Source organism: Eleutherodactylus coqui, chromosome 9 (genome assembly GCF_035609145.1).
Source record: "Eleutherodactylus coqui strain aEleCoq1 chromosome 9, aEleCoq1.hap1, whole genome shotgun sequence".
In the NCBI taxonomy this organism is placed as follows: Eukaryota; Metazoa; Chordata; class Amphibia; order Anura; family Eleutherodactylidae; genus Eleutherodactylus; species Eleutherodactylus coqui.
Genome location: NC_089845.1, coordinates 42,605,179 through 42,675,879, shown reverse-complemented (window position 1 = coordinate 42,675,879; position 70,701 = coordinate 42,605,179). Strand labels below are relative to the sequence as shown.

Here is a 70,701-nt window from a genome sequence, read left to right as displayed (position 1 = left end):
CCCGTCTGTGTTCAGGGAGCGGGGATACATCTGAAACAATAGTATCAGCTGTATCCCGATGTGAATTCCTGATAACTGATCGCTGATCTTTCAGCATGCTGAAAGATCAGCGACGGTTTAACGAAAACTGCACGATGTCAGTGCAGGTAGACACAACGATTATTGCTCAAAAGATGGCTTTGAACGATTTTTGATCTAAAATCGCTCTGTCTAAAAGGGCCTTTAGCAACCAGGAAGCCAACACCTCTAGCATAGAGTAAAGTAGCATGATAGGCAGAGCAATAGGGGCCTGGTTAAGGCGCCAGCACTTCGTAGCCTTGCAAATGCAGTTCCTGAAACAATTGGACATGAGGGGAATAGGTCTTAAGAAAACTGAATTCCAGGGCAATTGAGTTCATTGAGGCCTCTGACATTCTGAGAGACCAATGTCAATTGAACACTAGCTACTGCGACAGAGAAGGACATAATTCACACCCGGCACCCGCATCACTCCAGATATGTAGTCGCAGTGAGGGGAAGCTCTATAAAAACAATGGATGTGAATACAAACAAAAACACCCCTGGCCACCCTACTCATCCACTCCAACATAGGACGGGTCTATAGTGTATAACATATGGAACAATGGGGAGCACAAGAGCACTACTAAGAGAAGGATAGAAAAAGACAAACCTAGACATCAAATTCCCCCGTGAGGGGCCACAAATCAGCGTGGGCAGCCACGCCATGAAGCTCTGCCAAGGGAAACCGTTAAGACAAAACAATGAGGCCGCCAGACATAATTCCCTTCAATAAGACCCACTACAGGTTAAGGCTGCATTCAGACGAACGTATATCGGCTCGGTTTTCACGCCGTGCCGATATACATTGTCCTCGTGTGCGGGGAAGGGGGGGAGGATGGAAGAGCCAGGAGCAGGAACTGAGCTCCCGCCCCCTCTCTGCCTCCTCTCCGCCCCTCTGCACTATTTGCAATAGGGAGAGGCGGGACAGGGGTGGGGCTAATGTCTGAGAATTAGCCCCGCCCCTGGCCCGCCTCTCCCCATTGCAAATAGTGCAGAGGGGCAGAGAGGGGGCGGAAGCACAGTTCCTGCTCCTGGCTCTTCCATCTCCCCCCCCCCCCCTGCACATGAGGACAACGTATATCGGCTCGGCGTGAAAACCGAGCCGATATACGTTCGTCTGAATGCAGCCTAAAGCACACTGGAGGATCCACTGAGGGGTAACAGAACAAATAAAACACTGGTCTAGGCCCAAGTTGCAGATAGAAGCATCCTCTGCAGGGGCCAGCCCGAAACTAAGCTAAAAAGGGGAGAAGATCCCAACAACTAGAGAGGAAACTGTTGGGTCAGGCAAGGCAGAGACATTCCGCATAGCATACATAGAATCTAGTTCGGCTCCAGTCAGGTAGTCGCATCCTCTGCCCCTTTGAAAAAATATGAGCAATTATCTTTAACCCCTTAGTGACAACCAGTACCCCTTTTTACTGACCTCACAAATGGGCGTTTAACCTGCACATACATCTTTTTAAGGCAATGGCTTGACTGATTACTGACAGCCCGGCTCCTGCTCTAACAGCCAAATGCTGAGAAACCTCAGATCCTGACAGTTTAACCCCTTATATGCCACAATCAATAGCAACTGCAGCATTTAAGCAGATGACCGGTATCCTGCAGGGTGATTGTAAGGTAACACTAGTTTCCCATGGAAGATGGAAGCCTGACAAAAGCCTCCGTGTCTGCCATGTAACTCTGCCTATTAGGCCACGCCTCTAGCAGAGTCTAAAAGGCTGCTGTTATAGGCTTAGTAGAATGCGCTACATAAGTAATGCAGTGCAGTATCCTAGGGATCGAACTACCGCAACTTCAAGTCTCCCTGAGGGGCTAAAAAAAAATGGATTATACCTACCTGATAATCAGGTTTCCAGTAGTCTCCACGACAGCACCAATTGAGATTGCCTCCTCCTGATAGGACAGGAACAAACTGAGAGGTTATAAGCTCCCCCCCTTCCCCACTTTCCTCAGTGGATTCTAACGAATTGCCGGGGTAGGAGCTCAACTTAAATTTTTTTTTTTTTTTTTTAATAAAATTATATTATATATATATATATATATATGTTTCTTTATATTATATAGTTTCTTTTCTATCAATTTAGGGAGGGAAGGTACGGGTGCTGTCGTGGAGACTACTGGAAACCTGATTATCAGGTAGGTATAATCCATTTTTTCCCCCAGTCGTCTCCACGACAGCACCAATTGAGACGTACCAACTAAAGTTTCCCTAGGGTGGGATTGCTGCCGAGAGGACTTTGCGGCCGAAGGCCATGTCCTCGTCCTGCTGCACTTTTACCCTATAGTGTTTAACAAACATGTGGGGTTTCTTCCAGGCTGCGGCTTTGCATATCTGCTCGACCGAAGCTGAGCTATGTTCGGCCCATGAGGATGCTACTGCCCTTGTAGAATGGGCTTTAAGAGCTAAGGGGATTTCCTTCCCGAGGGCCTTATAGGACTCTGATGGCCAGGTGGATCCACCTGGCTATGGAGCTTTTTGCTGTTTTGCTCCCTTTATTTGGGCCACTGAACTGGATGAACAGGTTGTCGTCCCGCTTCCAGTGGCTTGTCGCCTCTATGTAGCCTAGGACTGCTCTCCTAACGTCCAGGCAGTTGAGGGTTTTTTTCTTCCTCGTTTTTAGGTTTACTAAAATTTGAGGGGATTATTATGTCCTGGGACCTATGAAAATGTGATCCTACTTTTGGCATAAACGCCGGGTCCGTTTTAAGTACTAATTCGGTGGCCGAGATTTTCAGGAACGGGTGGCGAATGGACAAGGCCTACAGCTCGCTAGCCCGTCTTGCGGAGGTGATGGCTACTAAGAAAATGGTCTTAATAGTAAGCATTTTTATGGGTAGTGCTTCGATCGGCTCGAATGGTACCGTTGTCATGGCCCCTAGGGCCCAGTTAAGGTTCCAGTCTGGAAAAAGATTTATGGGCCCAGGCCGTAATCTAGTTGCTGCTGCTAGGAACCTGTTGACCCATCTGTTGTCTGAGAACTTTGTGTCACATCTGGCGCTAAGGGCTGTGACCTGGAACTTCAGGGTGCTTGGAGAGAGGCCCATCTCTAGGCCCCTCTGCAAGAACTCCAAGATTAGAGGGATGTCCGGGATAGAATCCCCGCGATCCCTTCCCTGTCTCCATGAGGAGACCCTTCTCCAACTTTCTGGTAGATAAGGTGGGTAGTCTTTTTTCTGCTGGACATTAATGTTTCTACTCCTCTCTCTGAGAATCCCTTCTCTTTTGGTGAGGATTCCTCAAGAGCCATGCTGTTAAGTGGAGCCTGTCTAGGCTCAGATGGCTCAGTGGGCCCTGCGATAGAAGACCTGTCCAGGTAGGGAAGATGACTGGGTCCTGGACGCTCAGTTGCTACAAGACCGAACCAGCTTCTTTTGGCCCAGAAGGGAGTCACCAGGATTAGTGTGCATACCTGGGTTCTGAAATATTGTAAGACTCTGGGGATTAACGGTATAGGGGGGAAGGCGTACACCAGCCCTTCTCCCCAGTCTTGGCCTAGGGCGTCTACTGCTGTCGGACGATCTCCTGGCCGGAGGGAGAAGAAATTGCTTACTTTGGCATTTTTCCCTGGTTGCGAACAGGTCCAATTGTGGGGTCCCCCACTGATTGATCAGGATTCTGAATGCTTTCAGGGAGAGAGACCATTCTCCTGGGTCTATTTGCCTCCTGCTGAGAAAGGCCGCTTTTGGTTTAGCGTCCCCTTCAAGTGGGTTGCCGTGATCGCCCTGTGATTTGAGGACTGTTCTTTTGTTCTTTGAGGTCATGGGCCCTGAAAGAACTGGTTCCCCACGTGCGCTCCCCATCCCCAGGCGCTTGCATCCGTTGTGATGCGAGTGGCTGGGTTTTGTAGCCAATGAACCCCTCTCCGCGGGTTCTCTGGGGATGCCCACCAACGCAGGCATGTTTTCGCCGCGCTTGGAATGTACATTCTTGTCCCTAGAGAGGACCGCTTTTTGTCCCACGTGGATAGGACTGAGGCTTGCAGGGCTCTGGTGTGAGCCTGGGCCCATGCCACTCCTGGAATGCCTGGAATCAAGCTTCCCAGGAGAGACCTGGCTTCCCGAATTGTGCATAATGGTCTCCGTAAAAAGGTTTTGACTAGCAGTCGGATTTTTTGTATTCTCCCCTCGGTTAGGCAGGAGCATTGCGATTCTGAGTCGAGCGTTATACCCAGAAACGTTTTCTGTTTGTCGGGATCTAGGCTGGGTTTTTCTCAGTTTATGATCCGTCCCAAGGATTGGGGAAGTTCTAGCACTATCCTCAGGCTCTGGACTCTGCTATTATTTGGACCGACTTCTTCCTCAGGTAGGCGGCTACCTCCGCCATAATTTTGGTGAAGATTCTGGGTGCTGAGGAGATCCCGAAGGGCAGGCGTCTGCATTGATGGTGCTCTATTCCTTTGCCCATATCCACTGCGAGCCTTAGGTATTTCCGGGACCCCTCGTGGATCGGTACGTGGAAATAAGCATCCTTTAAATCGATGGATGCCCTGTAGGCTCCTTTGGGAATCAACCTTATCGTTGAGGAGATGGACTCCATCTTGAATTTTCTGTATCTGATGCAGGTGTTCAGAGGTTTCAGGTTCACTATCATCCGCTGTTTCCCACAGGGTTTCCCTGCTAGGAAGAGCCTGGAATAATGGCCCTGGGTCTCCTCGTTTTGCGGTACGGGGGATATTGCATTTAGTTGTTGCAGGTCCCCAACGGTTTGCCTTAGTAGGTGTAACTGTTTGGAGCCTCCCGTGATAATGAATTTTCTTCTGGGGAGGGACACCAGTTCTATCCGGTATTCCTGCTGTAAGATCTTTGGGATCCATGGGCCTTCGGAAATCGTGGCCCCTTGATCCACAAAGCCCTCCAGCCTTGCCCCTATGGGGATGGCGTCAGGGTCTCTGATTTGGCTCCCCCTGGTGGGGGTAAAAGAGGATATTCCTTCCTCTGCCCCCCTTGGGGTAACTCCAGCGGCCTGTCTTGCCCCTGCCTCGGTAGGTCTCTGGCTGTTGCCTTGGGGCCCGGAAGAAGGTCTTCCCTCTCTGTGGCTTTTCTTCCGGGGTTTTTGGGGCGCATAGCTTATTTTTGACCACGATTTCAGCCATAACACTCTTCTGGCTGAGTTAGACCGGGCTGTAGCTGTCGCCAAGAGTTTGACAATTTCGGCCGCGGCGTCCGCTAGGAAATTTGTTGCCATACGCAGGATCGGAAGGGAATTTAGGATCTGTTCCCTCGGCGTCTTATTGGTTAGGTGTAGCTGTAGCTGTTCTAGCCGTACCCCCAGAGTTCGCGCCACACAAGTGGCTGCGATCCCTGGCCTAAGTCTGTTTGCCGCTGCCTCCCATGATTTCTTTAGGAGGCCCTCAGCTTTGCGATCCATGGGATCTTTTAACTGTGCGGCGTCCTCCACTCTTTTTGGATTATTTTGGTGATATTCTTGTGGACAGGGAAGGTATGCTTGCGCCTCTCCCCTAGTCCCCCAAATATCTCATCTTGTAGGGTACGTGGTTCTCTGGGCTCTTCCATTTTTAGTGTAGCCCTGACTGACAATCAATTCCATTAAGTCGTCCTGATGGAATAAGTATTTTTTGTAGTCCTCCTAATCTGAGGACTCCTCGGCCGCCTGTTCCTCTTGCTCCGACCGATGGAACTCTCTGAGTCGGAAGGCTCGTCAGGAACATACGCCCTTTTCTGGCGTTTCGCTGGCGGCGCCAGCTGTGACGTTAGGGCTGATCTACCTCTTCTTTCACCAGCTTCCTAACGTCCTCCTGATTCCTCTTTAACTAGCCTAGCTACGCATGCCTTGCATAGAGGCCTCTGGTACGTAGCTGGCAGTTTTATCCCGCAATCCGCGCATTTTCTGAGTTTTGTTCTGGGGGTGATGTCCTTTTATATCCCCCTGACAAATAAAGCATTTTTTTGTGGGTAAATATGCAATTTTCCATACACAATACACTGGATATTTGCATTGTATTTTTTGCGGGTAAATATGCAATTTTCCATACACAATACACTGGATAATTGCATTGTATTTTTTGCGGGTAAATATGCAATTTTCCATACACAATACACTGGATATTTGCATTGTATTTTTGCGGGTACATATGCAATTTTCCATACACAATACACTGGATAATTGCATTGTATTTTTTGCCGTACTGGCTACTTACGGCCGCTGAGGCTGAGGTTTCAGCTGTCTCTGGGGCTGGAGCACTCATTACTATACCAGTGCTGCAGACACCCTGCAACCTGTAGTGCTGGTTTGTTCTGGCTTCTCTCAGGTTCCTATTTTTTTTAAAATTTTTGCGCTCCTGCGCTAAGCCCCGCCCCCTCAGCTCCTGATGCAGATGCGATGACATCATCGCGCTGGACACGTGACGCGGCGTCCCGCCCCCCCGCCGTCTGTAACTTCTGCAGGGAGGACGAGGGGGACTGAGGCTCCCGCTTTGTACCCCCCATGGGCCGTCGCGGGAGGAACCTGGCCCGGGGGTTACCACCCCATGTGGCGTCCCGGGAGTCGTCTGGCTGGGAAGGGAGGACAGGGTGAGCCACTGCCTTCCGATCCGCCTGTAAGTAATCCTGGCTGGCTTCTCCACCAGCTCCTCTCAGAGATCCTGCCTCCTGGCAGGACAGGAAGACACTGAGGAAAGTGGGGAAGGGGGGGAGCTTTTAACCTCTCAGTTTGTTCCTGTCCTATCAGGAGGAGGCAATCTCAATTGGTGCTGTCGTGGAGACGACTGGGGGAAAAAAAAGTTCAATCAAGTTTATTTAAATGTTAAAGAAATATGCATTTTTCCCCATAAAAACCCTTTCTCAATGGATAAAAATTTTTTTTTTAGAAAAACGGCACAAAACAGTTTTACCGCATTTGTAACGACCCAGGTAATGAAAATATTTTGTTATTTATCGCACATGATGAACGCCGGCTATGTCAACAAGTTACGACTTTTGCAATGCAAGGATGACAATTGCTTGGTTCTTAAAGCAAAAAATATTTTCGTCACTAAGGGGTTAATCATTTTCAGTTTGGCGAGGTGAAGCACGCCATAACCAAGCTGCCAGGAGTGCAGCATTCTCTTCGCCTTTGTAATATTTTTCTGCTTCCGCTGTACTTTCAAAGAGAAATCCGGAAATATCTGCACTTCCTGTCCTCCGACCTTCAAAGGATGCAGCCTACGACTGAACTGCAGGATCTTATCCCTGTCTCTGTAGCTTAGCAGTAAGGGTCCATGGAGGGGCTCCAGGAGGCGGGGCTCTGGCTGGGATACGATGGGCCCGGTCAACATACAGAAGGGGGGGGGAGAAAGGGTCTGAGCCAAATGTCTCCTTAAGCGATTCCAAGAACAGTGAATCAGATATGAGGACAGTAACCCCTGGAGCGAGCACTTGTATAAGTGTTGTCTAGTATGCAGGGTTGGGAGGTCCTAAACGGCACCCAAATCTGTGCCGCCCGCAATATGCAGGTGTAGATATAGGCGGCAGCAGAGTACTGCCAAATGGCAATAGTACTTGCTGTTATGTAGCTGAAGTTAGGGCCACCAGCTAGCTTGATAAAGAAGGGAACAGGGTGTTGCACCTCCACAGTGCGGATGGCGGCTTCCTCCAGGGTAGATGAGTGTCCTGGAGTGCTGCTGAATTGGAGGACACTGCAGGAAGACAGGATGAAACTCCACCTGGGCAGCCACTCTCCTCTGTGGGGTGTGAGGGTCAAGCAGTGCCACCACCACTAATTCCAAGATAGCCACCGTGGGAGGACCAGGCCCCATTCAGAGACCCAGACACAACCTTGGCTGAGGACAAGGAGGTCATCCAAGTGCCAGATGGCAGGGCCGCCAGGCCAGGAGTTGCATGGACCGTCTTTATCTCTAAGGCAGGTCCCCAAGATGTGCTCCAATGTGGAGGTGGGCCAGAAGACCACTACAGGCCGAGGCTGCGGGTAGGCAGTACTTGGCCACAGCAGAGGACGAACACCCTGTTGGGGATGGTTGAAGGGCCTCCTGCTGACCGATGGCCAGGCAATAAAGGAAGATTCTCCAAATACCAGCGGAGTGTTCTTCTCGTGCGTCTGCCCCCGCTGCATTTTTAATTAGCAGAAATACAGTTGTGCATAACATTACTGGCACTGCTGTGTATTAAACTCTCCACAAGCAGAGTGCTTCACTCCTAGGGGCTGCGGAATAAGCGTGTAATACAGGGTCCTAAAAAGCCCATTGATTTACATTGGACTTTGCAGATGACTTTTTTTTCTGTGTGTGAAAAATAAAACCCGCAGCGTGTGGATTTAGCTTTATCCTCCATATTGCACGTGAAAAATACCCAGCCCCCATGCACCTGTTGGAGCGCTTAATGTATAGACTGGGATTACAGTATCACTATGGTGACAGGTTGGCGTGGCTGGCTTTTTAAAACATATTTTTGTCCCTATGACATCCATAGGAGCCACAGTTACAGGTGAAAATATACCTCTATGGTGACAGTAGTTGGTGGCTGAGCTAAGACCTAGCAGCACCGCCATGTTGGGGGAGACCCTGCAATCATTTGGTCACAACAGAGAGATCAGGTATGGCCGCTTCTTTTATGCACGGCCAAGCACTCATTGAGCATTACAGAAGACGGAAGTGGCTATAAACTACTTCTCCTTTAGGTCCCCAGACGTCTCGGATAGTCCACCATTTAACAAGCTCCTGCTACATTGTAGCAGCTTTAAACCTGTGCCATACATATATAATAAACCCAGGACGAAGCGCTGTACGGTTCTTGGTCAGACTTGGATTAACTGGACCTTGTAAAAGATCTAAAATAAAAAGTTTATGTTTAGGGGAAATGCTTGGATATAAACTCAGAATTGAAACCGAAAAGTATAAAAACACAGGAAGAAAATAAAACTTAATACAAGTTTAAAAAAAAAAGGGTACTAAATTGAAGCCATCATCAGAACCTGATTAATGTCACCCACTGTTCATTATGAAGGGCCCGTTTAGCCCAGCGGTCTGTTGCTCAGTGCAGCCCATTTATACCGTTAGATACAGCGTTGGCTCGTTCACACGGGAAATCATCCAGTCTTCCCCATTAGCTGTATAAGCGAGAAGGAGCGAACAACTGATATTTAAGCAGAACGATTAGTGAATGAGCCAACGATGGTTTTATATGCTGCAGAAAATGAACAAAAAGTGAGAAATCATTCTGTGTCATTCATTTTGACTGCTAATCGTGCCATGTACGCACCTGTCCCACCTTGACGGGTTTTTTTTGACATTTTCACCGGAGAGGTCCTATAACCGGTTTATAATTCATTAGCTAACTATCCCCCAGTATAACCTCAGTTAGTTATCCCTTTCTATCAAAAACTTGTTCTCAGGCGGTCACATGATCTCAGTCCTGACTGGCTGAGATTTAGGGCTCATTCCCACAGGCATATGTGTACCAACACTGCGAGTATCTCACATAATTGTAGCATCGCAGCCCATTGGCCCTGCCAGCAGGGACCACGTAGGGGTGCGATTGGCATTGCGCATGCCCGGGATTCTGACGTCAGACATGCGCAGTGTGAATTTTTTTTGCTTCTCCAATTTCCCGCTGTGTGCAAAACAGGACTGCATATTAAACCGCTGCCTCTTCACAATGCCCCTATGAGAGATGTTCTACGAAAATAACACATTAAAACGAATTAAAACTTAATTACTCATTGAAATCAATAGGAGCATGCTTGCATGTTTTTTGCGCATAAAAAAAATATGCAGGGCATGCGCATTCAAAAAAATACAGTAAAATATGTACACATGCACAAAAACACAACACCCATCATATAAATGCACCCTTACATACGTGTGAAGCCAGCAGTACTTGGGTTTGTGTGTTCTTAAATTAGTCAGTTTCTCAGCCAACAGAAGGCCTGTGTGATATCACTTAAACTCTACCACACAATATCCTGTATAACTGTATAGTTATGGTCTGTAGTTTGTCTTGGGTGAGTATAGAATGTATTGGCAGTGTAAGCTGAAGTCTCAGTATCAAGAGGGTGCCTCGAAAGCATCAGACAGGGAGGGTGAACGGCAGATAAGGCCGAATGCACAAGACCAGATCCTGCGACGGAATCCGACCCTGTGCCCGGCCGGTGACCCCCGTGTACCTCTCCAGATCTGTTTTGCGGATGTGCGACCAGCGCAGATTATGTCGCACCGGCGCTAGGCGATAAATGCAGATTCCGCGAGCTCTCCGCCATGACGATTGCGGAAGTGCCGCCGATCGTACGCCTTCCATTGACTTTAATAGAAGACGTCCACGCGGAATCCAACAGGAATAGAACAGGCTGCCATTTTCCCTCGACAAGTGGAAAATTGCAATTGATCTCCGCTTGTGGACATGAAAAAGCTATTTGCCATAGCATGTTTATGGGCAGTATTTGCTGCAGATTCTGGAGGCGGCCACCCGCTTTAGATTCCGCAATGCAAATCTGCCCATGTGCATTCGGCCTAAGTGACTAATAAACAGACTTCCAGAGTGTGACAGGCAATCAGATGAGGGGTGCAGTGATGGAAGAACGTGTTTTATGCCAAAGTGTCCTTTTAAAAAGGCCAGTTTGGTTTCTTGTCCTTAATAGCAAACACAAGACGGCTGTCTTGACAAACCAGAAATGCTGTTCTCACCAAGTGCCAGCAGAGGGCACAAGACTGTCTTCAAAGACCTGGACATCCTAGGTTCCATTTTTTATCAAGACTCTTCCAGGATGTGGCGTTAAGAGGAAAACTGTCGAGACGCTAGAAAAGTTGTTTCAAAATGTCGTAAAGAAACTACGGGCAACATCAAACTAGCTCAGGCTGAGCTGGAGCATCTGGAGTGATTGTTTCAGCCCCAAACCATACGCCACCCAGTGAACAAAATAAGGGTCTAGAGGTGGAGGCCAAAGACCACCCCACTGATTTAAAAAAAAAAATGTCCTTTGGCCAGATAAAACCAAAGCAGAGCTTTCGGGCAATCTACACAGCCTTATGTTTATAAGGAATGCAATGAAGGCTATAAAGTGCCCCCTGCCTACAGTGAAACATGTGGAGCATCCAGCATGCTGGGGGGGCTGATTTGCTTTCTTTGAGAGCAGACCTGGAACATGTTGCAGGAACAAACAAAGATTATTTCGAGTGTTCGACAAAAAGTAGGTTTGAGACCAACAAAAGGGGTCCTACAGCAGGAGAACGCATTGTTCCCAGCTGCCACATAAGCACACGCTGGTTGAAAATATAGTGACCAGATAAAAGGAAATGTGTAATCAAACAGCTTTATACCAGGACATTTTTTAAAAAAAGGTTGTTTTCAAAAAGTCCGAAGTGTATGAATGACTTACTACTTACTGTTGGACCTCCAAACATGAGCGCATACCAGAAGTCAGTTTTCATGGAAAAAAAAAAATTCAGAATTGATAATTTATTTAAAAAAAAAAAAAAAAAAAAGTAAGGGGGAAAAAAAAAACTTTAAAGATTTCCAAAACACTTGATTTTTTCCTTTTCTCTTTACCACTATGCAAATATACATTTAAAAGCCAATATATCCCATATAAGTTCCTCCTTCCATTGGTGTTACTAGAGGGGCTAGTAGTAGACCACTATACATTTGGCTTCCATCATCGCTGTGGCAGTTACACAAGTACAAGAAGTGTCTGTCAGCTGATCCATTAGTGGCCATGCCTTTATATTGATGTCAATATCCTCCCAGATTCAGGCACTGCTCGGCTTGCCTGTATGCGCTCCCATGCGCTGGGGATCTTGTGACGGGTAATGAATATGCCCAGGAGCGCGGAGGAAGGGTGGTGGAGCCATCGGAGGAAACATGTGTGGGCTAAATCCTGCAAGAGAACAAAAAATGATGCAGTTAAGGCAAGTGTGATTAATAACGAGTGGTTGCCAGTACTGACAATACAGCGGGCCCCAGTATGCAATAACCGGCCCTCTATACGGACAAGCTTAACCACCTACAGCTGTACCATTTCATTTAGCAACATTTCCTCTGCAATATCACAGGCAAAATCGATGAGACAGAAATTACCTGGAGGCGGTGCAGACAATCCGGGGTGGCGGCAGCGCAATGTTCACCAAAGCAGTCGATCCATTTGGAGGAAGGTTGAAATAGTTTGCCGAAGACTCTTCTTCAGTAGGTGGAGGTGGCAAAACTTATAGGGAAAGAGAAAAGAAAAAAAAAAGCCCAAAATATTTACATCATCATCAAAAAGTAACTAGAAAAAACCATTTAAGGGTCTCCACACAAGTATTTTTAATCTTTGGTTGCAAATCACTGAATGAATGTAACAGGCTTCCATTACTCTTCCTGCTCCTCATTAATGAGAACAGGCTGATCAGTCAACTGATCGGCTGGATCCTTATAGCTATCTATCAACGGGAGCCAAGTCATCAGTAAATTTCCCCTTGTGGTCGCCGCTTTATGTAACTCTACTGCTATGACAATTCTCTCTTTCGGAAACTTTTCAACTTTTTTTTTCAGTTAAAGTTTAACCCCGCCCTCCTTTCCCATATGTATAACAAAAATAAATAAATAAAATCAGAACATATTGGGTATTGCCGCATCCAAAAAAGTCAGATCTATCAACGGAATGCATTATTTTTCCTGTACTGTACAGTGAATGTCAGGGGGGAAATAAAAAAAAAAGTTCCAGAATTGCACTTTTTTGGTCACCCCATCGCCAAGAAGAAAAAAAAATGTAATCGATCAAAAAAAAAAAAAAAGCCGTATGTACTCCAAAATGGTGCTAACAGGAAATACTGGATGTCCTGCAAAAAACGAAACCTCGCACAACTAGGTTGACAAAAAAATAAAAACCTTATGGCGGTAGAAATACATATATATATTTTTTTAAACTAGTAAAAGGAAACAAATTATGTATTAGGTCTTATTTAGATGGACCGTATATCGTCTGGGTTTTCACGCCGAGCCGATATACGCTGTCCTTGTCTGCAGGAGGGGGGGGGGGGCGGGGGGGGGGGGGGGGGGGAGGGGGGGGGGGGGGGGCGGGGAGCAAAAAAAGAGCCAGGAGCAGAAAATGAGCTCCCGGCCCGCTTGTCAATATTTGCAAATACGAGGGGCGGAGCTCAGCTCCGGGGACTTAGTTCCGTCCCAGCCGTCCCAGCCCCGTCCTATTGAAAATAGTGGCAAAGGGGCGGAGAGGGGGCGGGAGCTCAGTTCCTGCTCCTGGCTCTTCCATCGCCCCCCACCCCCCCCCCCCCCCGGCAGACAAGGACACCGTATATCGGCTCGGCGTGAAAACACAGCCGATATACGGTCGTCTGAAGCCACCCTTATACATAGAAAAATTTGGTATAATTGTAAATCCTATTGACCCGATAGAATCAAGTTGACATTTCTGCTGCAGTATGTACACGGTAAAAACAAGACCCACCAAGACGATGGCGGAATGGTGTTCTATTGTATCTTTCACTAAATTTAGAAATTTTTACGTTTTTCAGTACATTATGTAGCACCATTGAAAAATACAATTCAGACATCTACATCAACTGATAAAGAGAGATGATTTTTTGAATGTGGGGAGGAAAATGAAAAAGGAGAAGTCCTTAAGTGGTTAGAAAGACTTACCTCCAGGTAGTCCTGGAACAGGTTCAAGTTTCAATCCCGTATCGGTAATGCCTTCTCGCTCCCTTTCTTTCCCTCTAGCTGCCTGAGATCTGCAAAAAGATACAAAGGAATGATTAGGTGTCAGTCCTGTAACACCTTATACAAACTTCTACTCAACAGTTTCTATCCAGAAAACAGAAACCACACATGAACATTTCCCGTGAGGCGTGGATTGCGTGTGCGGGAAAGCACCCCGCAGCATGCTCCATTTTAGTGCGGGGCTCCCGCAGCTTCTATTGAAACCTATGGGAGCCATCCAGTCCCACAGCACATCTGTAGCTGTATTTCTGCTGGTGCCGTGGGAAAGCAGGCATTCAAAAAAAAAGGGGGTGCACGGCACGCTGCCAGCGAGCAGAGCACATCCGCCAGGCCGGAGAAAAAAGATCCGGCCGTGACGAAGGGGAGAGCAGCCAGTGTCCGGACAGGTAAGTATTTCTGATTTTGTGGCCTCATGTCTGCGGGAAAGGAAGGGACCCGCAGCGGGATTCTGCATGGAGAATTTCCCCAGTGGACATGAGGCGTCATGGCCACAGCCGTACCAGTAAGGCGTCATGGCCACAGCCGTACCAGTAAGGCGTCATGGCCACAGCCGTACCAGTAAGGCGTCATGGCCACAGCCGTACCAGTAAGGCGTCATGGCCACAGCCGTACCAGTAAGGCGTCATGGCCACAGCCGTACCAGTAAGGCCTCATGGCCACAGCCGTACCAGTATAGGCCTCATGGCCACAGCCGTACCAGTAAGGCCTCATGGCCACAGCCGTACCAGTAAGGCCTCATGGCCACAGCCGTACCAGTAAGGCCTCATGGCCCACAGCCCGTACCAGTAAAACGCAGGTTTTACCAGTGCTTTGTAAGTACCGGGTCTGTCAGCAGGAACCGCACATGGCTGCGAGTATACCATCATGCCTGTAGTCTGACGCACGCGGTCATGTGCAGTGTGACTCTTTCTCCCCTAATTCCCACTCTCCGTTTCAATAGCTAGGTTGCGTATGAAATTGATGTTGATACGTCGTGCTACACTGAGAAATAGAGTATGCTGCGATCTATTTCTCATATGTAGCTACACGCACATGTATCAATGAAAGTACTTAGCCTTTCACTGACTCCATTCACAGAGTATCACGGGGGCGTGCATTGCAACCGCGTAATACACAATAAAAACCCGCACATGGCCTAAAGATGTTTTCATGCTTCGGTTGTACTTTTCAGACTCTCCTTTTTGGTTCTAAACAGTTTGCAATTCTTCGCCCTCTCAGTGCACCCCTTCAGTCGATACCCGGTGGCTTCTAGTGAGCACAGCGCCACCGCATCACGTGAACAGTGGCCCGGTGCTCGCTATTGGCTGCAGGGTGAAGGTGTGTTCTGACAGCGTGAAGAATTGCAAAGGGTGAAGATCTCTGCTTCTATCTGGTCAGAAGCTACACAGCTATATAGGACTGTGTGTGTTCTTCTAGCTGTGATACATAATACACAGGGACATGTTATACATTAAGATCGTATGTCTCACCTTCCCCACTTGACATTGAGGCGACGGCCGTTAACAATCAGCTTATTAAATGAACTTCTCTGCTGCCATTTCAGCCGACTGTCTCGTGGGCAAACTGAATGAAGGCGCACTGCTGCCGCTGAACTACGGTGATTGTTCGGATCTCGCCAAATTGGTAAAAGTGATTTCTGTGGGAAAAAAAAGGAATAATTCTACTGTGTAGTAATACATTTTACAGAACGTATAGATGAATACAGTTACACTGAATACTAGGAAGAGTTTAACAACGTACCTAAGCTCTGATTCGCTGATATTGTCGCCCAGCCCTCCCACATACAGGGTAGTAATGGTTTTGTCCTCCGGGGGGTCCAAGCGTGGCATTGTTGAGGCCCTTTTCAAGAGCTTGTCTGCTACGGGGTCATTAATACCATAGTAACGATCCTTGATATTCTGATCTGCAAGCGGGTCATCGGGGTCTGTTGGCTTCTCGTGTCTATGGAAATTAAGAAGTTGAAAAACAAAACAATATCATAAATATTAAATCAAATACTTTCAATCAAGAAAAAAAACCCCAAAGAAGTGATGACTTAGGCCTCATTTATAAAATACCCTCTCTGTCTCCTAGCAGCGCTGCGTATCAAACACCACGCATACGCAATATGATTGCATACGTGCAGCATCTATTACACGCCCATAGAGAACAAAAAGGGCTCTATTGCACGTAATACGTGGTGAAATAGAACTTGCTGAGTTCTTTTTTTAGACGTGTATTATACTTAAAGAAAAAATGCTAGTGTATGCAGGACATGCGAAAATTAATGTATTTGAATTGCCACCATGTGCTGCGTGTAAATGGGAATGAGCCCTGAGGAAAGTGCGGAATATTTCACATTCAGTCTTCCTGGAATATCCACCCAACGACACATAACGTCATCTCAGAGATAAGTCCAGTGACTGAGGACTAGCCAGCCACTGACAGCCGTCATTATTTGTATTCATCACCTGTAAGGACATTCTTCTCCTCTTTTACATTCTCCTTTTACCCAGAAAGAGCAAATGTGGGGACGGTTTCGTTTGTAGTATGGAGTGGTACGAGCCAATTTGAGGAGCATGTCGCTGCTGGATGTGGCTTTCCCCAGACCTCCGACCGGCCGGGTTCCATCAGAATTCGAGATCTTTGGGGGAAAAAAATAAAAATATAAAAATCAAAGAGGATGGGTCAAGTAATGTACACTTTACTGCAGGGACTGTAGGACTTCGGAATGAATGCAGTATAGACACTCACATTCTTCCATACCACGCACAATGTGTTTGCGCTACTTACTTCTCTCTCCATGTTCTGTGTGTAGTATTCTTTATTTACATCAGATCTAGGCATATCGTCCTTAAAGGAAATCCCTGCATCACGCACTTGAATCGGAAGACCTAGAAAGAGCAAAGTGTTAATTGACATGAGATTCCATTAACCCCTTAATACTGAAGTTCGTTTACACCTTAAGGACCAACTAAGTTCTCGCCTAACCCCCCCCCATAGTCGCATTCCAAGAGGCATAGGGGAGGGGGGGGGGGGGGCAGGGTTCCGCTATTATTTTTTAGATTTTATTTTTACAGCATGCAGAGAAATATTTGTCGCACTAAAGAACTTGAATATCACAACTTTTGATCATTATTATAAATACACTGCAACACTTCAGTATTACAGTGTACAATATGATGCTATGAGGCTCAGGCAACCATAGGTGCCACAGCAACTCATTAAAACCCCAGGATTCCACTGTGGGGGTCTGATGGGTGACAGGTGGTGACATAGCCACCTGCATCTGCTGCGGTCACTGACTGCGGCACGTAGAGGGTTAAAGGGCTGGAATTGGTTGTTTTACCAGTTGCTGCCTTTACAGCTGGTGCCCTCAGTCACATAACACAGAACGTGGTGCAGGATTTCCCCGTGCTATGATGACATGACCCCATGTCATGTGACTTCATCCGCCGTTAATATTGGATTGTCACGATTCACATTACAGAAATGGAGTAAGACTGATGGTCTCTTTGTGGTCACATGGAGGGGGGCAGTCGGCTGGCGCAGCCGTATGAGAAAGTACAAGCACCACCGCTTACGGTCCCATCTTGAAGGGCACAAACTGCAGTGGTGCAAGAGAAACAGAATGATACTGAAACTGAAAGACTATGTGCCGCATCAAACATAGAAGTACAGCGGTGGCGGCACAGGGGGCAGAAATGCACACTTTTTCCTTTTACTAACTATGAGGCACAAAGTAAAGCCCCTTTTACATGGGATGATTATCGCTCATAAGATCGAGTGGTTTCCACGATAATTGTAGAGAGTAAACGCCTGATCAGCAATAAATCACTGGTCCGCCACTGCATCATTCAACAGGCAGTTGTTCATCTATGAACTACTGCCTGTTTACTGTGCATGGAGGCGGGCAGAATGTTCTCCGGACCGCTCCGCCTCCATTCACTGAGGGATGATCCTCCTATGTAAAAGCAGAGGAGTGATCATCACGGGGACGGCTGTCGGCTGCTTCAGCGCTTGACGGTCATCCCATTTAAAAGGGGTTTTAGATTATAATGAGTATTTGAGCTTTTCCACCTCACCCTGCTCCTCTCCCACTTCCCCGAAAAAAACAATTTAAAGGCCCCAAATGTATCCCATATTAAAGCAGATTGTGCTTTGCAATATGCTGCCTGAGCTGCGCCAAAGAAACATCTGTATATGGTTGATCAGAAAGAATACAGTACTTCTGAATCCGAGGTACATATGAGGGGGGTGTTTCCCTGTCAATGTAGAGGTTTTCTAAAATCTGTCACTCTTCCAAAATGTTACGTACCGTACTCCAGGTCTAAAAGGCAGGTCTGGCAGACATTCTTCAACTTGCTACAAGTTTGACATACTTCTGTTTTCTTAAAGCGCATTCGCACCCCCGGGCACCATCGGAATACTGTGAAAGGACGGGCACATATCTAGACAGAAATGTAAGGATGAAAATAATTAATGTCTGCGATACCAGTAACCTTTGGGCACACTCGCCTAGATAAGCTGCTCTGCTCCCCTACATGACACGCATATATACACAGTAAAGCCCAGGGAATTCGGCACAGCATTATAACCACAGATTTATAGAAGCCGGATAGCCGACTGCAGTCCCGGTCAGAGTGCGTCCTCGTTTATGGCAGCGACTAACCCAGACAGTGGCGGCAGCATCAGTGATAAACACTGACCAGTGATAAAGACCGCCAGTCAAGAGCGGGCACGTCTCACCCAACATATTAGATAGCTGTCAGGGATATATGAGGGTCCCACATGCTATAAAGCTGCTTCTACGCAGCAGCATTTTTACCTGCATTTTAAAAACACACATAGAAAAAAATAAAAATGCACTGCGAGGAAGAAAAAAAAAAAAAAAAGAAAATGCACCTGCGTTCTAGGTTTAATCAATGTTAATTATTCTCAGAGATACAAAATGCATGAATACTCCACGGGTATGTTCACACGGTGGAATTCCCCGCAGAATTTCCCACGTGAATGCCGCCTCAAAACAACACGATTTTCTCCTACGGTTTTTGGCATGGATCCGAATGTGGAATTTACTCTGTCAAATGGGCAAAATCTGTAGGTGACGTCCTGATGCAAAAAAGATCACATTTGTGGCTCTAGAAGTGACATGCCCCTTCTTGATCTGGAACCGCTGGTTGCCGTGGTCTTTTGCATGTGGGTTTCATCCAGTGACAGGGCAGATTCTGCGTGTGGATCGATGCCAAAAACCGCAGCAAGCTTACTGCCCAGCCTCTCCCAGCACCGTGACTACAACTCATCTTACCTTACATTCTTTGCCATATTTTTCTTTGGTCTGAAATATAAGAAAGATATATAAAAATATAGAACATAACAGCAGCCCGAGGCCTCGTTCTCATCAGCGTTGGATGTTCAGTTTGGAACCGGTCACTGAATTCTGTTCCAAAATAGGGTGAAAGAGCAGCCAGCAGCTGGCGAAAACTGAACAGATCCCATTATAGTCAACGCGGTCCAATTATTTCCATCATCCGATGGATCCGTTCAGCCAGGGGGAAAACAGAACCCCCAAACGCTGATGTGAATGAGCCCAAAAAAAAATTAAAAGGCCTCGCTTTCTTATGGGACAAGTTGTATTTTTAACCCATTTAAAGTTTCTTTTTAAATTTTCATGGCTCTTGGAAGGCGGGGATAACACGTACAAGGGTGGGTTTTTTGCAGGTTGAGTTGTATTCTTTAATGGAACCATTCCAAGCTTCTGCACTACCTTATGCGCACTGGAAGTCTAAGGGTGATCCTAGACGATTGGTTGTCCTTTGGATTCCCGCGCTCCGGCAAGAACCTGAATGATTGTTCAGTGTAACTGCGTGCAGCGACTGAACGACGGAAAAGAAGCCAATCGTTTTTCTGCATGTAGAAACCGAACAATGAATGATAAGTGAATGTATTGCTGCCTTCATTCACTGCGCAATTCTTGGTCCTGTGTAAAAACACAGGGATGAACATCACTGGGATCGTCCCGCGTAAAGGCGTCCTAAGACGGTTTATGTTTCAGAAGATTTTATTTGAGTTCAATCAGAAAGTTGGCAACACTCTGCCGCATAGACCCCCCGCAGGGGGATGGGGCCAAATCTTTATTGGAGTGCAGAGATTCCATTGTTAGACAAGGTAAAATTTTAAATGTATAGAGGGAATATGGATTATCCCCCCATACATCACACAAGGAAGAAAGAAAACCCAATATCTCCAATTTTTATGGTCTTTTTAAACACATAATACACATGGGCCTAGTTCTGCTAGAATACCATCCTTAATCTGGGGGTATATTACTGATTCATCCTCCTCCTATAGTCTCATGAAATAGTGTAAGTTAGGAACATTAGCAAAGGTTATCCAGGGGCTCCAAATCTTTTCAAGTTGTGAAATTTTGTCTTGGCGTATAGCCGAGTTTTATTTATGCGGGATATAAGAGATTCAAATGGGAGTGTTGGTTTTCGCCACCGCTGTTCTATCAAAATACGTGCTGCCATAGTCATATATTGCAGCAATTTAAAGGGGGCATTGCGTATACCTGCGGGTTTATTTCCCAGCAGTAAGACATAGGGGTTGAGTCCAAGACTCTTCCCAGTCACAGAGGCTATGAGATGGGAGACCCTTCTTCAGAAAGCTTGCGCTATTGAACATGTCCACCAAATGTGGTGATGTGAGCCTAGGTCGTCGGAAACATAAATTGGAGATCTCCGAGTAGATAGCATTAAGCCTCCCGGGTACCAGATAAGCTCTGTGTAACACCTTTAACGAGGTCTCTGTCAAAGAGACTTGCCAGCTATTTTGGCTTAAAGTCTCACAGCAGTGGTGCCAGCGGTCTAATGACAAGGAGGAATTCAAATCTGATCCCATTGTAACAAAGGGAAGCTTGGCATCTTGTAATGTTCCATTTAGAATATTATAGAAGTGGGATAGGGTGCCTGGATGTAGGGGGGCAGAATTTACATATGGCTTCCATGCGACTCATCTCTATCTTGATTGATGGTGGTATAATGGAGGACCAATAATGGAAACCCTGCATTCTTCTCCACCATTCCTCTGGAGGTGGTTTATATTGGCTATTAAAAGAGTATATTGAAATCAGTTTACCATGTATGAGAAAGTCATATAGAGAAGTCAGTCTATTTGTTTGCCACCGCATGAATTGTGCCGCCTCCAAGCCATGGGGAAAAGGTAGGTCCCAACACGTTTTAAAAGGTCTTCATCACAGAGAATGGGAGCGACTAAGGACGGGTCATTCATCCGAAACATGTTTGTGCTGGGAATATTAAAGTTTCCTAATCCAGGATTTGTTCTGTCCGTGGAGCCGGATGTTTCTTCTCTACAAGTTTTGGCTATGCAGGTTCCTGGCTCCGGATCACCTGGACAAGCATACAGGGGCGCACTTGTTGCCTCGTTCTAAATCTTTTTGGCATAAACCTATTTTGAAGGTGTAAAAAGTCCCTTTTTCCATATACATTGTTTTCTATTTTGCCTGGTCACCCACAGCAGCATTATTCAGGTTACCACAGGCGTGTCCATCCAGGGACATACACATGGTTCTGTTCACACCGTGCACAAACATTCAGTCCTAAAGTACCGTATTTCTCTGACTATGAGATGCGGTTTTCAGCAAGATCCAATCTGACTATACAGCGTCTGTGCCTCATCATCCAGCAGCAGGGGGGTCTGACAGATCCAGAAACCCCTGACCACTGAGACAGAGTGCTGAACACTCCCTCTTCCTGCTGGACATCACTCACATAGCTCTCTCTATATACACTCTGGTCATTCAGAGCTCAACAACCTTGGTTCTCAAAGGGTTAACTTACCATCCTGATGTAAGGATTTTCTCCCAGACATGTTTGACAAAGAATTGGAAAGTCCTGAAAAGATAAGCAGATCTGTGTTTCAGTAGAGGTTCGTTTAGATGGAACGATTATCGTTCACCTCCCCAGCATCCAGCGAGAGACTGAGCAATAATCCTTCTGGGTAACAGGGCCCTAAAAGCAGGATGCTATAAGAGACGACCCATCATCCCCGCTATGGATAGTGGATATAGGATCCTTCCATACTGACTTGTTAGACCACAAACCTCCGGTGGGGAGATGCGATGCGGGGAGCACCAGAGACATCAGGTCAAATATATCAAGCCCCTATAGTGGAGACACTTCGGTCCTCAGACTTCAGGTGTCATGTGACCCGGTCACTAGAAAGAAGTAAGGGTGCGTTCACATAGGTGAGAAAATCGTACAAGTTTTGCGCATTGCAAGATGCATGAAGATCCAACCCATTCCTTGGCATTGGGTGTATTTACAGGGATGGGTTTTCTCTCACAGTGATGTTGCGAGACACAAAAATAGGACGGGCTGCGATTTTTCTGAGTCTCGTCCGAGACCTGAACATGCAGATGTGCGTTCTCCCGCACGAACGGGGTGTCCGTGTGCTGCGCGAAGCGAGTCGCGCCTGAGAATGTCGGATGTGACTCGCTCGTATGAATGCACCCCAACTAGTAAATGAAGGTGCAGGCGAGCGCGCAGAAGCGACTAAACACTTCCGGTTTTCCTTGAGGTCGGGGGTTTTCCTAACGGAAGTCAGCTTGATAAAACCGTGAGACGTTGAGTAAACCGGAATGTGGCGCACATTTACGCAGGCAGATTCTCCGCCCCTTCGTCAAATGACAAAACCCATCCTGTGGACGGTCACTCGTTAGGACGGCTTTACATGGGATGACTGCTGAGCTCGTGTCTAATAGTCGTCCCAAGACTTGTCTAGGCTTTCACACAGGAGGACAATCGGCCTTCAGTGGAGACAAAGCGCGCCAGAGATCTCTGCCACCCGCCTCTGTTCACTAAGAGGGCGAGGAAATACGAACTGCCCGTTTATACTCAGCGAGGACGCGCTCACTGCGTATCAGAATGCCGAAACTATACGACTGAGTGATTTCTCGCTCTGCCAGGTCCTCCGTTTACATGGGACTGTCATCACTGACCAGGCACTCAGCCAATAGTCGTGTGAAGTCACCCTGAAGGCCCTTTTACAGGAACGATTATCCTTCAAACCAGTGAAAATAAACAATCATCATTCTTTGCGTCCGCATAAATTACGTCAGCAGCCAAACCCCCCCCAAGTATTTGCAGCTGATGGTCTGTCCGTGACGCGTTCACAAGCCTGACAACTGGCCAAGTGAATGTACATACGTGTGCCCGATCAGCCTGCGTTCCGGTAGGTTTACAAGTAGCGGATCTGCTAGGAAACCTCCGCAGGGGAACATGCTGCACCCAGAGCAGTCACAATCCGCCCCACTGATGCAGATCCTGACTCAGAAATCAGCTGATTTCAGAAGATTCCGCCACCCCCCTCACCTCCAAAGTATTGGCGCTGCCAGCGCTTCCTTCACCGGAAGCCTCTAATGAGCGCAGCTGGTCACTTCCACTTCAGCTGACCCGCTGCGCTCACCAGAGGCCTCCAGGTACCGCGAGCACGAATACGTGAGAGGTGAGCGGGAGCGCCGTATATACTGAAATCAGCTGATTTTGAGTCAAAATCCCCTTGGCTACGAGTAAATGTACAGTCAGGGGGTATTAGTGCATCTTGACGCCACCAGCAAGTACTGGTGGAGTCAAGACTGACAGGGGGTGATTGGCTGCACAGGTGGTTAGGAACCAGGTCCTGGCAGGCCACTTATGAAGTATGACAAATTAATACTGTGGTCCAGCCCGCTGACACGCAGTCCCTACCGGTGGCAGACCACAGGCGGGCCAGCCTCCTACCTATGTCAGTGTAAGCAAGCAGCAGGGAGGCAACAGCGCCGGGGCCAGAGAGACTGAGTGCAGGAGCACAGGAGGGATCCCAGTGGGGCGCGGGACACTCCACTGTGTAGGCGCCGGAGCACAGCGTCGGGTAAGACACAGGGAGCTGCGCTCCCTCAAGGCAGCAGTGGCAGCGACAGCCCCTTCCGGCAGCAGACCACAAGCCGGCCACCCTCCTCCTGATATCAGCGTTAGCTAGTGGCCGTCAGCAGGGAGGCAATAGCATGGGGCACACAGACCGTGACAGGGGGGCGGCACAGAGCAGGAGCACAAGAGGGATCACAGTGCGGCGCGGGACACTGGTGGCTGACTCACATGGCACTCCGCTTCTGCCCCTCATCCACTGAAGAAGCTTATACTTAACAGCCCTGCCGGACAGGTGCGGGGAAGACAGAGGGTCGCGGCTCACTACATGCCAGGCCGGTTCTGCCCCTCATCCACTGCAGCAGCTTCTAGGACCTTTACGTATCCCGCCATTTGGGAGCTGGGGGTGTGAGAGGGGCGTTTTTCCTGTCAAACCCCTAGCTTCCAGTGGCGTCAAGATACACTAATACCCCGTCAGGGTGTATTCACGACCAATGTGCTCTGACAGGACTCCCGGCACATGGACACGTGCGAGCACGCACATCGCATGTGAGAATCACGTGAAAATAGAACATGTGATTTTTTTCCCGTCTGGCAGCCCGGCTGTAAGAGAAGTCGCCGTGTGGGCGCACAGGGTTGTGGTAGCATGGCAGCGCTGTGCCTCCCCAACACAAGACCTGCAGGATTATCCTGCCTGTATGAAGGCACCCAGACCCCTGGCACGTCATAGCGTCCAGTTAGAATGACAATCATGACACCGCGCCGGATACCTGCGGCTGGTAATGTGGGGGCATCTGCAGATGTGTACAGGGCCTTAATGGGGGCATTCAGGGTACAACACAAAGACTAAGGCAGTCACAGAGTGTCCCCACACCGCCCCCTCCCCACAAGGACAAACACCCTCCCAAATGCCCCCACACCGCCCCCTCCCCACAAGGACAAACACCCTCCCAAGTGACCCCGCACCGCCCCCTCCCCACAAGGACACCCCCGACCATGTGTCCCCACAAAACAACTGCCCCACCAAGTGTCCCCGCACCGCCCTCCTTCCCACCAGGACCCACCACCAAGGTGTCCTTGTACTGCCCCCCCTCCCCCCTAAGGCCTCATATGTCCGCGGGGCAAAAGAAGAATTAAAATCCGCAGCGGATTTTAACTCTTCTCCCGCACGCGGATCCGCACCCCATAGGGATGCATTGACCACCCGCGGGTAGATAAATACCCGCGGATGGTCAATAAAAGTGATTTTAAAAAAAACGGAGCATGAAAAAATCTGGACCATGCTCCATTTTCATGCGGGTCTCCCGCGGGGACGGCTCCCGCAGGCTTCTATTGAAGCCTATGGAAGCCGTCCGGATCCGCGGGAGACCTAAAATAAGAATAACTTACCTGCAGCGGACCGGGCAGATCTTTTCTTCCTCACGGCCGGATCTTCTTGCTTCGGCTTGGCGGTTGTGCCCGGTGGAGGCGAGCGGCACGCCGCTGACGTGCCGAGTACATCCACCGGCCGAAGAAAGAAGATCCGGCCGTGAGGAAGAGAAGACGTGCCCGGTCCGCTGCAGGTAAGTTATTCTTATTTTCAGCGCTCATGTCCGCGGGGCAGGAGGGACCCGCTACGGATTCTACATGGAGAATCCGGAGCGGGCCTGATTTTCCCCGTGGACATGAGACCTTAGGCCTCATGTCCACGGGTAAATTGTCATTTAAAATCCACAGCGTTTTTCCCACACGCGGATCTGCGCCCCATAGGGATGCATTGGACACCTGCAGGTAGTTAAATACCTGCGGATGTCATTTTTCCCTGCAGACGCGGATCCGCGTGCGGGAAAAAAAACGCGGCATGCTCCATTTTCGTGCGGGTCTCCCACGGGGACGGCTCTCGCAGGCTTCTATTGAAGCCTATGGAAGCTGTCCGGATGCGCGGAACACCCTAACCTGAATTAAAACTTACCTGTCCGGACGCTGCGGATCTTCCTTCCGTCGCGGCCGGATCTTCTTTCTTCAGCCCAGCGCATTCGCACAGCACACTGCCGGCATGCCAAGCACATCCGCCGGGCCGAAGAAAGAAGATCCAGCCGCAAAAGAGGGGAGAGCCGCAGCGTCCGGACAGGTGAGTTTATTCCTATTTTCAGCGCTCATGTCCGCGGGGCAGGAGGGACCCGCTGCGGATTCTCCATGTAGAATCCACGGCGGGCCTGATTTTCCCCCGTGGACATGAGGCCTAAGAGTCCCCACAGCATCCCCTCCTCATAAAGACCCACCAGGTGTCCCCGCAACTCCCCACCAAGTAGTTCTGCAGCATCTCCTCCCCATAAGGACATTAACCCCCCACCCCTCAACCAAGTGTCCCCGCACCACCCCCTCCTTGTGAGGACCCCCACCAAGTGTCCCCCCACTGTCCCCTCCCCGTGAGGACCCCCCCACACACTACATGTTGGCCCCCTGCTCTCAGTACTACGTGGCCTCCGCCCATCACTATGGAGACGAGCTGCGGCCTAGCATGGCGCCCCCGCCCGCTCAGGCCTCCCGCCCCCGGCTCGGCCCGTACAGCCGGCTCTCCGCTCACTCACCGCGTCCTCCCAGTTCTGCCGGTTATAGGTATTAGAGCCTAGAGATGTCGCCATCCTTCTGTTTCAACGGAGATCCCCGAATGCCGCCTGGATTCTCCCGTGCACTGAGCATGCGCAAGGCGGGACAGACTATGCACATCCGGTACTGCGCACTGAATAGTTCGGGTGTGACTAGCGCCACCTTGTGGTAGACGCATACCAGCGGACTCGTGTAAGTGAGGAACACAGGAAGCCACGGAGGACAGCTGACACCACGGCACGTGTCCGTGCTGGAGAGGAGCAAGATGGCGGCCGAGCCGGAGCAGCAAGACAGGTAGCGGGTACCGCCACAGCGCTCCGCTCAGAGCCGGTCACGTGGGCGGGCGCGGAGTTTATGGTCTTCTAGGTGACCAGTGACCCCCCGGGCAGCGTTCCATACATGTACCTGTAGAGCCGGGGGCATCCCCCGGGCAGCGTTCCATACATGTAGCTGTAGAGCCGGGGGGTCCCTCTGTCAGCGTCCCATACATGTACCTGTAGAGCCGGGGGGCATCCCCCGCGCAGCGTCCCATACATGTACCTGTGGAGGCGGGGGTAACAGTAGCCGTGGTACTCGCCCATTTTCTACTCTGACACCCAGTGCTGCAGCCTTGCGATGCTCCTGGTCCTTGTTTAGGAGCGGCTACCACCTGACCACTGCAGCCAATCGGAGGCTGTTCTCCTGGCATCAATGGCTTCCAGCACCTGAGCATTGATGCCAGGAGAACGGCCTCCGATTGGCTGCAGTGGTCAGGTGGTAGCCGCTCCTAAACAAGGACCAGGAGGATCCTCAGGGTAAGGACCGCTGCCTTCGTTATTTTCACACATTTGCAGCATTACTTAAGGGGAACCTCTCGCCTGCTTAAAGCCCCGTGAGCGCACCTGCGGAGCTGTTAGGGCAGATAGCAGGGAGCGGGGATGTATTTCTAATACGCACCCGCTTCCTGTGGCGCCCGCCTGTAAAATCGGCAATTCATCCGAAAGCTCTTCTTTTTTCGAAGCCCCCTGATGCGCTGTCCTACGGGAGATGTTAGTTCCCATTAACCCCGTCCTGCTCTGTGAGGCCCCTCGGCACCCGGGCTGCGGACGGATGTGTAGGTACGCACAGTTTGGGCTCGTCGTTGTCCTGAGCAGTCAGATGCATGGCGGTTGTTGAGGTCAGACACCCCTTTAAGTGAACAGAGATGTGCGGTGTGCTCACACGCGGTATATGTTGGCGCTACACAGGGGACTCGGGTCTCCATGACAGCTGGAGGCGCAAAGGGATCGGGTACTTATAATGAACAGTAGTTACAAAATTCCCTTATTTTAAAGACCTTCAGAGTAATGAGAGATGAGGGTGTGAAGACGGACCCCCCCCCCCCCCCCTTATAATGTATGCCAGTCCTGCCCTGTGCTGATGCCTTACTGTGTGCCCGTGTTATAGTGATGGCATGGAGAGCTATGAGACGTTCCTCCAGAGAAAGGAAGAGCTCGCTGCTCAGGAGCGGTATGAGGAGGGCAGCGAGGAGGAAGAGGACGACGATGATGATGATTGGTACTGGGAGGACGGTGCAGATATTACGAAGCATTATACCGCTACCAGAGGGAGTAACCCGCAGGTAAGTGATGCAAACACGTCATTCTCTAGACACTATAGCTTCCAGCAGGCACACTTTGGGGAGACTAGGAGGTGTTACTTCAGTTTTGGGGACAGGCAAAGCTATAAGGAGGTGTTACCCTGTGCCACTAGGACTACTGGACTCGGTAGATGGTCATCAGTCCCTGGCACTGAAGGCCGGGTTGCTGGTTATTAACCCTTTCCAATCCACTGTCTGACATCTGAAGACATTCTGATTGAAGGCTGTACAGCTCTGATGTCGGAAGACGTCCGGCAGGGTATTCTTACTGTATATTACTGGCCGTTCGGGGACCCTTTCCAGCATGTCCCACACCGCAGTACTGGCTCTAGCCAGCAGATGGCGCCATTGTATAATGGCAGAAAGAGAAAGCCGCCCCCCCCCCCCAGGAAACCCTGAATCCAAAATTGGATTGCAAAGGGTTAATGTGGCTTTATACAGAACTTGCAGAGGACTCTAGTCACCCCTCTTTTTAGTTTTCCAAGTTCTTCGTTTGGAGTGTGTTCACACATGGCAGATTATGGCGCAGATGCGCATTTAAATCCTCTGCTCTGTGTATCTTGGTGCGGGTCCGCCCCATTTGGTGCAGAGTTTCACAGGGATCCGCAGCTGATTTCACCCTTTCAATCGAAGTGGTGAAGTCTGCTGCAGCTATGCATCAAATCTGCACCAATGGTCCGCATTTTGCGCTGTGGAAAATGCACACCAAATGCTCCTCATGTGAACACGCTCGTAGGGTGCAGTCACACGTTGTGGAAGCACAGCAGAAGCGCAGGGGAGTTACAGTACAAAGTTTGCAGCATTTGTTTTTTCTCTACATGTGAACAGGATTTGCTTTAATCGCATTCACTTTAATAGTAAACTTTTTTCGATAGTCTTAAGGCCCATTTACACAAAGAAAATCTTTCAAACGATTGAAAGGTTGACAGTTTTAGCGATCGTTGTGCATAAAGTACTAATGGACACTAATGGCCATTAACACTTTGTCAGGTTCATTTGCATGTAAAAGGGCCTCTAGAGCTGTTTGCTGAGCACAGCATGTGGTCTGAGCTCCTCACACAGCTCCATTGTTCTTGCAGGCTGTCAGCAGAATACAGTGTAATTCCCCAGCTCCACTGAGAACACAGCGTGCGGTCCCTGTCTTCTCTCTGGCTAAACAATGGATTTTAAGCTCCCCTTATAATTATCGTTTAGCCAAAGAGGGAACGATGGCCTCGTTTACACACAACGATTATCGCTCATATTGCATCGCTTGAACATATTTTGATTGACAATCATTGCATGTAAATGGGCCTTTATATTAGTAGTGCACTACAATGTAGGTGTCTAGATGAGAGATTCTCAGTATATTAGGGCCCTAAAGGATCCTTAATCTTCTCTACTAGACCCCTGGAACAGGTCCTGCTGCCAGAGTTGGCATAGTTGGAGCGCCAGATTCCTGTGGGTATCAGTTTGGTCATCCTTTGTGTTATAGTTGGTGTATTGCAGATGCATCTTATGCAATTCTGTTCTCTTAATTTTTTATAAGTGGGGGTAGGGACTGGGACCTATCACTTTGGAGTTTGGTATTTAATGGGCACTTTACTGTTTACTTCTTCCATAAACGTCTTCTAGATCTAATAAGGCTGTGTATGTTACATTGTATCTGTATGGTGTGTGTGTGTTACATTGTATCTGTATGTTGTGTATGTTGCATTGTATCTGTATGGTGTGTAGCTCACACCTGTGCAGTTAATGTATAAGATACTCTGGTGTGTAATTGTCTACATTTTCTCTGCAGTCTTTGGTGAATCAGGTTGGATCTTGGTCATCTGTCACTTTCTAGTAATGAAAAAAAAAAAAGAAAAGTACCCCCCCTCCATTCTCTTCAGCCGTGTCTTCTCTTATGTTTCAGGCTAACAGACAAGATACGAAAAATAAGGCGTTTACAGCGTCGGACAAAGTTCTACAGAAGTATGAAAACAAGATCCATCTAGGTATGATTAATTCACAGCATGGCAGAATCTTAAAGGGGTATTTCCATCTCCGGACTTTTATAGCCCAGATGGGAAACCACTGCTACCGGCCATAGCCTACGGAAAGAGCCGAGCGCTTAGCGCTACACTGTTTCTGTAGCTCTGGTTGAAGTGAATTGGAGCTGTGGAAACAGTAGCATGGCTTCTGTAGCTTCCCCTTTCAGGTCAGGCCAATGTACCGGGCACTTTGCACGTAAAACCTTTCCCCGCTGTGACCGTGTCTCATACGGACACAATAAGGACAGATGCAGCAGGGCGCCTCTTTCTGCCCGGAGCATTGCACTTGCTGGAGTCCAGCAGATCTGCAGACTGAGCCCCGCTGTGATGTAATGCATTCAGATCCGGACACCAAGAGGGTTGGTATAAATGTTGTTGTGACATAAGCATGAGGGATCAGTGTTGGCTAATGGCCCATTTACACGTAACCATAGTCGCTCACTATCCATTCGCTTTATCTCTGACTTTCAGACAGTGAAAAAACTGTCGCTGGCTTCTCGTTGCGTGTAAACGCTTCCTATTCAGCACTGCACATAGAAGGTGAAGCGCTGAGCCAGACGCCAGTGATGTCTTTCAGTCTTAATGCTGTGAACAAGCGCTGATGACCTTAGCGGTGACGTCAGGGCTCATGCAGTCGTTAAAACGACTGTCAGCCTCTGTAAAAGGGACATTATCATCACAGTTACTTTAAGGACTCCTGGGTTTTAAAGAGCCACTCCTGCGGAAAAACTTTTTTTTTTTTTTCACTCGCTGCCCCCATCTCCAGATTGCCTGTCACACTCTGGAGGTCTCCTCTATGTCACTTCTGTGCAGTAGAGCCCCCTGTCTGATGCTTATCCGGCACCATGTTTGCCTGCGGTCGGGAGTGGGGTTAATTGTCATTAGCTTCTCAATTCTTCTAAATAAGCTGCAGCCCATAAGTATACAGTCAGGAGGATGAGCTGTGATCTCCTCTATTATAACAGGTGCTTCTGTTACAATATAAGCTCCACCTGTATGTGTGATAGGTGCTATGTTATCATCAGTAACCGTGATAGGAGTGTCTTTGTCCCCTCTAGTTTCTGTGATAGGATTCATGTAACCGCATCACACACTGAATAGAAACGAAGCACAACAACCCAAGGAAATCTGACCTTGTCAGAATGAGATCACATGAGCATCTAAGGAGAAAGGACCGGGAGTTTCAGATAACTGAAGGAAGGAATAACTAACCAGGGTAACACTATAGGGATATGTACCTCATAAATGAAAAATTCCCTAGGAGTTGCCCTTTAAATTTATTTTTTCAAAGACATTGCCTAGTTTATAAACCCCATTTACATACACCCTGCTTAAATTCTAATTTAATTGGGGGGACTGCTATGTTCAAGATCTCTTGGCCCAGGTGGAGAGCAATTACAAGGAGGCTCCCACTGTGGCTGGTCTGGCCTGTCCTGCATTACCTAGATTAATTTGAATGGGCACCATGTAATTCTTAATTTTCCCTATGATGGTGCTGCAGGGAAACTGAACAGTTAAGCTAAATTCATACAAGGGAGCACAATATTGGGCTGTTTTTCCTGTCAATGCAAGGCGTCTTTGAATAAACGCATAATATCACTTCTGAAAAAATTGTGATCTTCAGGCACATGTTTTGCACACGTCAAAGGATCACAAGTGAGAAACCTCACACACTTAACCCCTTAACGCTACAGGACATACAGTTACGTCCTGCAGCTTCGGGGTATGTGTGAAGAGGGATCACGGGGCGATCTCTCTTCACACAATGCGGCTGCCGACTGTTTCTTACAGCCGACACGCCTGCAGCAGCTTAGATAAGCTGTTAACCCTCTAAATGCTGCCATCAATTCTGACAGCGGCATTTAAATCCCCTGACCAATGTTCCGGCGTCCTGTATGGCCCCCTGCAATGAGATCGCAGGTTGCAGTGTGGGTGTCATGGCAGCCGGGGGCCTTCTGAAAGGCCCCAGGGATTGCATAGCAGAATTCCGAGCAAGCCATACCTATCAGATTGCGGTATGATGTAGTACTGTGGCATTACATTATACTGCAGGAGCATCAAAGCATCACATGTTCTTGTTTCCTCTGGGGACTAAAAAAAAAAAAAAAAGTGAAAATAAGTTTTAAAAAGTTTTACTAATGATTTTAAAAAAATGGTGGTAAAAGTTAAAAAAAAAAAACAACACCAGAATTGTATACTTTTTTTGGACACCCTGAGCAAAGAAAAAATGTAATGAAAAGCGATCAAGAAGTCCTATGCATTCAAAAATGGTAATAACGGAAATACAGGACGTCCCGCACAAAATGAGCCCTCGCACAACTATGTCGACGGAAAAATAATAAAGTTCTGGCTGTCAGAAGATGGCGAAAGAAAATAATGAAAAAAATTAAATGGCTTTGAAAAAAAATAAAAGTAGTACAGCAATAAAAAACCTTTTGGTATGGTAGTAATTAGAGATGAGCGAACCTACTCGGCCACGCCCCTTTTTCGCCCGAGCGCCACGATTTTCGAGTACTTCTGTACTCGGGCGAAAAGATTCGGGGGGCGCCGTGGGTGAGTGGGGGGTTGCAGCGGGGAGTGGGGGGGGGGAAAGGGAGAGAGAGAGGGCTCCCCCCTGGTCCCCGCTGCTGCGCCCCCCAAATCTTTTCACCCGAGTACTGAAGTACTCGAAAATCGCGGTGCTCGATCGAGTAAATACTCGAAACGAGTGCGTTCGCTCATCTCTAGTAGTAATCCTACTGATCCGTTGAATAAAGTTATCCTATGTGTGTACGCCGTAGAAACAAGACGCACTCAAAGATCGCGGATTTTGGGTTTTTTTTCCCATTAACTCCACTTAGAATTTTTAAAAAGTTTTTCAGTACATAATATGGTACAGTAAATACTACCATTATAAAATACAACTCATCCCGCAAAAAACAAGCCCTTATATGACGATGGATAAATAAAAGTTAGTAAAAAAAGCTGAATTCCAAAGTGACGACAATCGACCAAAAAAAGAACACGCTGCCATTTTTTTTTTTTCATCGCAATGATGGGGAAAAAATCGATTGTGATCAGGTCCATTAAAAAACTGAATTTCATATTCACTCAAGTTTTGTGCGCATTACATCGCACAACAATATTGCTCATGTGAATAAGCCCTTACTGGCAGGGGGATACTGTGATCAGCGTCCTGTTAGGTGACTCTGCTAACCAGTAAGGATTGTGCATAGTGATTAACCCTTTACATTTAGGATTAACAAAGTGTTTAACGTTTTCTAGGTAGACTGACGCTTTCTGACTCGGTTATGAACAAAATCACTGAAAAATCCAGACAGAAAGAATCGGCGCAGTGAGTATACATCGCCTGCTGCTATGGCTTCAATGCTGTTCATTTAAGGGGTTATTCCCAACTTGGACATTCATGGCATATCCTAGTCTGCTCGGCTCTCCCCATAACTGCCATAGTAAAATGAAATAAAATAAATCTTATTTGTATAGCGCCAACTTATTCCGCAGCGCTTTCAGGTAATTTATTTATTACCGCCCACCAAGCTGAGTCAACCTTGAGCCGGCTACCTGAACCACGCGGGGATTGAACCCGCAACCTTCAGGTTGTGAGCGAGAGCTTAGGACTGCATGTCTCGCTGAACTCACACTCTGCGCCACACGAGGTTCATAGTAGTTAACAGAAAGAGTCATCCTCTCACCTGGCAGAATGGGGGCTGATTGACCCATATTTCATATCCTTATTAAAGGGGTTATCCTACCAAAATCGTTTATCATTGATCAACACATGCACCACGTGTTCGCAATTAGTTGACAAATGAGCAAAAATGCCACAAAACTTGTTGGCAACATCTCGCCACGTAAACGATGAGATGCAAACTGTACGGGGACAAATGATTTGATGTTGGCATGATGCAAAGATCATCAATACATCCTGTTGTATATAAAAGGCAGTAATGAGTGCCAGTCGACATTGTATATAGATGGGAAGTCAATGGGGCACAACATTCTGCCCACGTAAAACTACCATTAGTTTTACTACTTATAATTTATTTAACTCGTGCATGAGAGTTATAATGGGTATTCCCATCTTAGCCAATTATCCCCTATCTACAGGGCATAACTTGCTGATTGCTGTTAGTCCCACCGCTGGGACCCCCAACGATCACAAGAACGTTTCACCCCAGGTCTGCGAGGTGAATGGAGCCGCTATGTGTGATCACTGCTTCATTCACTGTCTATGGAGATAGCCAAGTGCAATGCCGATCTACTTCCATCCGCCCCATAGAAGTAAATGGAGCAGTGGTCATACGTGTGGATGGGTGACAAATGATTTTGGTGGGATATCCCCTTTTTGCATTAACTATGGCTCACTTTTTTAACTGCAGGTACATGGATGGTTGAGATGTAAAACCTATATAAGTGTTAAATTTAGTATGTGTTTGACTAAAAATAAGACTAAACCGGTAATAGTCATGTGACCTTTTTCTTTTAAAACGCTAGGTATCGGGTTAAAGACAAATCGGATCGAGCTACTGTTGAACAGGTATGTACCATGAATAGAGAAGACTGTCTAATAGGCGCCCTATGAAAAAGATGTCAGTGGGTTCTACAGTGCGTCCTGCATGCTAAGGCCCCATGTCCACGGGGAAAATCAGGCGCGCGTGGATTTTTTTGCTACAGATTTCTCCTGCGGATGCACTATAATTGACTTTTTTTTTTCATGCTGGAGATCAATTGAGATATGAGCTCTATGAGCCCCGCACACGTGATCCGCACTAAAATGGAGCACGTCACGGTTTTTTTTTTTTTTTCCCGTGAAAACCGCAAATCACTTAAAATACCATCTGCGGCTATTTAATTAACTGCGGATGGTCAATGCATTCCTATGGGATGCAGATTTGCGGGGTTTTTTTTTTTTTTTTACGCATGGATTTGCTAAATATAATTTCCCCGTGGACATGAGGCCTAATTGAGGATTCTGCTCAGCTTATTAGTTGGGAGAAGGGGGAGCTCAGCAGGTGCAGGAAACAATGTATTTATAAGTTGGAACTTTTCTCATCCGCCTTCGGCGGAGCTCACCGGAGCGTATCTCATGGCGTGCGGGCTGCGAGATATAAGCACGCATCCAAAACACAATGTCCTTGTGTACTGGCTGCGTGCCGCCCATCGCTATGTACTATCTTGGCATGTGTGTGCGTGTTACCTGCACCAAGATAGAACATGCTGCGATTTTTCTCTTGTGGCATAATTTATGCAATTTGTGTGAATGGCAACATGGCAGCCATTGGGATATTGGTACGGCTTATTACGCACGCAGACCTGCATGCATAATATGCTATGGCCCTACAGTGGTGTACGACTATCCTCACACAAACAGGTTTTGCAAATTTTCTTTGCCAACAATAAGTAAACTGAAACGCACTTCTTCTTTTCTCAGGTCCTGGACCCAAGGACAAGGATGATTCTTTTTAAGATGCTTACGCGAGGGGTTATATCAGAAATTAATGGCTGCATAAGCACGGGCAAAGAAGTAAGTGTGTATTGTTACATTGCCATTTGTTTTTACACACTGGGGCTTCTTCACACGGCTGTTTGTGCAGGTATTGACACACAAAATCTGCATACGCTAAACGCACAGAATAAAACCCATTGAATTCAATGGCTTCTTCTGCATAAGCGCGTTTTGCGCTTTAAATGCCGAAAATGACGCGGAGGCAGAACTCTGACCCGAACCATAGGCTTTACTATGTGTTATGGAAACGACTTTGGCCTCCAATTCACAAGACGTCTGTTCATTTCCAGCACTTTAGTCGGATAGAAAAGCGTAATTGCCCACACTTTTCTCCCCTCCTAAAATACCGGAAATTAATGGAAACTTTGTGGAATTGAGACAGTTATTTCAGACTTTCTCGGTGCCTTTGTCAGCATTTGAGATGGACCCCCAGATACGCCGTGAACGCTCCCTCAGTTTTCTATTATCTCTAATTATTCATTTCCTTAAGAGTATTGTAAACTCACTATACACGCTTGGATTCCATTTCAGGCTAATGTTTACCATGCTAGCACTTCAGATGGAGGAAGCCGGGCAATAAAGATTTATAAAACCTCAATTCTGATGTTTAAAGATCGCGATAAATACGTGAGCGGGGAATTCAGGTGAGATCATGTCAAACTCCGGTCTTGAAGTATGTAAAGGAGCACTGAGCCGAAAACAGCAGCAGATGGGAAGTCGCTTCCTCTAGTCATTCGTATGAGAATCAGATCGCTGCTCTCTTTGGAATGAATTGAGAAAATGACTTTACAGGTCTTCACAGCAGGCTCTGTAGGAGTTGGCTACTGACAGTGCGTGGAAATCGGACCTGAACCACTATTTCTGGAATAAACTGACCAGTATTTGCATTATCTGCATCGCTATGCATTGTAGAACAGTTGCTCCCTTAATAATCTGCATTACAAACTGTCTTCATTACCATATTTCATGAGTGTTTTAGAAGACAAATTATGGAAAAAAGTAAAAGCCAGTGCTGTCCTCCTACGTTATGTAGCACTTTATGACTAGAGACATTAACTTAATCCCTCATCGCTCCTCAAGCTCATTTACACCCAAAGATAATCGTTCAAAAAATAGGTGTTGAGCGATTGTTTTGCATAAACTGCTAATGGACACTAATGTCCATTAGCAGCTTATCACCTTCATTTGCATGTAAATAAGCCTCCAGTGCTGTATGCAGAGAACAGCAGGTGGTCGATTCCCTGCATTCAGCTCCTTTGTTCTGCAGCAGGGCTGCAAGATAAATACAATGTAATCAGCACTCCCATGGAGAATACAACACTATGGAAGTAAATCACTGGCTTCTTGCTGCGTTTAAACGCTCCATTGAATGTGAAGAAGTGAGTGATGGTCAGCAGTAATCTGCCTGTCTAAACCTTCTGCGCGAACCTCCAGCTGTGGCGTCATCCCGCTCATACGGATCTTCTAGCCGACAGTCGTCTCATGTGAATGAGGCAGAAGCCCATTAATGGGTGTATAAAGTTACAGTCTAAGGATATGCCAGATGTATTATCCTGCAGTTAGTCATACATCTGGCACATTTAGAGATTGTCTAGTAGAGTTTGCACTGTAACTATTAGACAACATTAGTAAATCCGCTCCAATGTTTCATAAAAACATTCTTGAAATTAGTTGGCAAAGTAAAAGCATTATTAAGTTATTCCCACATAAAGCGAGGTGTCAGATTGCAGGACTGGGGCGGTCAGTAGGTGCAAAACCGGTTGTGTTCAGAAGTTACCTGTGACATTTTCCAAACTTTTTATCTAGTACTCTTTACTTACATTTTCATTAACGCTTCAGGTTTCGTCATGGATATTGCAAAGGGAACCCTCGAAAAATGGTGAAGACCTGGGCAGAAAAAGAAATGAGGAATTTAATACGGTAAACTAGACCGGGTTCTACTTTGTTTATACAAGATCTGTCCGGTAGAAAGGGATTTTATAGTGACGGAATATAAGATCTCCTCCAATCCTAGTACTGGTACTCAAATGACTTAGGCTGCCTGTCCACAGGCATTGCGGTATCCCGCGGCGGATCTCTGCCGCCCGGGAGCAGGAGCCTGCAGAGGGATCTCCGCGGTGAGCCTATCTGACAGATGGGTTGTCCGCGAAGAATCGCGGCAATTTGCAGAATCGCTATGATTCTCCACTCGTGGACAGGGGCTCTGCGCTTTCTGTAGCAACGCTATGGAAAGCATGCATTGCGTTCTCCCGCAGCCAGATTATTGCCGCGGGGAACTAAATTCAAACCCGTCCGTGGACAGGCAGCCTAACCTGTTTCCTGGCTTGAGAGGTCGGTCCTTTTCATTCGTTTAGAGAAAAATGTTTTTTTGGTTTTTTTTTTCTATTTTCCTCAAAACGTGGAACAGCAGGAGAGAACATGGCAAATGCTTAAATTACATGCAAGTGTAATCCAGTCATAGTATGAGAAGTCTTGTTTGCATGTGATTTATGTACAATTAATTTGCAATTTAAAATTGCCTGTGTGAATGCACCCTTAGGCCATTTTCACACGGCTGAGATTCTTGTATGAGATTTGTGCGTCGCGAGATGCACAACTAAGAACCCCATTCTTTTGAATGGGGTTTATACACATGAGATATAGATAGATTATATATAGATAGATTATAAATAAATAATATTTTTTTTCCTCTTTATTTTAGGGGGAAAAAATCATAGCATCTTCTATTTTTTTTGGTCGTGCCATCGCATCGCCCATTGTTTTCATTGTGTACGTGATGCAAAATTTCCCCATTGAAAACCATGGGAGACACTCTGTGATCCGACAGCCATGATGGAGGATCGCTACTTCCCTTTGATACAAAGACCCGGGAAAATCACATGTTGGCGAGCGCAATATTGGTCCTTGATTCACGGTCCAATATCGCACTCGCCTGTGTGAAATTAGCCTTAGATGTAGATTACCTGAACTCGAAAATCATCTGTGTAAAGTGGCCTCCCAACTCTCCCCTGACTGCTGCAGATGTTGGGAAGAGGAGGACTGGGACAGTTGGATTTTAATGGCCCAATTCTCTTGCTTTCGAGGAGATGGGCGGCTGGCAAACCCTTCTGGCAGCGGCTTTCTCCCCACTCTATGTTCAGAACACATGCCTGCCTATACATGTATATGGGGGGTGAGATGGGTGCTATATGAGACAGCTATCTAATGTGCATTGCCACCTGAGGAAGGGAAGGGCTATAAGGGCAACAGCTTAGACTGGATTGTGCTATACAGCAAGGAAAGTTGTGAGAATGCACAGAGAGCATCGTGCAGAAAAACTGTTGTAAGAAACAGGAGCCCAAAGGTCCCCGTATACATTCGAGGAAAGTCGGGCGAACCCTCGTACGATCACCCAGCGGCAGATGTCATGCGTACGAAGAATCAGGCCCTGCATAGTGTAAATCTAAATTGATTTTGGCTGTCTGCAATAATACACTCTTTACACACCTAGTTCGTATCCCTAAACTGCAAAGTCTGTGAAGAACTGTTCTGTATCTCCAACAAGCTGGCGCAGGGTATTCCAGTTATTTTATTCAAAAGTGTGAAACCAGTGAATCCTCTAACATACACACAAGTTTAACGTTCTGCTCCCATTACTTTCTGACTTCTTCCAGTATAGTACACCCCTGTCCTGCATGACTGAACATGGCTTTAGTCTTGTGATCGCCAGCATGCAGCTAATAACAAGGCTCGTAGGTCAGTACACGGGATGCAAGTCATGTGACTGAGCATGTCCTCCAATGTCATGTGAACTTCTTGGGCACTAAATGCTCGGGGGTCTCACATGACGATGCCTTGTTCATATAGTAGCCCACAGCAGGCAAACCTGTCGATTGATACAGAATAGCTATTTATCAAAATGTTCTCTCTTTTTTTTGATATATTGCAAGCCATTGAAAAGCAGAGTTGAAACTTGAAACCGTTCTTACCATCATTATCAATAATCTCTTGTTTCATTCCTAAAGGCTGAACACTGCGGGGATCCCCTGTCCAGAGCCGATTATGCTGAGAAGTCATGTCCTACTTATGGGATTCATTGGGAAGAATGATATGTGAGTAGTGTGTGTTGTATGTATTCAAGAAGAGTCAATATTGAAGATCGTCTCACTAGAAAACTGTCTTCCATGCCTTGCCCAACATTTAGCTTGTGTTTTTAGATGCTTTCGGACACCTTTTTTTTTTTTTCTTGCGCTGTGCAATACAGGAACGTGGCCTAAATGTGACTACCACTAATAGGTGGAATGAAGTTAAACAGTCCAAAGATACACCAGACTAATCATCCAGCAGAGTTGTTGGCATAAATGTGGTTTTAGAGAGAAAATCTGTTCCAATTATTCTCGAACGTTTTTTGGGAAAGTGTTGAAAAATGGCTTAAAATGTCTTAAAATATATTTTTGGGTAAGCTTTCCGGAAAACCATTCAGAATAGTATTTTATCTATGGATTAGAGCTGATGTTCAAAGGGGTTGTATTGTCGTCTCATTAAAAAAAAAAAAAAAAATGCAGAAGTGGTAATATCTTCCCATGCCAATGCTTACCCGGTCTCTGTTTACCCGACTCCACTCATGACGTGTCAACACTACTGAAGCTACCGTTGTGGCCAGTGATTGGCTGCCACGGTCGCATGCCGTTCCAACATATCATTGCTGGAGCAGAAAAAAAAACGAGATTGGTGGGGACCGTGGCGGGATTGATAAGGTGAATATTCCCACTTTTGTTATTTTACAGCAGTCTAAGTTGACTGAAAAAAATGAGGTAACTGACCGACCCCGTTAATATACATTTATATTTAAAAAATTAAGGTTTTTACAGATATTTGGGGTTTCAGTTGTGCTGTATGCAGTTGTGTATGACTGTAGTTGTGTTCAGCCAGTGTAAACCTGCTGTATGTCATTTCCGATTTTCACTTTTCCTTTTGAAGGCCTGCGCCATTGTTGAAGAATGTCCAGTTGTCAGAGTCTAAGGCGCGAGAGATTTATTTGGACATTCTACATTACATGAGGAGAATGTACCAGGATGCTCGACTCGTGCATGCAGATCTTAGTGAATTTAACATCCTGTAAGTAAAACCTCTGTCTAATTCTTGGGGTGAGAAATCTGCATGAGGTCTGATGCAACAGCACCGTAAACCACATGAAAATCTGACTCTTTTCAGATTGCTGTGTGTGCACACACTCCCATAGACGTCTGAGCGCACGTGCGCACAGTAATCAGAAAAGATTAAGATTTTTTTTTTTATTGGGCCACCGTTTCTGAAAGGAAAAATTAAATAACTTTGTAATAAGTCCCAGTTAAAAATGTCTTATGTTTCTACAGCTGCTATGCAGACCTGTGTCTCCATGGTAACAGACAACAAACATAATGTAGTCTGAACCAGCAGTCCTATTTTCTTCTGCGGGTCACCTACTTCTTGGTAAACTATTACATGTGTGTTTAGGGTACAGGAAAAAGAAAGTATGACTGCAGGATAAGACTAACAAACCCTGTAAGATCTGATCCTGCCTTTGCACATTTTTTCCTGTTCCCAACTTGATGCTAAAATAGTCAGTTGTTCACCAAGAAATAGAGAACTGATGAAGAATGTATGACTGCGGGATTAGTTTTGACAGGACTTGTCCATCTTGACATAGAAAAACATAGGTTTGTTTAAGAGCTGCATAAACAGAACAATAGGACATTTTTAATCAAAACTTATTACAAAGGTACTTCGTGTTTTTATCAGATACTTTGGCATGATAACAAAAAATGGCTGTGCAGGCGTACATGTGTAATGGCAACTGTAGTTAAGGTTGTATTAAAATCTTGAAGGGTCTTGCGTCCTGACGGTATTGCTTGCACCACATTCTCTGTTCCTCGTATACGTTATGGTAATAGGAGTCTGTTAGCAGCTTTGCCAATGCAAAACTGTAGGCAGCACTATGTATGTAGGAGCTGGGTGGAGGGGGGGGGGTAAAGGATCCTTTAGCCAGTATGTTAGGATCCCCCGGCATCTCAACAAAACTGCTGACTAACTCCCTTTTTAAAGGCTTTGATACTTTTTTTTTTAAACTTTCCTTTCATCTAATGTATTTCAGTTACCATAACGGACAGATATATATAATTGATGTGTCTCAGTCAGTGGAACACGATCATCCACATGCTTTGGAATTTCTCCGGAAGGACTGCGCCAATGTTAATGGTGAGTCTTATTTAAATCTGTAGCCTAAATCGAATTCTACATGTACCGTATATACTCGAGTATATGGTAAAACTTATTGACTCGAGTATAAGCCTAGCTATACTTGAGCATATACTGGGTTTAAAAAAAAACGCAATACTCCCCTCCCAGTCGGTGTCTGTGTTCCGGGTGTGGTGGTCTTCCCGGCGGTACAGCAAGCTGCTTCAGAATTCTCCCCGCTGTCATCTCCCCGCTCGACTTTGAATTCCCCCGTCGTCAGCGCTGTGTAAGTAAGCGCTGTGATTGGATTGAGAGCCAGCTGTGATTGGCTGGCACTCGAGCCAATCACAGCGCTTACATACACAGCGCTGACGGCGGGGGAATTCAAAGCCGAGCGGGGAGAATTCTGAAGCAGCTTGCCGTACTGCATGGGAGACCATCGCATCAGGGACAGACGCCGGCTGGGAGGTAAGTATTGCGTTGGTTTTTTCACCTCACTCGAGTATAGGCCAAGGGGGACTTTTTCAGCACAAAAAAATGTGCTGAAAAACTCGGCTTATACTGAAGTATATATGGTATATCTGAATACACTTTGTCAAAAATGATCAGCTCGTTGTCTGTGGATGTCATGATGATCTGTCTCTTCCAATAAAAATTATTGAATATAAAAATTATCAAGCCCCTAGAAGCAATGGTCATTTTGCTGCAAGACCCGTCCTGCAGTTCCATCTCAGGCAGATGTGTAAGTGATGGGAGTTGTGGTGATCAGATGAACGGTCCTGCCACCTGAGGCCCTACAAGTGGTTCGTTCTCCCCCTTGGCCTATAAGAGGCTCTCGGAGGCTCCTTGTGTGTAGTGACCTCTTCATCCGCTTGTGTAGAGCTTGTTGACCACCAGACGCCTCTACAATGCAGAGAAGAGAGGTCACCCCGTTACCAGAGTCTGAGAGGGGCACATTATTGGGATGTGAGAAGCTGGATGGTCGTATCGATGAATTGTCCCTGACCAGACTGTTAGGAAGTGTTGGGACCAGTGGATGTGCGCACACAAGGTGACCGGGCTCAGGACGCCCCCTACAGACCACCAGTAGAGGGGATCATCTGACCGTCCTACAAGTACAAGCTGCTCCAACTGTTTAGTTATCTGCGATCCAGAGACAGGTGGCGCCATCGTTACACTCCTGTGTCTGTCAGAACCATTTCTAAACATTTGGTATGACAGCCCCCGTTACAGGTACGGCCTCTGACACCCACAGTGTATGGCGCATCGCAGCCTGGGACAGCCAGATTACGTAAAAGGAGGGCGCTATTTTATAGTTGACAGATTTTAGGAATTGCTGTTCATACTGCGTTTATGTAAAGGGGGGGGGGGGGATGCCCAATAAAGTAATAAATACATTCTGAGGAGCGGTCCTGTAATCTTTACTAACTATACACAGATTACAGGGCTGCTCCAGTGTTTGTTTTTTTTAATTTATTCATTATGCTATAAGACGCTCAGCTTTAATCAGCTAGTATTACCTTGTTCCGTCAGCAGGAAAATATCAACATCCGAATGGTACCTGATGAGCATCAGACAGGAGCTGCACTGCATGGAAGTGACTGCAAAATAGAGAGGAGACCTCCAGAGTGTGACAGGTTTTACTTGGTCTAGACCAGTGTTTCCCAACTCCAGTCCTCACGGACCCCAACAGGTCATGTTTTCAGGATCTCCTATAGAGAGAACCCCTGTGGCAATGTCTGAGGCCCCGACAATAATTACATCACCTGTGCAATACTGAGGAAATCCTGAAAACATGACCTGTTGGGGGTCCCTGAGGACCGGAGTTGGAAATCGCTGCTCTAGAGATTAGTCCATAAACCAGCACCCTCCGTTTTCTAATTACTGGTAAACGGATCACTTAAGAAAACAAATATATTTTTGCATAAATGAGCCCCTCTCGTTGCTGGTAGTGATTGGATGTGTTTGCTATCCCAGTTGGACTGTCCCCCAAATACATTCTCTATATGTCATCAAGGGGCTGTATACCTGGCTGTAGTGCAAAGAGCGATAGACGGGTTCATTTCACTCCTGGTGGTTTTTGGGGGAACCATGGGCCTTACTAGAAATCATGGTGCCAGGCAGAGGAAGGAGGAAACTACTGCAGTAACTATGGGTACTGCCAGCAGCAGCATCACAGCTTTGTCATGGGGGTCGGAGTCAGTAGCGCACACGTGTGGTATGCGTCGGGGCTTCTGCTCGGTGCGCTGCGGCGTGTCTCTCCCTCTTCTTTGATGGCATTTAAACTCCTTGAAACCCTTGTCAGCCGTCCTGCATGTGGCAAGAAGTTGCAGATAACACATTTTGTTACTGCGCCGTCACGGTTCATCCAGTCTGGTATTTCCATTACCATTGATGAACTCTCTTCTGCTTCTTTTAATTGCTTCACATTATTAGCACACTTGGTCGGTGGTAATACAGATAAATACCAGCGCAGGTCTCCGGGTAAAGTTCCTGCACTGTTTAATTAATTTAACGGTATTTTCTGTTCACTGTCAGATTTCTTTGTGAAGTATGGAGTAGCAGTGATGACCGTACGGGAACTTTTTGAATTTGTCACGGACCCATCCATCAATCAAGATAATATGGATGCTTATCTAGAGAAGGTATGCTAATGGGAGATGGTACAATGCCTCTACAGCGCCACCTATTGGAAGGTAGCTTCCCAATGTCTGAGTTTCGAGCAGGCCTTTCAATATGACTAAGGCCAGCTTCACAGGGGCGTTTGTGCATGCGCAATACGCAGTGAATAGAACCCATTGTTTTCATTGGCTTCATTCAGATGCGCATGTTTTTCTTGCACATTTCAGCCATGGGAAAAAAAAAACCTGGCATGCTCTATTTTCCTGTGCATGTGTCGCTGGGGATGCACAAATACGTGCGCCGAGATGCATGAAACACTGTATAATTATGCAACAAAAGGAACACATCTGGAACTCTGCAGACTATTAACCATTTCAATGGCTTGGGGCATCAGTGCTTTTTTTGGGGTTTTTTTTCGGGCACAAATGCCCATGCCTTGCGTGTGGGAAAAAACACAAAATATACGCTAATGCATGTGGAAGAAACCATCCTCATGCACACACAAATACGCTTGTGCTCGTGTGTAGCCGGCCTAGGGATATAAGCCAAACTAGAATCTTCTCAATAAGGAAACGATCCCCATGTACAGACAGCTGGTTTGGGGTTCTTGACCCTCATCCTCGCACAGTAGGGTTCTGTTCAGCTGAGTGCGAGATCTGTGGTGTAGGTCGGGAATATCCTTACAATTGCTCATTGACGTATACTAGTCACAATGCAAGATGTTCAGATGCGTAACCGAAAAGGGAGTAGTCATGTATTGATGTCCAGGACACTGGGGTTTCAGTCCCTGCTCTCGTGGCTCGATGAGAAGCCTGCTGCAAGGACGTATTTTAGTAATTCTAGTGTTTTCCTGCCTGGACTCCTGGAATGCAGTATGTCAGTCTGCAGCTCCTCGGCCTCTGTGTCCTTAGAGAGAACCACATAAAGCTTAATGCACAGGCAGTATATATGTAGCCGTGGCCCCCCGGGTCTGTTATGTGCCGGAGCCTTCTGTATTACTGAAAGAAATTGGTATCATCACATCCATCACGATGAGAAATCTAAAACTATCAGGTCATGTAAAGGGGACTTGATCTCTTTCTGGAGCGGAAGGATATAAATCTTAGGTTAATTGTTAATCCGGGTATACAGGCAGGTAGGAACTATTAGGGGTTGATCCAGGGAACAGTCTGATTGCCATTAGGAGTCGGGAAGGAATTGGCAAGGGTTAATTGGCTTCTGCCTCTTGGGGTTTTTTGCCTTCTTCTGGATCAACAACACAGGAGGATAACCGGCTGAACTAGATGGACATTGTCTTCGTTCAGCCTTACGAACTATGTTACTGTGTTCTGCATGGTATATGCTGTAAAAACACTAATGCTAGAATTGCTGTTCATCTCGCCTTCCAAAAACAGGAATACAAAGTAATCAAGAACTAGTCTATACTCCAAACTGACACCAATAAAAACTGCAAGTTGTCCTGCAAACAAGCCCTCCTGCAGCTTCTCCAATGGGACAAATATTAAGGGTCTGGGAATGCAGCAACATGAAAAAAATCATTGCATAAGAAAATGTCTTGTGCAAAAGTAGTAACAAAAACCTATAATCTGGTATCGTCATAATGACGTGTAGAATAGCGTTGACTTATTGATGCTGCACGGTGAACACAGGGGAAAAAAATTGTAAAATTGCTTGATGTAGCAAAAATGGTTCCTATAAAAACTACAACTTCTCTAGCAAAATGCAAGACGTGCGGCTACATCAAAGGACAAACATGCTTAAGGCTTACCTGCTGGAACACGGGGGATGGGGGGGGGGTGTTTTACTGATAGTTAAGGCTCATGGTAAGGGGCATATGACCGTAGCAATTATCGTTCAAAAAGTCGTTAAAACGAGCAAAAGTGAACGTTAATTGTTAGGCTTAAACGTAAGCCAACGACAGAACAAGAATCGCGCACTTCTCATTCGTCCAATTTCGGCAGGACTAGAAATCATCGTTGGCTCGTTCACTGAGGCCTTAGTCAGACGGGCGTTTTTTCGCGCGATTTGCGGATCGCATGACGGATGCGCATCCGCAAATCGCGTGACCGGTGCCCGAAAATCGCCCGAAAATCTGCTCCTAGCCACGTTTCATTAGAAACGGGCCGGAGCTGTCCAGCGCATTGCATTCAATGGAGCGGCAATACAGCCCGCTCCATTGAAAGCAATGCGCTGTGGGCGAGTGTGGGATGAATTGTCGGGAAGGGCTTAAATATATAAGCCCTTCCCTGCAATTCATCCAGAAAAGTGTTAAAATAAAGATATATATATATAATATATATATATATATATATATACACATGCACACACACACTTACCTGCAGCCGGAATTCCGCGCGGCCGGCGTGAAGGGGGTGTGAGTCAGACCTGCCCCCTGATTGGCTCAGCGCTGAGCCAATCAGGGGACAGGTCTGACTCGCACCCTCTTCACACCCACTGCAGTGCGGCCGCACAGAACTCCGGCTGCCGGGATATATATTTTTTTTTTTTTTTATTTTAACACATTTTAGGATGAATTGCAGGGAAGGGCTTATATATTTAACCCCTTCCCGACAATTCACCCCGCGCACGCCGGCAGCCCATTGCTTTCAATGGAGCGGCTGTATTGCCAGCTCCATTGAATTCAATGGGCAAACATCGTTCTTCTCTGCCACAGCTGTTACAGCTGTGGCAGAGAAGAATGATTTGTCTTCTATATGTTCTCAATGGGGTCGGCGCTGCTGCCGCCGGCCCCATTGAGCGCATATAGAGAAGAGAACAGGAATTGCAGATCGCAGATAGGTGCGATCTGCGATTTCTGTTCTATAATTTATCGGACGAGCGCATAAAAAGCGCTCATGTGTCCGATACCATTGCAAAGCAATGGTTTTATAAAATCGCCGGACGCATGCGCAAATCGCGGCAAAAAACGCCCGTCTGACTAAGGCCTCATTGTTACATTTAGTAATATGGAAGACAGAAGGAGAAATAAACGATTCTCAACGATGATCTGCCTGCCTAAATAGTTAGCATGAGTGCGAACGAATTAGTGGTGACATCACTCACTTGTTCAAACAGACTCTGCCTGTCTAAAGGGGGCATTAGAATGCATTTAAGGCACCCAAGTTATGCACCAACTATATTTGCTTGAGAAATCCAAAATCAACAATTTAAAAAGTGACATTTCTGAAACGTCTCTCCAGTGTTAGACTGTCAAGGGGTTTAGCAAAAAAAAACAACTGTGAATGATTAAAGATATACTGTGCACACAACAATATAAAAACTTCATAAAATATTTGAAATTATGTAATGTGCTGTAAAACTGGTGTCTAATTCAAATAATAAAATACATGTTGTATTTGCTCTTAACTCTATAGGAGATACAGTTGCGTCCTGCAGGTTCTGCATATGTATGGAGGGGGAACGCCGGTTGACCCTGCTCCATACAATGCGAATGCCGGCTGTTTCTTACAGCTGACAGCCACCCGCAACAGCTCATGTAAGCCATGCCGTTGATCAGAGCTGTTAACCCATTAAATGCCTCAATTGAAGTTCGGGGGTCCCGCACTGCTTACCGCGATAAGATCGCTGGTTGCCATGGCAGCCGAAAGGCATTCTGAAAGGCCCAGGGATGTCATTGCAGATTGCCTATTAAGCCATGCATGTGGCATGGCTTGATAGATTGCCTGTCAGTCATATTAAGGTGTAGTGTAATACTATGGCATTACATCATACTGCAGAAGCAAGTTCTTATTCCCTCTCCAGACTAAAAAAGCTGTAAGAGTTAGTTTAGTAAAGTTTTCCTAAATATTTTTGTAAAAAATTAAAAGGTAATAAAAAAAACCTGTTGGCAGATTTATAACAAAAGAATCTAAATAATCAAACCAAAAAACATATTTGGTATTGCTGCATTGGTAAAAGAGCTATCAAAGTAGCGCATTATTTACCCCTCATGGGTACTGGTATATTATGTCGCCACCTGAAGTTAGGGGTGGTGACATAATACAGCAGTTTGACATACAGTAACGCCCCCAGATTCTGATTGGCTGGGGGCGTGTGTGGCATGAGGAGACGTTGCGCCTGCGGCAGGAGTAGAGGTGGCGGCATATGGAGGGCCTCCTCCGGCGGCAGGAAGAGAAGCAGCAGGGGTGGCAGAACGACACCTAGCGGCAGCGCCAGGAGACGACCCAGTGGCAGGAGAGCCACCGGTCCTAGCAGCAGCATCGGCCTTCATTTTTTTTTCCTGCCCTGGAGGCTTAGGGTGAGGGTTACTTTTCCTGTTAGGCTTACATATAATGTAAGCCAAATACGAACCCTCACCCTAACCCTCGAGGCCAGGCAAAAATCAAGGCTGGCGCTTCTGAAACAAGACACACCAAAAGATGGCAGAATTTCAATTTTTTCCCTATTTCACTCCACTTAGAATTTTTCAGTACATTATATGGTACATTAAATAGTACCCGTGAAATATACAACTCGTCCCGCAATAACAACAAGCCCTCAGATAGTGATGATGATGATGGTACAATAAGAGTTATGATTTTTTTAAAAGGTGGGGTGGAGGAAAAACGGAAAATGGGGAATGTCTGCTCTGGGTCTGCGTTGACACTTTCATTGAACCTGTGTATGGAGCGTCTGCAGCGATTTAACGTGTGAATGTAAGAAATACTGTATGTCTCAGTAAGTAACAATAAGGACAACTGTCAAGCAGAAGATATGAAATCTGCCTTAGAATCTCCCTGCTCTGGCATGAATTGGCCCTGGGAGCTGTGGTGGAGACGTGGAGAACGTTAATTCAGAGATTTTTAACATGATTTTCTTATGTTACAGGCAATGGAAATAGCAGCTCAAAGAACAGAGGAAGAAAGATCGAATCAAGATAAAGTTGATGAAGAAGCAAGTATCGATATTTTTTCTTTAATCCCTAAAGGACCTGACACATTTTAGGGATTTTACCCATGTGGTGGTTCTACTGCCCTCATTTATTTTTTATTTTTCCCTTCAGCTACCAAAATTATTTTGCTGAGTTTTGGTTTATTTTATTTTGTTTTCCATCACAAACAGGGCAATTTTTTTTTTTTTTTTAATAGTTTTCTTAGAAGTGAAAAAAAGTTGTTTTTTTTTATTAAGAGTTCTTCATTTTAGTGTAAATATACTAACTAAAAAAAAAAGTACAGAAATGGGTTCTTAGGCCTCCTTCCCACGAGCGTGACGGGCTCCGCCGCGTAATATTACGCAGTGAAGCCCGTCACGGCGCCCCCCAGAGCCCCTATACTTACCTGCGGGAGATAGCGTGAAAACGCTTCCCCGCCCACCGCCGCCGCGTCACCGCCCACCGCCGCCGCGTCACCGGCCGTGTCACGTGCGCGGCCAGCCGTGTCACATGGCGTCATATGACGCGCGGCGGTGGGCGGGAAAGCGTTTTTTCACGCTATCTCCCGCTGGTTACAGCGGGAGATAGCGTGAACGGACGGCTTCCATTGACTGCAATGGAAGCCGTCAGCGCGTACAGCCCGTCCTCACCCGCAGAAAATAGAGCATGCTGCGGGTGAGGACGGGAGAAATCGCGGTGCGTAATTCCGCGGTGGAATTACGCATCGTGTGCATTGTGCTATTAGGTTCAATAGAACCTAATAGCAGGGAGCAACGCAGCGGATTTTTGCCGCGAATTTACGCGGCGTAAATCCGTTCGTGGGAAGGAGGCCTTAATCTTGTTTTGCTATATAATGTGTATAGTTTTGGATTACAGGGCGCATGGGAACACTTTTTTTTGGTATCAGTGGTCGGACATTTCCTTATGTTTTCCTTTTTGTATTTTGTTCTGTAATATATTTTTTTTCTTATTTTTGTAACTCCCCCCCCCACCCCCCCCCCACCCCCACCCCTTTACATCCATGTCCCCATGACCCCACATATAAGATCTCTGGGATCATTCACATTGTCTATTTTTTCCTTTTCTTTTACACTTTTCCACTGTAGTTACAAAACCTCCCCTTGTAGTGACAATAGTCACTTAAGGTCCATTTACACGCAAAGACGATCGCTCAAAATTTATCAGAAATTGACAGTTTTGAGCGATCATTTTGCATTGGGCAAATCAGCCCATTAGTAGCTAACTAGCTTCATTTGCATGTATTTAGAAAACAGCAGGTGGGCTGTTTTCTAAATACATCACTTTTGTTCTCCCGCGGGCAGCAGGCGGCATACAATGCTATCGGTGCTGCCTGCGGAGAACACAGCATGCCGTCCCTCTTATCAGGGGCAACTGCTTTTATGCTGAGATGTCCTCTATGAAGGACGAAAAGTGCACGATGGGCACACATTTACACGCAACGGTTATCGCTCAAAAGCCGTCGTTCAGATGAATTTTGAGCAATAATCTTTGCATGTAAATCATCCTTAACAGTGTCTACTAGGACCCTGCAGCTCTGCTGTGATCGGAGGCACCCGGTGATCACGTGATCGCCACGTTGAATAGTGGAACTAACTCTTCCGCTTTCTCTTTTTAGTAGGTAGCGCTCATGTAGTCTGCAAAAGAGAAGGCATAAGCAGTTAAAAAAAACCTTTTCCTTCTCCTCTGGGTTTTTGGCTGTGTCTGACAGACGAGAATCCGACCTGCTCCTGCTTTATTGCAGGAACAGAAGCTTAAATCCCGTGCTGTACTTTTGCTGTTGGCTGGTATTGAAGCCCAGGACCAAGTGTTGATGACACCTATACTATATGTATAAATATCTATCTATAATTATACCAGGAGTATCGGTAACATTGCAAAAATTACTTAACAGTCATTGTTTGAAAATGGGCAGTACATGTAAATCCTGGGGGGTGAGGTCTAAAGAAAGCAGGACAATTTCTGTGCTCTGTTTTGGAGATCATCCTTCTCTAGTAGGGCTATATCTGAAGCAAGTAATAGGTGTATCCGTAAAAATGTTATCAGTGTTTTAAGAAACCAAACCGCTTACTTTTCTCCTACATTTCCTTGTGATGTCTTAGGTATTTAAGAAGGCGTATATTCCTCGAACTCTCAATGAAGTGAAGAACTTTGAGAGGGATGTAGACTTAATGCAGAAGTTGAAAGAAGAAGATATGTCCCTCAACACACAACAGGATAATGTGAGTAACTGTGTAAACCAGCTTACCATCTTGTCAGTGAAACATCCGAGCAATGCAATCCCCATAGATCTGTGAAGACACGTATTGGGCGACCAGTGAAGAACCAACTACAGTTTTGATGTGGTAACAAGGAAAAACCTTTATTTTTTTTTTTCTAGATTCTCTATCAGACTGTGACTGGTTTGAAGAAGGATTTGTCAGGAGCCGAAACAGTAAGCTGCATCACTGCATAGTCCTACTTCTTTTTTTTTTTTCAGGGAGACCTTCTATTCAACATTAAAGGGTTTTTTCATGAAAATACTATCCTCCAGCATAGGTCATCAGTAGTTGATCGTCTGGGGCCTACCGGTTGGGACCCCAGCTGATCCAACGCCAGTATACACTCAGGTTAGAGCGAAAGCAGCTGCTCCAATCCCTGTGTAGTGGCCAGTGCCTCTAACTGCAGCTCTCATTGAAATCCATGGGAGTTGTGCCTGCAATTGCAAGCACTGGCCACTACATGGGTTGGAGCAGCAGCTTTCACTCCAACCCAAATGTATACCGGCATCCGATCAGCTGGGATCCTGACAGACGGACCCCAGCCGATCAACCATTGATGACCTATCCTGAGGATCGATTTATCCATAGTATTTTCATGGAAAACGCCTTTAATACTGATATCTGGCCCACATAAATTGTATTGTAAATTATAAGAATATTGGTCCACAGAAAGTACTTTATATGCTCAAAGACATGAAGCGGCAGGCCTCCAAGGTGACCGTAATATATTTTATAATTTATAGTAAGGGAGTCCATTATTTCTTATATTACACAACTTATCTGCTGCAAAACCTCATTTTTAAAGAGGAAGTGCGGGATGATACATGGATGGAGTTACACAAACCACTATCTTCAAACATTATGCGGCAGATGGAAGCGGAGTGCCCCTGTACTTCGTAACATACTGCGGGAGGATGCCCATAGCTTGTCATATATTCATTAGAATTTGGGAATGTCAGCGCTGTTCTACATAGTCTACATATGCATCTTATTCGCTCAGGTACCAGCTCTGCTTCAGAAAAGTGACCACGATGGATCGGGCACGGACTCCGATAGCTGCGATGAGTCGGGGGCAGACTCCGAAGATGGCGACCCCAAAGATCAAACTGCTGCCTCTGATATAGATAAAAAGGTCAGTGGGCCGCCATGTTTTACTCCACTGCTCTATTATATCGCTAATCAGGTCAGCTATCTTATGTGCTGGGTAGTTGGGCAGAAATGGGTTATCCTAAGCCAGAACCGCTGGTCAATTTTTGCAGAACGATTTCAATTCTTCCCTTTCTTATTTGCAAATGTCTGAGCTTGGACATAAGCCGTTCAGTAATCCCCTGCCCTACCCTGTCTAAGAATTTGACATTTCCCAAAATATAAATCTGTTGTTTTGGCTCAGTTTGCTGCCTACTTTTTCCACAAGCCTCTATGAGAGCGCCGAGGTTACCCTTCAGTCCTTCAGGTTTTTATGATTGGTGAATGGTTTACTCTTGGCGAGTTGCCTCTATAGCTTTCTGAGGAGATCCTGTGTCTCTAGGGATTATTTCACCCTGTATAGGTTGTATGAAGCGTTGCATTTCATACTGTGTTCCTTCATTGCAATGTTAAATAAACTTGGAGATCTTCAATATTTTAGGTAAAATTTTTAAAATGTCCTTTTTTTAAAAATATATTTACTTAGAAATTAAAATTTTAAGAGTTTGTTTGGAATATGTTGACGCTTTTAAATAAATAGAGATTATTTATTTTCTCATCGGTGTCATTGGGGAACACAGCAGGACTTTGGGTTTAGCTCCTGCCAATTAGGAGGTGCACACTAAGTACAAAGAAAGTTATTCCCTCCTATCAGCTATATCCCTCCTGCAGGCAATGAGCTAGGTTGGTTTTAGCTTGGTGTCTGTAGGGGGTAGACCTTCCTGCTCTGCAGGATTATTTGCTTTTTATTTTTCCTTTTAGATGGGGATGAGCTAACTTCCCTAATTGTGGAGGAGGCCCCAGGCTGTTATGGCAACCGGACGGCACCCTACAATCATCCTGGGGGCACCGTTTGGATTCTGTAAAACTGAAATTTAAATGCTGCGATCAGAATTGACAGCAGCTGTTCACAGAATAAACAGCCGCAATCAGCGTTAGTACTGATCGCAATTGTTTCTGGCAGGTGTTGTAAGAAACAGCTGGAACCTGTGTTGTATGGAGCAGGATCAGCCCTCCATCTGCCTCCATAGACGACGCAAATGCATAGGACATAAATGTAGGTCCGGTGTCAAGTGGTTAAAAGTATAAAGCTAGGAATGCTTATCATCAAGAACTGTCATCATAGTTTGTACTTCCACTCCAGTAGGAGGCGGGTGAAATAGTCCAGGAGAGATGAAAGCGGAATACCATAATTCCATCACATGGGCAGTGCCCCCATAGACACCCAGGAGAGAAGGCCATATTCCCGAAGACTAAAGCAGTTGCACATAATTGTTTTAAGGAGCATGTAAGACATTTCAAGTGAGATCTTGGCTCATTGGCCAGTTTTAAGCTATTCTAGAAAAATTATTAGGCCAGTTTCACACGGGGTACATTTTATGCGCCCTTAATACAGACTACCAGTCCGACCATAGGTCTTCTGACCCGAACTTAAAGCCTGATGGACATCAATGGTGTTCCGAGTTTGGGTCAGGATACTCATGGTCGGACCAAGACACTCATCCCTCCAACGTGTTTTCTCATTAATTTACATGCACTGTTGTCAGAACATTTCTTATGCTTTTCTCCTTTTTATCAATAGGAACGAAAAAAACTAGTTAAAGAAGCTCAGAGGGAGAAGAGAAAAAGCAAGATCCCCAAACACGTGAAGAAGAGGAAAGAGAAGACAGCCAAAATGAAGAAGGGCAAATAGACTGTTGATGTACAGCAAGACTGCATGCACTTGCAACGTGATAATCCATCTTACAGATGAGCTAGCAGCCATACACTGTGTGTATAGGTATGCAATAATTAAAGTGTAACTAAACCTTCAAACAATCTGTCCGAATAGGCTACTGTGTGCATACGTGGCCATTATATGACTTGTTTACTGCATTTTTTAGCCATTTTTCCTTCCTAGAGGCTGTTTTTAGTTGTCAGTTTTTTTCCCTGAGCTGTAGCTGCTATGATGTCTCCTGCTCCACTATCTCTCTGTAGCATGCACTCACAAACTGCAGCATGGAGGCTGTTCTACAGCAGTACTGAGCAGTATAGCTGTGAATGCAGCACTGAGGTGAATGAAACATTTCAGCAACATTTGTAAGTTTCTCTCCCTCCTATAGCTCCCTCCACCTCTATTCCCAGTCTTCTGTGGGTTGCAGCTGTAACGCAGTCTCTGTGTATAGACTTTTGTATATGGACCTGATCAATAACTTCAGAGTGAATGATCATGGCACGGGGAGGAAGAGAAGGGGTTTATAAGCGAAGAAAGAGACTTTTCTATTGTAAAATATAATACAAAGTTTCTTATTTACACTTGAGCTATTATGATAAAAAGTAAAAATGTAGTGATTTTAAAGTATAACTAATGTTCTCAGCGTGGTAAAAGTCTCTAATCTTCAGACTGGGTTCTCATAGCATGAATTAAGTAATAAATTCAAAATGTATAGCTTTTAACTAAATATATTATGTTTTAAATGGAATCCTGTACGGTGCTGACAATATTTCTATCAGGTTCATCGGCTTATGTGAGTTAACAGGCCTCTGTGAGTGGGAGACTACAGCTAGATGGGACCCCAGTACATGAAGTACACACATGGCACCGGTCAATGCTTCTGCTGCAGGGGAAATGTAGTGTTAATGTCAAGCATTCAATAGAAAGCTCTACTTGCCAAACTGCAGAGTCTGATGTGTTATATTATAACTGCCACCCCCATAAATCTCCTCACCATCTGATCACGCTTGCTATCTAGCTGCTACTAGCAGCTGGGGATATCTCTCCCAATCCTGGCCCACTCTCCACTGCTCCTAACTACTACTCCCTACCTGACTCACTAAGACACCCCTCAAGCCCAACTGCTAGCCCACGCGAACCCTCCCCTGACTCCTTTCAATGTGCCCTCTGGAATTGCCAGTCAGCATGCAATAAACTCCCCACCATCCACGACTATTTTACTGCCCATTTTCTTAATCTGCTCGCTCTCACAGAAACGTGGATACAGCAGTCTGACACGGCCTCCCCTGCTGCACTGTCTTACAATGGCCTGCAGTTCTCCCATACCCCGAGACCAGATGACAGGCGTGGTGGAGGAGTAGGTGCTCTTCTCTCCCCAAATTGTACCTACCAGGTCATCCCCCCTGTACCCTCACTCACCTTTCCATCATTTGAGGTACATGCGTTGCGGCTTTTCCGCCCGCTGTCCATGCGAGTAGCAGTCATCTATCGCCCCCCAGGTGCTGCTCGCCTGTTTTTGGACCACTTTGCCGCCTGGCTCCCCCATTTCCTATCCTGCGAAATCCCAACCCTCATCTTAGGCGATTTTAACATCCCCACTAATGACCCCAACTCCCCATCTGCCTCTCAGCTTCTTTCGCTCACCTCCTCCCTTGGTCTCTCTCAACTTTCAGCCTCTCCCACTCACAGGGATGGCAACACTCTGGATCTGGTCTTCCTCCGTCTCTGCTCTGCTTCCAACTTCACTAACTCCCCTCTCCCACTCTCAGATCATAACATCCTCTCTTTCTCTGTCACGCTCCCTAACATCTCTCCACACCCACCTACCTACCGTACCTATAGGAACTTTGAGGCCATACACACCCAAGATTTTGCTGAGTCCCTACAGTCCTCTCTGTCCCCTATCTCTCTCCTCTCCTGCCCCAACCTGGCTGCCGATCGCTACAACACCGCTCTCAAACATGCCCTGGATGAAGCGGCTCCCCCCAGGATCCAAGCCATCCAATGTAGACCGCGGCAACCCTGGCTCACGCCTCAAACGCGCTTTATCCGGCGGTGCTCTAGAAGTGCTGAACGGCTGTGGAGGAAGTCGCAAACATCCACAGACTTTCTCCACTACAAATTCATGCTCAGAACCTACAACCTCGCCCTCCATCACGCCAAACAAGTCTATTTCACCTCTCTCGTCTCCTCATTATCCCACAACCCTAAACGGCTCTTTGATACTTTTCACTCCCTTCTCGGCCCTAAACCGCAGCCCCCGGTGACGGATCTCAGTGCTGAAGAGCTGGCTGCTTACTTCAAAAAGAAAATAGACGACATCCGTCAGGAAATAACTTCCCAATCCCAGACTAGCCCTGAGCCGAGTCTTGTCAGCACTGCATCTAGCTCCTGCTCACTGTCTGTACTCAGACCAGCAACAGAGGAAGAAGTCTCCAAACTGCTCTTCTCTGCTCGCCCCACCACCTGCGCTAGCGACCCCCTCCCCTCACACCTCCTCCGATCCCTCTCCTCAGTGGTCATCTCCCATCTCACCACTATATTCAACCTCTCTCTGACCTCTGGCATCTTTCCCTCTTCTTTCAAACACGCCATCATATCCCCACTGCTAAAGAAGCCGACTCTTGACGCGACTGACGTTGCCAATTACCGACCCATCTCAAACCTCCCCTTTATCTCCAAACTACTTGAACGGCTGGTTTACTCCCGCCTTGTAAGCTATCTATCAGAGAACTCTCTCCTCGACCCCCTACAGTCTGGCTTCCGACCCCAACACTCGACAGAAACCGCCCTTACAAGGGTATCAAATGACCTACTGACAGCCAAATCGAGGGGCGACTATTCCCTACTGATCCTCCTCGACCTCTCCGCAGCATTTGACACTGTCGACCATAAACTCCTCCTCAGTATGCTTCGCTCCATTGGCCTAAAGGACACTGCTCTCTCCTGGTTCTCCTCCTACCTATCTGACCGCTCTTTCAGTGTCTCCTTTGCTGGCTCTACCTCCCCTCCTCTTCCCCTTGCTGTTGGGGTCCCCCAGGGCTCAGTCCTCAGCCCCCTCCTTTTCTCTATTTACACAGCCCCTGTTGGACAAACCATCAGGAGATTTGGCCTCCAATACCACCTCTATGCTGATGACACCCAGCTATACACCTCTTCCCGTGACATCTCTGCACCTTTCCTCCAAAACCTCACCAACTGTCTGTCTGCTGTCTCCAACACTATGTCCTCTCTCTACCTAAAACTAAACCTCTCTAAAACTGACTTACTGGTATTTCCACCCTCCACTAACCGATCTCCTCCTGACATCTCCATCTCAGTGTGTGGCACCACCATAACTCCCAAACAGCATGCCCGCTGCCTTGGGGTCATATTCGACTCCGATCTCTCATTTACCCCATACATCCAATCTCTCGCCCGAACATGTCAGCTGCACCTCAAGAATATCGCAAGAATCCGCTCTTTTCTCACCATAGACACGCTGAAAACACTTGTTGTTGCCCTCATCCACTCACGACTCGATTATTGCAACTCGTTGCTGATCGGCCTCCCCTGCACCAGACTCTACCCTCTCCAATCCATCCTGAATGCGGCAGCCAGGCTCATCTTCCTGTCCAGCCGCTACTCGGACGCCTCTGCCCTGTGCCAGTCACTGCACTGGCTGCCCGTTAAATACAGAATTCAATTTAAACTTACTACCCTAATCCACAAAGCCCTCCACAGTGCAGCGCCCCCCTATATTGCCTCCCTCATCTCAATCCATCACCCAGCCCGGGCTCTCCGCTCGGCAAACGAAACTAGATTGCACACCCCTCTAATTCGAACTTCTCATTCCCACCTCCAAGACTTCTCCAGAGCAGCATCGGTCCTCTGGAGCGCACTACCAAAGGCTACCCGGGCAATCCAGGACTCGAAAAACTTCAGGCGTGCTCTAAAAACGCACCTTTTCAGGGAGGCATACCGCATACCCTAAACCGACTCCTCTGTATGCCACCTGATAACATGCTCCCTGACCTATTGACTGCAATCCCTGCTAGCTGTCATAAACTGCCCCTGAAGTCATACCGATTCTGCCGTCACACGGCCAAACATCTGACCATTGTTTGTGTATAGAATCCCTCACTCTCCACCCCGCCATACCGCGCACATCTCCAGCCCTTTACCTTCTGTATCACCCCATTACTTGTAGTATGTAAGCTCGTTGGAGCAGGACCAGCACCCCTATTGTTTCCACCAACTGATTACTATGTAACCGTGGTTCTGTAATTTTTTGTACTTTTGTCTTTCTGTATTCCCCCCTGTCTATGTAAGCGCTGCGGAATATGTTGGTGCTATACAAATACAGATTATTATTATTATTATTATTTTTATATATATTTTTTTTACCTAGATTGGATACTAGTATGGATTGTACTTTTTAATTCCTTAAGGACCAGGGTGATCTGTACCTAAAGGATCAGACACTTCTTGGGGATTTTACCCATGTGTTGGTTTTACTGCCATTTTTTTTTCTTCAGCTACCAAAATTAATTTTGCAACGGTATTTCCTCGATTATTTTATTTTTTTTTCCTTTTTAATTTTTTTAGTTTTGTTGGGGGTAAAAAGTTAATATTTATAGTTATTTCATTAGTTGTTTGTTTTTTTTAAATTAGTATATTTATGCTAAAGTAAAAGCACAGGAATAGGTTCCTCATTTTTAGTTTTGGATGTTTTAATATATACATTGTAGTGTCTCTGATTTACATGGCACATATGGCCACAGTTTGGTTGGCATTGGCGGTGGCATATATAATAATTTGGAAAATTGGAAAAAGGCGATGCTTTCTCGAGTAAATTGCCTTACCGAGTATGCTCGCTCATCTCTAGTAAAAGCCCATTTAGACACAACGATTATCGCTCAAAAGCCATCTTTTCAGCAATAACACTGGTCTACAAAAAAAAGAACAAGAACAAAACACACTGTTTCTGGAAGATAATTCTTCCCTGAATCCAGATCTCATTTCAGAATTTCTTTTATCAGCCTCGGTTTTCATGTGATGTTTTTTGTAAATGCTTGCGTCGACGTACGTATCACGCAAAACGACACGCTTCTGCTACAAGAGTTCCAAAACACAAACCTTCACAAACGTAGAACTACAAGCGGTCACTTCAACAGCAATTGTTGGCTGGACTCTCAAGGCAGAGATCCAGGTGGCAGCAGACGCAACAGAACATGTTTGTACAGAGCATGCCTCATGGGCAATGTGGCCAAACCTCCCTTAGTTCCTGGTGGTGGCTTTCTAAACTAAGGGTTTTGTATTGTAATTCCTAGTAGATTTCAATTGTTTTTCAACAATTACAACTGCTGAATTAACCCTTTCCAATCCAATTTGTATCCTGGTTTTCCTAGGGGGCTTATTCTTTTTCTGCCATGATACAACGGCACCATCTACTGGCTAAAGCCAGTACTGCATGAGATGACACGTTGGCTAAGCTCCTACAGCAGAGAGGCTGGCAATATACAGTAAGAGAACCCTGACGGATGTCTTCCAACATTGAAGTTGTACAGCCTTAAATCATATTGTCTTCAGAGGTCAGACAGTGGATTGGAAAGGGTTAAATTAATCCACAGCAAAATAACCAAAATTTAGCGGTTTCAAGGATTTCTCTAAAAGGGGTATGGTGTCACAAGAAAACGAAGCCCGATGGGCAAAAACTGTTTTTATTTTTGAATTCAGCACCCATGACGTAGCTAAGAACCCCATTCACATTCTTTGTAACAAAAATGCTGATTTACCAGTGTAATCATTGCATGTAAACGTGCCCATCTTTCAGTTTTCTGCTGCACAATGGATTTCAGTTTGGCTTGAAATCCGTCCTTTAGCAGAATGGCTGATAAGATGGACCGCATGCTGTGTTCTGCCCGGGGAGCGCTGATTGCATTGTCTTAGCTGTCAGCCCCGCCGGCAGAACAAAGAATTTATTCAGAGAACAGCGGGCGGTCCTCTGAATATACTCGGCTCCCAGAGGCTCACATCCTACAAATTGGTACTAATAGGCATTAGTACCAATTAGCCAATTATGCAAAATGATCACTGAAAAGCCATCTTTTTAGCGATCATCTTTGTGTCTAAATGCACCTTTAGGCCGGCAGAAGCAATTAGGCAAACAATCTATGCAAGTTCTATCTAGACAAGTCTATTGATTCTTGAGTTTATCTAGATTGTCGCATTGTATTGTGTACCTGTACCATGTGACAAGGCCATATACAGTATAAGGAGCTAGCACGTGATCCGGGTGTACATAGAATAGCAACCGTGAACAGCAGCCTTTATAAAACTAGTCCTCCTCTATCTACATCTAAAGCACGACCCGTTCGGACCTTCAGATGTGCTACCAAAGCTTACTTTTGTCATAAATGCTACATCAGCAGATAGACTTTAAGGTGTGGTAGCCGCCTTGCCTAGAAAGCCAGTAAAACCAGCTTTGTTGTTAATGTGGGTGCGTCTGGAATGGATTCTCAGCCTCTACAGTGATCCTACGCTGGAAGAATTCTTGGTCAACAGTGACTAGTAGAAGGAAGAACTCTGTTCTCCAGCGGCTTCTAGGAGGTCACACCTAGGTGTGGAGGAGACGGGACAGTAGACAACAGTCTCCACCCTTCATGTTAGGAACAAGTGTAGAAAGGACCGAGCCAATCTTCATAGATTTATTTCATTTCTCATGGACTTGTGTTTTCTAAGATGTTTCTCGTTTGCATGTATTCTTGTATCCCCTGGACAGCAAGAGACTGCGCAGATCCATTCAGGCGCTCTGTAGCCATCTCTGAAGACCACCACATACAGAACCCAAGCCATCCTCTTGCTGGTATTATTACCAATATATTGGTCTTGGCTTAGAGGCGGTCATTATTGTCATGGAGGGTATTTTGAGCACGCACAAAAAAAAAAAAGCATAGGACTTTACGTAAAAACGCAGGGCTCCGGCACGTGCAAATATGCTTGTGCTCGTGTGAAGACGGTCTTGGCAACAGAATCACGAAATACTGACTGCACATGGAGGGCATATGAGTGCTCTCCGTTGGCTCTGATTGCAGCAGTTAACAGTTTAGATGCTGCGGTAAAAAGTGACCACGTGTCTAAAATGTCAGTGCGAAGGGAGGACCCCTTCCTACAAAAGCACGCTCAGGGGCTGTTGATGGGCTAGCATGGCAGCCCGGAACCTATTGATGGCTCCCAGGCCTACTATGCATAGATGCCCCCTACCTGCCTGTGGCATCATCAAAAATTGCTATATGCTGCACTACTGAAGTATTGTAGTATCTAGTTGAAGCGATCAAATGATTGCAAGTTCAAGTCCCCCGTGGAGAGTAAATAAAAGTGTGAAGAAAAAAACTAAGATTTAATGAAGTTACGTTTAAAAAAAAAAAATAAAAGAATGTAAAACTCAAACGTCCCATTTTTCTCACAAAAAAAGGAAACATTTAAAAACCCCACATATTTAGTATCGCCGTGTACAAAAAGGTCCAGATGATTAAAATAACACAATATTTATCCTGCACGGTAAAGGGCGTAGGATAAAAAAAAACTGCCAGAACTGCATTTTTTTTTCGAGTATCACCGCTTCTAAAAGAGCTGAATAAAACATGATAAAAAAGATGTTTCCCAAAATGGTGGTAATAAAAAGTGCAGCTCACCCCACAAGAAACAAGTCCTCGCACAGCGCAATCGACAGAAATGGTAAGCTACAAGTCTCAGAATAGGGCAGCAGAAAGCTATTTTTACTTAAACCATAAACTTTCTATTTTAAGTTTTTTTTCTTATCTAAATTTGGTATCCCTGTAATCGTACTGACCTAAGGAACAAAGTTCATATGCCGTTTTTGCTGCGCTGGGAACTGTGTGAAAATGAAACCCATTAAAATGGCGCAATTGCAATTTTTGTTACTTCTTTCCACTTAAAGTTTTTTTTTCCTTACATAATATGGTACATTAAATGGCACCATTAAAAAATACAAGCCCTCATACGAATATAGCAAATGGAAAAATTAAAAAGTTATGGCTCTTGGAAGATTGGCGACAAAAAAAAAAAATAAAGTCCTGAAGGGGTTAACATAAAAGAAGTCGCTGCACAGTGTTGCTATAGCAGTGCTTATAAGCATAATATTTGCTTATGACACCTGTATAGATATAGTGTGAGCATATGTGCAGGTGTCAGAAGCAAATATATGCCCTATACATAAAGTACAGGCTTGACATTAGCCACTAGGGGGCATTACACATACATGCAACCATTGCTGTTAGCGCACACCTAATGGAGATATATAGGCCCGCTCCTACTGCTGATACTCTTGTCTCGCTCATAAAACTCCTTTTTGGCTTTTGAAGGATTGCTGCTATAAAATCATTAAATCCAGGAAGATGTCGGCTGATCTGAGGCCTCGGCTGGCGGTAACAATGTATCCGCTGTACTGGCGCGGTCCGGTCGTTCTTATGTCGCAGTAAATCCGTCCAGGACGAAGCATCAGTTCTGTTAACCCTCAGCGTGCCGCCTCCCTGTGACACATGTCACCCGCTGGTGATCGCAGTGATGTTTTATGGCTTCTGCGGTCACATAGGGATAAAATGTTACCGTACGTGCGGGCCGCTGACAAATTGTAACACCGCATCCATTAGGCCGGGCTCACACGGCTGTGATTCACTGCATGCCGCTTGCAAGAGATCAACGCAGCAAGTAGGCAATGACAATACATACTTGCTACATGCCGTCATCGCCATGCACTATCTTGGCGTGTATGTGCACATACTACATGGCAAGATGGAGCATGCTGAGATTTTTTTTGCGCGTTCAAGTCGTGTACGCGGCACAATGTAAGCGATCGGCCGATTGCTGTACAGTAGGTAATATGCAATCGACATACAGTTGTGTGAGCTGGCCTTTAAAGGGCTTTCACGATTACAAAAACATAGCTGCTTTCTTTCAGAAACAGCGCCACACCTGGCTAGGGGTTGTGTCTGGTACTGCAAAAAAAAAAAGTTCTCATCCTGACGCCTCCTTTAGTATATACAAGATCTAAGGGTGGTTTCCCGCTCCGTTTGGTTTCCACCTAGCAGGCCAGCTTTTAGCCGGAAGGAAAAGCGCCGCATGCAGCACTTTTTTCTTCTAGCATTTTGTGGCAGACCTGAGATGGAATTTCCGATCGGAGGGTCCGACACAGATGTGAACCCACCCCGGGGGCTTCTTCACACAACTGTTTGCACGGCTATTCACATGCGCAAAAGATAGAGAATAGACCCCATTGATTTCAATAGGCTTGTTCTTGTGAGCGTGTTTTACGTGCTGGACCTGCTCTATCTTTCTGCGTTTTGCACAGCAAAGACTCCCCTAGAAGTCTACAGGAGGTGCACAAATACACAATGGGATGCCAAACTGCTAAACAAAACAAAAAAACTAGATCTGGACCTCGCTCGGCTAATGCCACCCGCACACAGATTTGCACTGCAGAATTTGGAGGGGGTGTCTGCCTCCAGATTCTGTAACAAATACCTTCCATAGCATGCTATGGAAAACGGGTTTTTTTTGGTTTTTTTCTTCCTGCCCGCGAGCGGAAATCAATTGCAATTTCTCCACTCGCAGGGGAATACTTGCAGCATGCTTTATTTTCAGGTGGATGGCTTCTATGGAAGTGGTCTGACCTGCCGCCCTTCTGCAATCTTCATTGCGCGATCTGCGTTTTCGCCTAGCAACGGCGTGGCATAACCTGTACTGCAGATGTGCGATGGCTGGCACATCCGCAGCACAGACTAAAAGACTGCGGACAGGTATACGGGGGTCACCGGCCAGGCACAGGGTCGGATTCCATTGTAAGATACCGCATGCAGAATCTAACCCATGGGTGTGCAGGCAGCCTAAATAGCCTTTCAATCCACACAAAGTGTGTGTGTGAACTGCGAGCGCAAAAAGCACAGTAATATGTACAGATGAGCGCAAATCAACTTCGTTCATATGCAAATACATGATGCATATTTTGCATACGCTTGTGTGAAGAAGCCCCAAGACCCATATGTCCAAGTCCCAGGCGCGGTGCGTCGGACAACTCACCGTGAATTTGCGCATATCAGTGTACTCTGGCGGCGTGTGCCTATAGTCCTATATTACATAGTGTGGCGCTCATGTTATGTAACAGCGATGTATACGCTACGTCTGGTCAATAACTCCTGTTTATAATGGCTTTACATGATTTATCACATGCTAACCTGCAGACAAAAGAGGGAGTCTAATACTATTCTAGGGAGCCTCCCTTGGAAATCTAACACTTTTAATTACATTTTGTGCTTTGCAGGTGCGGGCAAGTCAAGCATTTATAATATATTCAGGACGAATACTTGGAGATTAAGAAGTGAGATTATAGAGAGTCGGCGTGTAAACATGAGATTATTCTGATTGCCAGATTGGAGTCGGGAAGGAATTTTTTCCCTTAAATGGGGAAAATTGGCTTCTACCTCATTGGGTTTTTTTTGTTTTTTTTGCCTTCTTCTGGATCAACATTGGGGAGTAATAAGCCGAACTGGATAGACACATGCCTTTTCTCAGCCTTACATACTAAGTTACTATGGATTTGGAAGTCTTAGATAATCTGATCAGCATCAGCCTAGTATACTATATTACAGGGTAGCTTTCCTCCGCAGGTTCTCCCAACTAGGTATATATGATTCATACTGCAGTCTGATGCAGATGCTGCCCTTCCAGCCCCGAGATGTACAGCTGAGTCATATCTGACAGCCTGCTGACTAGGAATGCACAGGCCAGCAACCGCTTTGTGGCTTTAGCAATCAGTTTTCCAGGATTTTTTTTTTATTTCACGTGATTATAACATACTGATTACATAAAGGTTATAACATAATAGTTGCAGTATACTTTGCTTTAGGGCTTATTCAGATGACCGTATATCAGCTGGGTATTCACGCCGGCCGATATACGGCGTCTCTCTCTGCAGGGGGAGGAGGCTGGAAGAGCCAGGAGCAGTGCACTGAGCCTCCCGTCCACTCTCTGCCTCCTGTCCACCCCCTCTCTGACCCTTCTCACTATTTGCAATGTGAGGAGGTGGGGCTGAGTGTCAGGAATTAGCTCCGCCCCTCCCGCCTCCCCTCATTGCAAATAGTGGAGAGGAGGCGGAGAGGGAGCGGGAGCTCAGTGCACTTCTCCCAGCTCTTCCAGCCTCCTCCCCCTGCAGAGAGGGACGCCAAATACGCAGCCGATATACGGTCGTCTGAATAAGCTCTTATTCCAAGCTTTACACCATGTGATGCATGGAGTTCATAGTATTACTTTAGTAAAGTATTGATATAGATAATATTAGAGGTGGAAAATCCCTCCTAAGGCTACATTCACACGGGCGAGAGTCTCGTGCTAGTTCTGTACATTGCGAGATGCGGAAAACTCGCCCAAATACTTCATACTTTGATACTTCAAAGATAAAAGGTCTTTTATAGCAGTGATTGGGAATAGCCAAGAAACTTACTGCAAACTGATGAGCCACAAAAGCCCCGAAACAGCTTTCTGTGTATGGATTCTGGCTTGTTTTTTAATTCCCAGTCCATTATTTCTTCTCTTGATCTGCATTGTTGGGAAGTAGTTGGAGAGACTCTCTAGCATGGTCTAGGTGTATAACCACTTTACTACAGGGTCTTTAATGTTACTGGTGTGACTTGATCCTATGGTTATCAGTCTTGTTTTCTAGCCTTTGGTTTCTATCTGCTCATTCCTGGTTAGTATCTGCGTAGCCTTGGTTCATTACTCAGATTGCTTGTTTGGCTTCTTGTCTGGGTCCTAGTTCCCTGTTGTTCTCAAGAACAGTATTTTAGACAGGGTCGCCGCCAGGGATAACTTGGCGCTACATAAGGACAGAGGTCTGGTTGTTATACTGACCAGCTCGGTCCTGGGAGTATCTGAGTACTGGGAGACACAGAACCCAGGAAAGGTGACTACTAAGGATGAAATCAGGTTTTGCTATTTAGTATCCAGCTAGCGTTATCAGTGTCTATGACCACTTTTTATGGGACACTTCCTGAACTTACTTGTTTTTGTACATTAATGTAAACCTTCTATATAGAACTGTCACCCCTGTCACATTAATAACAGCCGCACACAGACGTGTCACTTTATTACATTGATAAGACCCTTGCAAAGAACAGTTATTCCTATTGCACTCATACACAGAAATGTCACCTTATCGCATGGACCCTATCCATACACACAGTTATCTCTGTAGCATTGACAGCATGCATACACTAAAAGTATACAGTAATAATACAGAAAAGTATGATTCCTATCACCTTCTGGCAGTAACGCCACTCATACACAGAGCCGTCACCCTTCTTGCACGGACTACACCCACACTTATGGCCTTTTTACATAGTATACCTGTGTGCCGCGGGAATTTGAATGATAATAATCCTCCCGTGTAAATGCATGCAACGACCAAGCAAGAGTTGTTCAGTCGTTCAGTTTATGCATGCAGAAAACTAAACGCCGCGCCATCAGTGTAAACCGCGGTCGTTCAGTTCTGAATGTCTGTCTGCTTACAGTGAATGGTGGCGGCGAGGGAAGAGCGCTCCCTGCTCACTCCGCCTCCATGCCGGCAGCTCTGTTAGCGATGCCAGCGATACTTGCTCCTGTGCAACAGCACAAGGCCGGGCATCACTGCCACACAGCCACACAGCTTTTCACGTCTAAAAGGGCCATAAGTGTCATCCTATTGCACTACCGGGTTTCCCCAAAAATAAGACAGTGTCTTATATTAATTTTTGTTCAAAAAGGTTTAACTTTTTTACATGTATAGCTGCCTGGACACTATTTAAATTGACTTTTTAAATTAACTGTTAGCAGGGCTTAATTTTGGAGTAGGGCTTATATTTCAAGCATCCTCAAAAAGCCTGAAAAATCATTTTGCATCCTCAAAAATTCTGGAAAATCATGCTATGTCTTATTTTCAGGGAAACAGGGTAGCAGCAGCCGTACACAAAGTCACACGAAACCCATTAATTCCACATAAAACACAGAACCCTCGTCCAACACCCAGACACAGAACTGCCACCCTAACCTCTGTACACGGAATAATAACCATTGTTGTACAGCACCAACATATGCTGCAGTGCTTTATAACTGGGGAACAGCAAGCAAGTGAATGACAAGTAATGAGACAACATGGTCATAAAGCAATGAAAAAAAGAGAAGAAATTGCCCCTTCATGTAATAGAAATGGAGTGGCAGATTGCCCATGGCATGGCTTGATGGATTACACTGAGCAAATAAAATGCACTTTGAATGTTTCCCTTTCTTAACCCCTTAAGGACCAGGCTGTTTTGTACCTTAAGGACCAGACACTTTAGGGATTTTACCCATGTGGCGGTTTTACTGCCCTATTTTGTTTCCTTCAGCTACCAAAATTATTTTTGCTGTGTTTTTGTTCCGTGACACATAGGGCGATTTATTTTTTATTTTTTATTTTTTTTTAAATATCTTTTTTACTGACCTTTTTTCTAGTTTTTTTTTTTTTAACAGCTAGAGGCGCTGATCCCGGTACATACTGTGATGTCAGTGTGCACCCGGGATCCTTCTCCTTCCTTCTCTGACGTCTCCTACTTGGTTCCACGAGAGCAAGAGAGGGGAGGAGGTGTCCGGCAGCACGTCAGTGTGCTCGTGGATCAGTGGCAGCAACAGCACCAAGCAGAGGAGGTGGGGGGGCGCTATTACTACAGGGGCCACTGTGGGATGTCACTATTACCACTGGGGGCTGCTGTGGGATGTTACTATTACTACTGGGGCCACTGTGGGATGTCACTATTACTACTGGGGCCACTGTGGGATGTCACTATTACTACTGGGGCCACTGTGGGATGTCCCTATTAAAACTGAGACCACTGCGTGGTGTCATTATTACTACTTGAGGGCCACTGTGGGATGTCACTATTCGTACTGGAGGGCCACTGTGGGATGTCACTATTACGACTGGGTCCACGGTGCGGTGTCACTATAACCACTAAAGCCGCTCTGGGGGGTCACTATTAGTGCTGGGGCTGCTTTTTTTGGGGGGGGGGGTCAAAATCACTGCTGGGATATGTTTAGACAAGGTGGAAATGTTGCAGAATATCCTCAGTGGAAATTTCCATGGCAAATTCCACAGCATTTCCGCATCCAAAATAATCTGCACCCAGTCTATATTAAAACAGCCCTGTCCTTTTTAAGAACAACAGAGGTAGAAATCATACGTCGTGATAAGCCCCACCCCCTGACATGTTGGCACTTTACAATAAATAAGTGGGTTTTGAGTTGCAGTTTGGGCAGTTTCGGTCTCTAAAAGGTTTGCCATCACTGGTATAGGAGGACCCCTGAAACATTGGTGTACCAAGAGTATAGGCGAACACCTGAAAAAATTTGGTTACCAAGAGTATGGGCGAAGGCCGGAAAAATTAGTTAGATAACAGTATAGGCGAGGGCGAGAAAAATTGGTGTACCAAGAGTACAAGTGTACCCCTGAAAAATTGCTGAACTGTGAGGGCGGGTGAAACATTTTTTAAAGATACAGCCCGCTGTTGCTTAAAGGGGTTGTCTCACGGCAGCAAGTGGGGTTATACACTTCTATATGGCCATATTAATGCACTTTGTAATGTACATCGTGCATTAAATATGAGCCATACAGAAGTTATTCACTTACCTGCTCCGTTGCTAGCGTCCCCGTCGCCATGGATCCGTCTAATTCTGATGTCTTCTTGCTTTTTTAGACGTGCTTGCGCTGTGCGGTCTTCTCCCTTCTGCTCGGTCCAGGCACGAGTGGCGTTCTGGCTCCGCCCCTTCTACGCGTCATCGCGTAGCTCCGCCCTGTCACGTGTGCCGATTCCAGCCAATCAGAAGGCTGGAATCGGCAATGGAACGCACAGAGCCCATGGTGCACCATGGGAGAAGACCCGCGGTGCACCATGGGAGAAAACCGCAGTGCATCCCTGGGAAAGGACCGGCAGCCATCTTGGGAGAAGATTTTTTTAAAGTCCCTATTTTGTCGGATTGGTAAGTAGCAAGCGGCTTAAAAACCGCTTTACTTTGCTATTTTATGCCAGGGGGGTGACAGGGGCAATGGGGTAAGGTAAAATTTTGAGGTTTGCCGCGAGACAACCCCTTTAATTTGTAATAGAGCCTGGAGGCAGCCCGCCAAAAAAATTGGTTTCAGTTACAGTATAAAAACTTTTGAAACTTTTAAAAATGGTAAAACTTGTAAACAGAGCCTTTTGGGCCGCAAAAAAATTGGCAGTTCAGTGTGATGACATGCTGTTTTAGGAGGAGTAGGAGAAGGAGTAATAATATCCGAGAGTGATTGACTAAGCTAATTCACCCTTTTTTGTGGTGATAGAGTATGCGTTTTTCTCCTGTTGCAGCAAAAAGAATCATTAGGTTCCGCTGCTTTCCGTGGGGGAGAAGAGAAGTCTGGGGGAATCCAGCCTTTGTTCATCTTTATGAGTGTAAGCATGTCGGCACTGGCAGTTGACAGGCGGGTACGCTTATCCTTGATGATCACTAAACACATCTGCACTAAACACTTTTTCTGACAAGACGCTAGCGGCAGGGCAGGCCAGCACCTTCAGGGAACACAGCGCAAGTTAGTACCACGTGTCCAGCTTTGACACGCAATAGTTGTATGGAGCAGAGGTATCACAGATGACGGTGGTACTCCCTCACCATCTTTTTACAGTGCTCCCTCAGTTTTACAGACTCAGCCTTGACTGGGGAGTGGTGACACAGTCTTGCTGCGGACCCATAAAACTGGCAAAGGCCATGGAAAATGTTCCCCTGCCTGAGCTGGACATGCCTCCTGCTCCCCGTGCCTCCCCTGCTAGTTGGCCCTCAAAACTGCGTCTTCTGTCGCTAGCGCTGTCAGATGGGGACTTTAGCATCACTTTTTCCACCAGGGCCCTGTGGTATTGCATCACTCTCGTAACCCCTTTCCTCTTTGGGAATGAGAGTGGAAAGGTTCTCCTTATACCGTGGGACTAGAAGGGTGTACACCCAGAATGTGTCTAACGTGAGGGTCACAGGAAAGGCAGCCTAACATGAAGTCAGCCATGTGTGCCAGGGTCCCAGTACGCAACACATTGCTGTCCTCACTAGGAGGATGACTTTCAGGATCCTCCTCCTCCTCCTCTTCAGCCCATACACACTGAACAGATGAGAGGAAAGCAGCATAGGTGCCCTCTGCAGTGTGGCCAGCGGTCTCTTCCCCCTCCTCCTCCTCCTCCTCCTCCAAAACGCGCTGAGATATAGACATTAGGGTGGTCTGGCTATCAAGCGACATACTGTCATCTCCTGTCTCCTGTTCTAAACGCAAAGCGTCGGCCTTTATGCTTAGCGGCAAACTTCTCAGCAGGCAAAGCAGTGGGATGGTAACGCTAATAATGGCCGCATCGCCACTCATCATTTGGGTAGACTCCTCAAAGTTTTCGAAACCTGGC

General features: G+C 46.3%; 2 protein-coding genes across 2 annotated transcripts; one reads left to right on the top strand and one right to left on the bottom strand.

Annotated features, from left to right (window-relative positions):
* Positions 1-11,310: 11,310 nt before the first annotated feature.
* On the bottom strand, positions 11,311-26,349 carry RBM22 (RNA binding motif protein 22). Its single transcript, XM_066579299.1, is given in 14 exon segments — positions 11,311-11,890; positions 12,091-12,116; positions 12,118-12,214; positions 13,651-13,739; positions 15,198-15,250; positions 15,252-15,284; positions 15,286-15,364; positions 15,469-15,669; positions 16,179-16,351; positions 16,501-16,601; positions 18,026-18,158; positions 19,016-19,045; positions 21,567-21,620; positions 26,201-26,349. Coding segments are annotated over 14 exon segments (1,251 nt in total). The 5' UTR covers positions 26,255-26,349; the 3' UTR covers positions 11,311-11,762.
* Positions 26,350-26,392: 43 nt separating this feature from the next.
* RIOK1 (RIO kinase 1) lies at positions 26,393-54,600 on the top strand. Its single transcript, XM_066579298.1, has 17 exons — positions 26,393-26,513; positions 27,645-27,819; positions 29,732-29,813; positions 33,114-33,183; positions 34,344-34,386; positions 35,281-35,373; positions 35,887-35,999; positions 37,195-37,275; positions 39,360-39,446; positions 40,315-40,452; positions 41,468-41,571; positions 44,089-44,195; positions 49,000-49,065; positions 51,163-51,282; positions 51,441-51,494; positions 52,322-52,453; positions 54,089-54,600. The coding sequence occupies exons 1-17, from the start codon at positions 26,485-26,487 to the stop codon at positions 54,197-54,199; spliced, it is 1,605 nt and encodes a 534-aa protein (XP_066435395.1). The 5' UTR covers positions 26,393-26,484; the 3' UTR covers positions 54,200-54,600.
* The last annotated feature ends 16,101 nt before the right edge of the window (positions 54,601-70,701 follow it).

Coding starts and splice junctions, on each gene's coding strand:
- RIOK1 (XM_066579298.1), top strand. CDS start 26,485: ATGGCGGCCGAGCCGGAGCAGCAAGACAG. Junction 35,374..35,886: donor GCATAAGCACGGGCAAAGAA/GTAAGTGTGTAT, acceptor ATTCCATTTCAG/GCTAATGTTTACCATGCTAG. Junction 49,066..51,162: donor AAGATAAAGTTGATGAAGAA/GCAAGTATCGAT, acceptor GTGATGTCTTAG/GTATTTAAGAAGGCGTATAT.